The 72089-nt window shown below is 29.3% G+C and overlaps 2 protein-coding genes and 1 pseudogene across 3 annotated transcripts in view; 2 read left to right on the plus strand and 1 right to left on the minus strand.

Moving 5' to 3' along the window:
• The first annotated feature begins 10089 nt into the window (after window positions 1–10089).
• On the plus strand, window positions 10090–48888 carry LOC107173663 (uncharacterized). 2 transcript variants are annotated; one of them, XM_015524282.2, is made up of 3 exons: window positions 10090–10500; window positions 26434–27515; window positions 46781–48888. In XM_015524282.2, the coding sequence occupies exons 2-3, from the start codon at window positions 26656–26658 to the stop codon at window positions 47571–47573; spliced, it is 1653 nt and encodes a 550-aa protein (XP_015379768.2). In that variant the 5' UTR covers window positions 10090–10500; window positions 26434–26655; the 3' UTR covers window positions 47574–48888. The 2 variants fall into 2 exon arrangements, with proteins under 2 accessions (XP_015379768.2, XP_089073236.1); XM_089217110.1 differs by having other exon boundaries at window positions 10090–10472.
• On the minus strand, window positions 37686–38323 carry LOC149060672 (52 kDa repressor of the inhibitor of the protein kinase-like; annotated as a pseudogene).
• A 17926-nt stretch (window positions 48889–66814) lies between the features above and the next one.
• Window positions 66815–72089, plus strand: part of LOC149060673 (uncharacterized) — a 6628-nt gene continuing 1353 nt past the window's right edge. The window contains exons 1-10 of the mRNA XM_089216641.1: window positions 66815–67135; window positions 67927–68009; window positions 68106–68227; window positions 68379–68580; window positions 69022–69213; window positions 69531–69728; window positions 69794–69948; window positions 70022–70187; window positions 70266–70417; window positions 70477–70820. Coding sequence (XP_089072767.1) covers window positions 67940–68009; window positions 68106–68227; window positions 68379–68580; window positions 69022–69213; window positions 69531–69728; window positions 69794–69948; window positions 70022–70187; window positions 70266–70417; window positions 70477–70815 — 1596 coding nt within the window. The 5' untranslated portion in view covers window positions 66815–67135; window positions 67927–67939 and the 3' untranslated portion in view covers window positions 70816–70820. The remainder of the gene's footprint in view (window positions 67136–67926; window positions 68010–68105; window positions 68228–68378; window positions 68581–69021; window positions 69214–69530; window positions 69729–69793; window positions 69949–70021; window positions 70188–70265; window positions 70418–70476; window positions 70821–72089) is intronic.

Raw genomic sequence — 72089 nt, forward strand, 5'->3', positions numbered from 1 at the left:
AATTAAGTATGCAATTAATGAATTATATCACCATTTATTATGTTCTTACTTCTAATACTTAATTGTAGGTAGGATTGAGCTAATTAAAAAAATAAGCGTATAATAATATGTTAGTATCACAGTATATTATGCAATATTTGTTGATAAAGTATTAAATACAATTATTGTACCTATTTATGAATATAATTTTGTACGAGTACGCACACTAAAGTGATATGAAACATATTTTGGATAAATAAATTGATAGCAAAAATAAGTACCGCGTTTGACATTTTAATACTGATAAATTATTATTCCAAAATTATAATTAAATTAAATTTTGTAAATGTTCACAACTATCGTCGTAATATGAATAATTTATTATAAAAATAATAAATATATTATCATTACTTTTTCTTATTAAATAAGCCCACATGGCCACATGACACATGCACTTGGATGTTTAGATTAGGTTGATTCAATTCAGCTGAACAAAATGTTTCGTTACCATTTACCATAGCAATGTCTGTATAATATCTCATTTTGATTTAGTGAATTTTGAGAATATCTGTTAAAAATCCTTCGGGAGAAATTTGTTGTGACAGAAAATTTGTAGTAACTAGTCTCCATCAAAAAGTTTAAAACAGTTCACTTCAAAAATATAACATTATTATATAATATTAGTGAAAATAATTTTAAATACTAGGTATATTTAAAAATAAAGTATTGGTAAGTTTATGTCGCTCTGCTGTACAGTAGGTTACAAGTTACAAGTGGATTTCTGTAATGGATGGAAGTCGAACATTGGGGTGCCAGGCATAGGCGAATCTACAGGATGTTCCTGGTATGCCAGGGCACACCCTGCGACTCGTATAAGCCTGTGTAGGGCCCATAATAATCATTTCAGTTTCAATGGTATTAAGTCTAAACATTAAACAATTTGTATTTTAATTTTAATATTATATATTTAATACAATTATTTGTTATTAATAACAATAAAAATAAGATGTTATATTAAACTTCCAAGAATTTTAAACATAATTGATTAACAATTTGATTGTTGGTTGTAAGTATGTCCAAAAAAAAATAATTGAGTACCTATAACATATATTGAACTTTGCAATAGTTGTAGTTTATTAAATTAAATAATTTTGAAACATTACATGTGTATTATACAGCATGAAAAATAGCATCTAAACTAGGTAATAAAAATGAATCTTAATAATATTATTTAATATTATTAATATTATTTCAAATGGGAAACATACCTATTTAAACGTGTGATAACTGAAAGGTATTTTGAACTACACAGAGGGCCTTTTTGAGGTAAAGGCACACCCTGCTATGAATTTCTAGATTCGCCTATGGTGCCTGCAGAGTAACCCACCTTACATATTTACTAAATTTGAATTCAATGATATGATATCATTATATACGATTCTGAGTGGAGACGGTTTTTTAGTCTAGAATATGTTATACCATATTAATTATATTGTTATTATTTCAAAAATATAGGTACCTATAAAATTAATTAAATCATATTCATTATGCACACGACTCAATTGAGATTTTTTTATTTTCCCGTTGCTTTTGAAAAATACTGAGAATTAAAAATTTTGACCTTCCCATAATGCATAAACTAGATTCACTTTCCAACCAGAAAAGCTATTAAAGTTGAAAATCGAGCACTATTTAGTATTTCGACAACTTATCGTGTACACAGACACACGAAAAAAATGAACTCTTTAAAAAAACACACATCGTTGTAGAACCAATACACTCATCGCTACACTCAGAATCTAAAATACAATGTAATGATCGAATATTAATTTAATTGTCAAATACAATTTGAAAATATATACAAAATATAAAAATATATGTATCAAATAAATATACTTGCGCCCGGGAATTGGGCCACAATTCACCTTTTTTTCTAAAGGTATTTGGTAATTAGGCCACTAAAATTTTATATTTATTACAGGTAGGCCCGGTGATTGGGCCACTAAAATTTTATATTTATAATAGGAAGACCCGGTGATTGGGCCACTATTACATTTTAAATTGTAATAAAATAATATTTAAGAGGATGTCAGCGCACTATTTTTCTTTCTCTGGTCCACGCGTAACACAAACAAAACCCATTTGCACAGAATCATTTTTTCTATGAATTTACAAAATTATTTTGAAAGTCAAATACAAAGTCAAATAACAATAAAATATAAAATCGATATGCCATTCCCTCAAAAAAATTATTATCTATCTTTTTGTATAATGGGTGATTTTACTCTACGATTACTAAAAAATATAGAAAAAATGATTCTGCGTAAATGCGTTTTGTGTATATTGTTATTACGCGTGGGCCAGACAGCCTTTGTATTATATTTTTATGTACCTATATTAGAAAATATTTTTTTCATATTATTTATTTTTTGACTAACTTTATGGTCCTTATATTATATTTGTAAAATGAGTATTGGCATTCTTTATAAAAATTATTTCATATTTGACTAATTTTGTGGACCTTGTTGTATATTAAATTAGTTAAATCTGTATGGAAGTATCTAAAAAAAAAATTAATTATTTGACGAATTGTATTTTTATATGTTGAAACAATAATAATTAGTTAATAAACATTATATATTCGTATTAATAGTATAATTTGTGTGCTATACTTTTATGGACGATCTCCGGGTACACTTTCAAAATATAGATTTAATTTGTGGCCCAATTCCCGGGCGCCCTCTATTTTATACCCAACGGCCCACCCTGTTACTTAAGAAGACAAGTATCTATATCAATCAATAAAACATTGTGATAAATTTCGATTTGTATCTTAATGAACAATGAACAATGGTGTTCAATGGATTCGTCGATTAATGCCTTTATATAATACAAATACAGATTTTGTGTTCAGGGCGCCCATCTGTCAAATCACAAAAGGATGACATAAGTGTATAATCCCCCTCGACTTCGTGTAAACAAAAATTAGCATATAAACAGAAACAATATCTGCTTTAGTTATTACGAGAAAGATTTTTAGATATAATAAACATTGTCTATAAAACCCATCGTTGATCAATCTTTTTGATTAATTTATTTTTTATCAATTATTTGTGGGGGGAGGGGGAAAACTTAAAAAACCTAATTAAGTACGATAAAAAAAGGTTTTCTCTTTGGTTAAAAAAATTATAATTCAATATAACAATAACATTGCAAAAGAATATTTTAGGTTAGATATTGATTTCAAAACTCAAATATGTACCTCAGATTATTTTGTGCTGAATATTTTAAACAGCCTAAAATATATAAACCCTAAATATTTTTTCAATTATATATGTTTGATAAAATTTGTAGTGCAATCGGAGAATAACAATTTGTATCAAACTATATTATTTAATTTATTGTCATTCAAAAATATTGAACATAATATAGTAGGTATATTTATACATACGTGAATGTTTAGGGGACGGTCGCCCCTGCCCCTCCTTGTATACCCCCCTGACATATGCTTGTAAGTTGCAACTTTATAGTAAATATTAGGTACTTAAATTATTATTATCTATATGACTATATACGAGATTATATTTTTGTGATAAACGGGTCATAATATGTAAACCCTCGCCAATCATATTATAACTATAGTTATTATTACCTTAATACCTTACATATTTAAGTATTATATTTTATACTAAATTACCAAACATATTTATAATCAATAAATTACCTTTCAAAACATCTCATTTTTATTTTTATTCAAGACTATTTTATTTTTATTTTGAATTATTAGTATACGTGTAAACACATTCATTCGGTATATGTACTTAAAATTTCAGAGTTAATTTCTTTTTAATTTTCTAAATTGTAAAAGTTTCTAACATTCAACAGATAACAATTAATTATAGTATAAATAATTACATTACAGAAATTATATTACTTTTCATTTCTTCAAAATTGCTTTAAATTGCAAATTATAAAAATAAAAACGAAAACTGGATTATTAATTGATTGTTTTACATGACTTATTAATATTTATTTTATTTACTTTTTTATTTGATGAACCATTTAACTATAAAATTATATATTGATATGTTTATTGACTAGTTTTACTATTTAATCGTACTTTATTTTTGTTTTCGCTTTAGAACCGATACCAAAGGAGGATCTGTTTACACAATGCTATACTTCTCTGCTGCCATCGTTTAATGATAAATTAATCGTACTTTAACCGACAAGAGTCAAAAGACGTAATATAATACAGTATCCGGTATCGTGTTAGTTCAGGTAAAATTTAGGTATTTAATATTTTTATTCTTAAATAAATTATTAAAAGAGGAAAATATTATTTTGTATAATATTATAATATATTCCATAAATATAATAACTACATTCGAATGAATATCCACAATAAGGTAGATCGTGATTTTAAATAATATAATTTTTATTATACTACAATAAAAATAATTTAACATTTTAAAAGATCTATTTCATTATACTATATTATTTTTATTTATACAAATATATTGTGAATTAGACATTTATTTGTCAGTATGAATAAATAAATAAATAAATACATTACACACATCTACCCTTTTTTGTATCATTAATCATTATATTATGAATTATAAATGAATTATTTATGTAATCCATATTATTTTCTGCAAATAACCTATTTAAAAAACTTTACCATACTAGAAAATATTAAAGAAGGTACCTAAGACCTGTTTCACGTTGGTACGTATCATACACGTCCATGTGAAACGGCCCTAAGTATCAATGAGTAACGACATCTACTGACATTTAACAAGTTGAAGCCTTAAGAATATTCCACTAGGTGGCGCACTCCAATCTAGTAAACAGCAAAATATAATATTTTTTACATTTTTATAATACTATTTTTGAGTTTTTTAATATTATAAATTCATTGCACTAAAGTAATCATATTTTTTGTAAAAAATAAGTTAATATTAAAATGTAGAACTACAACAGTGTGTGATGTTGCATTTAATATTTATTAACGATGCTATTTTATTAATTAATTAAATGACATAAATCTAAAAATGTACCCATGTAGTAGTAAGTAACTCTTGTGATAATAAAGTTGTAGTATTTAATATGTATGCGTCACGAATATGATCTATTTTTACACTTTTTTGTTGATAAATAAAAAATAAGCAAACATTCAAAGACATAAATGATTTAAATATTAGTGATGAATCCTATTTCATTTTCAACATTAATATTGAGACATTTTCTACTGGGCGAGCTGTATTGCTGATCGAAAATACATACTATTCTAATGCTTCAGCTTTGATTGTAATATAAATATATTATAATACACATTATTACATAAATAACAATAATTTATATAACTAATAGGTTAATTTAATTTGATTGATTTACTTTAATTATTAAAAACTACAATGCATCACAAATAAATTATATTGTATATTTATTCGACATATCTATAAATTTGAATAACTACTAAGGGCAGACTGTAATTTATAATAAATGTTGGTTGGTTATAAATATACAATATACCTATTATGTTAGTAGGTATATTACATTTCAGATTTCAGTTTTATTTTTAATTTATATTTTATATGTATAAGCAGGTAATGAAACTACCAAACTACGAAACCACGACGAGATTTATATTGTACCTATTCATAGGCGGCACTTTATAGAAACTTATGTGGGTGCAAACTTTTATGGTAGTAACATTCACAAATCCATAGGTAAGTTGCCCCCCAGTACTCCCTAATATATAACTATTGCTACAACAAATGTAGTTAAAAAAATTTCTTTATTAATAACTATTAATTGGGTCTCTGTATTTCAAATATGTACATGAATATGTAAAAATATTATTGAAAAACAACTTTTTATTTTGACATAAACAATAAGATCTATTTTGAACCATATCGCTATCTAGTGACGAATTAGCTTCCTGCATTATTTAATTATTATCATATTATTATTATTATTATTATTTTAACATTTATTTAATCATAGACTAAGATTTTATTTCAATTGAGTAATCAGATATAAAATATTGAAATGATCCATGGTTATTTTTTATTACCAAAATTACATTATATCAGTTTAATTGTTATAAAAAAATATTTAAATTGTTACAATAAAATAATTAAAATATTTTTTACTGTTGTGGTTGTCTGTGTGTGGGTACAAAATGATACTTTTGCCCCATTGCCTCCCCCCCCAGAAAAATTGTCGTGGGTGCAACTGCACCCTCATGCCCCTCCTAGATGCCGCCTATGTACCTATTCTATAATCTATATTAGTCTTATATAAAAAGAAATGAAAGATTATGGAGAACAGTGTTTAGTGTTGAAAGGTAAAATTAGAGAACGATATTTATAAATCATAAATTAATAAAAAGATTGAAAGATTTTTTACTTTATTTTAAATCTATTACCTATCTCACGCCAACCAGAGGTTCGATGATTGAACCTTTAAATTTGAAAACTTTTAAAATGTTTAAAATGTTGTATATAGTTATTATATAATTAATAGTGAATTCCTTCTTTTTTCTGTACATCTGTTCATCTGTTTATTATGTAGTAACACTAGTAACTTATTATAATATAATTGTGTAGCAATAATAAATTTGTAGTAGCCGTTTTGCCAATACTACTTTTTACTTTTTAGCGTATCAAAACTATGTATTCTTAAAATGTTCATGTTTTATTAAAATGTTTAGATCATGATTAACTTTAACTAAGTTAGTTAATGATGGTTTAGATTTTTGAGGTTTTGAGTACTAGGTTTTTTTAGGGAATAATAACGATACGATTTACTTTCAAATATGTTTATTAATTTTATCATTTTAGTAAATACATTTGTACATTGTTTTTATTGAGTTTCTTATATAAACAAGAAACAATTATTTTCTACCAAATCTAATAGAGAAACTTATACAATCCATGTTTTAAATATTAAAATGGAAGTATGCATATTGCATATGCGTTCATAATTATTTGATTGTTATACGGATTTCTTCATTGAAAATCGAGGGATTTTTATTATTATTTCCATAATTATTGTATTGTTTGTTTGTCAATATTGACTTTTATATATTGAATTATAAACAAAATTTATATGAGGTAAAATAATGTGATATGTGACCGATCACCGATCCCAAATAGTTGGGAGGAATGCGAAGAAGAAGATATGAGAAATGTTATTGCCAATGAAATAGAACTGGCTTAAGATTCGATAACGTCTTACTCTCATTTAATGTCCATTTACTTTTTACACTAGGTATAAGCCAGAAACGAATGTTATTGTCAATATTATGAAGCTTTTATTTTATCGACCATCTATGTATATTGTATATCGTGTGAACATATCAAAGATCTCGTTTCCTTGAATTTATTTACTAGATTTATAATATATCTTTTCCTTTCATTTTTATTTTTATATTTAAAAATTTCGTAACGAGACTTTCGAGTTTCTAATAACCTAGTACGAAGTAAGACGTAAGTAATATCTCACTAAATAGTTTCTTCCTCTTGGGTTATCTACACACTACACTTGACCTATTCAAAAATCAAAATGTTTTTGTATTTTATTTATTAGCTTAATACGTATCTAATTTTATATCCGTTTAATAGTCCAAATGTTTGTAGATTTAAGCAAGTAGATATTACATTATTCGGTGGTTTATTATTATTATTATTATTTTTATTATTTTTGACTTAACTAAAATATGTTATGCCATGTCCTTTACATTTGCATTATGTGAATTTACTTGAAAATACCACAAAAACCTTTTTTTTTCTTTCGTAAAAGCGTTATGCCTATGTATCCCACGTGTGGGTCGCACAGGGAAAACAAATACCAATAGACAATAGTACGCCGAGTGGCTGATATCAACTTGATCTCAAGGACAACAACGTCAAAAACAATAATAACAAAAATATTGATAATATGATATGGTGGACGAGTAGACGACATCTACGAACAATAATAATTATTAAAAATTCCGCCCGGTCGTCACGCTCAATCCGCGACCGGTCCGCGTCATCCACCCACGACGGGCGCAGTGTACAAACACACGTCGGGCCATTTTTACGAGTGTGTTTGCCTTTGCATTGCTCGTCGTCGTTTTATTAAGAGCAAATCTAATAGAAGCGTGCGCGATAAATACACATTTTTATTATATGGCGGTCGGCTGTACACAATAATACAATGTCAATATTGGCCGGCTGAAATGGAAATGGAGCGCGTCCGTGTTGGACCAATCTGTCGGCAAACCGATTCCGTGTGGATTATACGATCGGTACGTGTCGAAATACTCACGAAATATACTCACCATGCGCCTGGCAAATTACCACCATTTAATATTGTAGTCCAAATACAATTAATGTTTTTATATTTTTATTTATATTTATTATTGACGTCTTAGCCGTTGTGTGTAGAATTGGTTTCTGTACATATTTATATTATCGATCGTCATTTATTGCAATACTTATAAATACCAATCTATGTTCCGATTATTATTATTAGAATTAGAATTAAACCAGATAAGCACTAAAATATTTCGCCAATTGCTGAGACACAACGTCTTGTCCCTTGTCCTTGTGTGTAATTTACTATTTATATTCTATACTATTATACTTGGGCGTCGCTAGACATTTTTATAGGGGTGGGGGAAAATTAATTTAAAAATAAAGATTTTTTTATGCATTTAATGCTCACATTTTAAAAGTAATTTATGTTTGCTAAATTGGCGCGTTACAGATAATGCTTTTGGAAAATAAATTTTATGTTCTAGGAGGGGGAAAGTGCCTTGTCTTGGCTGTCCCCCTCCCTGGGGGACGCCAATGATAATATACTTTAACTTTGATTGTAACTTGTACCAGTTGTATAATAATAATAATAGTGTTGACGTGTTGTACCCGTGCGACCGTGCTTCTAGACAAACGTGGCGTGCCAATAAATTAGCCGACACATTGTATAGTTCAAAATTAACTATACTTAATTAGTTATTAGTTTATTGCTTAATAATATAATTAATTTAAAATACTGCTATAAATTATAATACAACCGTCCAGTAAAACCTTTCAACACCTGACACTCTCGGTCGATGAAATTTTGTCCAGTATTTGACGGTGTTCATTATGAGAGATTAAACTGAATTTAAATTAAGTTTGCTGTAACATTTCGAACTATATTATTTGGTATTTTTTTAAGGTGCATTATTCGTTAACGGTGTTTAATAATTGTCTACGCTTCAGCACACAGTAAAACGTTAGCGGTAGCGGCAAATCGTTGAACACATTTCTATCAATTGATGTGTGCTAATATAATAATAATTTGTAAGGGTCGAGCTTTAGTGTTGAGCGTCAACTTCACGGCTCTACATAGATTGAGATCGTTCGAAATATGAACTTAATAGTCATTTCCATTTATGCTACAAACTTTAAAATCTTTTATTCGACTAAAATAATTGAATACGCTTTTTAATTCTCAAACATAAATGTTCTATTGTTTGTATAGAACAATTTCAAAAACACATATTGTCATAAAAATAATAATATTAGAAATGGGGTCACACGCCACAGCAGTTATATTAATTATTTATTAGTGCACAGCACAGCACAGCACGGTTTAAAATGGTACTATGGGTGGAAGAGCTTAGAGGCGTGTGGGTGTCTGAATGTGCTACTACTTGAAGCACCTACACGATATAATTAATTAACGAGCAGAACGATTTTCACTGAAATACCGTCGTCGTCTTTGTCGGGGGAAGAGAGTATTAATAACTATTTTTGTTGTAAAAGTAATAATTATTATACCCACCAGATTATTAATATCTTTGGAGTAGGTGTATCGTCGAATGGTATTAAAACTATTGATAACTATTATTATGTTAACGGCGTAATAATAATTCTATTATTATTATTATCGTCTTCGTGCACATGGAAATATTAATATTTTGGTATAAATTTACCGCCACACGCACGACAATAAAAACAACGTTTTTTGGGTTTTCCTGGACGAAATGACAATGACGACGCGTGTCCCGATCGACTGCCATTCAGTTCCATAATATTATTTCTTCTTTTCTCAATAATAATAAACTTGCCACTTGGACACTTGGTATCATTACGTCGTGACGCGTGGCGGGTGGCGTGCGTGCTTCTCGTATACCGCTGCGGGGTTACGCTGTACCGTCTACATTCGTTAGTGACCGCTGTCCGTGGTCTAGTGAGTAACCGAACTTTAAGCTGGTAACCTAAACGACCGTTTCTCGATAACCGCGGTACGGAGTTGACGAGTGTGACGTCTGGAGAAAAAGAAACCGCGAAACCGTCTCCAGTGTCTCCACGTCGTGCACGACATTTTGATGAACTCGTTTTGTATATTATACACTAAATCTGTCGATCACGCAATTATTTGTTTTGCTATATTATTTTTTTATGCGAATATTTCTATACGTTGTGAAGAATTCTGGCTGCTGTGCACCGGTTAGTGAAACATTCACGATTATTAGAGGTAAGCTGTAGTTTAAGAAAACACGATGTAGATTAGAAAACAATGTCACAGTTAACGATATCTCGATAGACGTTGTCTGCTGACGGACAGCTGTAATACTAAAATAATTCGGTCAGTCCGGTTTATAGTTGAAAACACGCACTTTCAGTACTTTGATTTTATTATGGTAGTCTGTTATTACTTATTTTTTTTATGAAGGCAGAAGGTACATGAATAATAATAATATCTTTACAGTTTTTACCTATTAATGTTGTATTATATTATGCGCATACTAGGTGTGTGGTTAAAAATGCATTTGTCATTTTTAATGACTATTAAATTATTATTAAATTAAACATGTAGAATAAAATAGTCAGTTTGAAACAATTGAGTTAAATTAAAGTACTCATGTTGGACGTAGGTAATCGTAAAGTATCTACTTATAAAACAAAGATTGTTTACTATTGTAGAGTTAATAGGTACATAGTGTTAATAATAGCTCACATTTTAATGGTACTATGATAAGATCAATTTATTCATAATTACCTACCTAGTTGTTTTGTTGGTTATTCATTTTTTAAATTTTTATCAGTTTTTTTTCTCAATGTATTAGTATTTACTATTTACTATTTATTAATTATTTGGTTCTGCCAATAAACATAAATAAAAGTTTAATACTTAAAATGTGTTGAAAGAATGATGGCTTATAATTTTATACTATACTGCCTATACTGATACTACTTATTAAGACATTATTATCCTAGATAATATTATACAAAATTTGAATATAATATGCTTATCTTTTATTGTGACTTGTGGTTAGAGTGTAAGACATAATATCAACTTGCCATATTATGAATATGAATATCATAGGCATATTCTATTATTCTGGTACCTACCTACCTATTATATATATATTGTGAATGTTATGAATTGTGTCATTCCTTAATCCCTATACCCTCCAAAGGTTGCTATGTGTCAATTGGTAGGTAGTAGGAAAAAAAGGCAACTGAAAAAAAAGCTTTTTATTCCGTTTGCTTTTTTTTCTAGATTTGTGTCAATATTGTTAGAAAGAGATAACCAATAATAATAATAATAATGTGAATTTATTGTGTATACCAGTATACCTATATGTTTATAAATTTATAATATGATATAATCAATTGTCTTCAAAAGTCTAAGCTTTTGAGTTAGACAACAGACCTTCTCAAAGTAGTTTTTTAATAATATTTATCTTTAGTAACTTATCAAACTTTAACTGAAATAGTCCCTACCTACTTACATACAAATATCAAAAATGAATACCTAAATGATTAAGATTAATTGATATGAATAATGTAGGTACAATAAATTTATATAATTTAATGGTTTGTTAGTTATCTTATCTACAAAAAGTTATCTTGTACCTATTTCACATAATTTGTATAGAGATCATAAGTTTTAAATTTGATGATACAATATAGTTGAAATTTACACCAATATAATATCTATTTTCCAAACTGTACTTACATATTATATCGGGTATTATATTTTGTCCATTTAAAAACATTGTTAAATTTTTTGTGTGTGCTTTATACCTACTTATAGGTAATCACTAACAGGGCTGTAGCTACGGGTAGGGTTCAACCCCCCTTTAACATAGTAGAAAATGTAAAAATGTCTAGTATATTCTAAAATTTAAAATGTTTATATTTTGAGTAATCTTGAGTAATTTATTTATTTTAGGTAGTTCTTTTCAACCTTAAATATTTTTTAAAAATACAGACATATTTCATTAGTTTATTATACTAATTTAACAACATCACAGAAAACCTTTTTTATTGAGTTTGGTGATAACATATTATTTGATATTTTACATCTTACAGCTGAAGACACTTGTTTTAAGTATTAAATTTACTATAGTTTACCCTTCACTATACCTTATTGGTACCTCGCCTTATACCAATACTAAGATTCCATTAAAAAAAATATTCTATTGTGACACCTGGATAGTTAACAGAGTCCACACTGTTACAAATTTTTATAATACCTAGCACAAAGCATATTTTTAATTTTTAATTATGATTTGGAAAATTTTCAGTATATTATGTCTATGCTCCTATACTATATTTAGTAATTTATTCCTATATTTTAGTTTATTAGTCAAATTTATTCTAAAATAAAACATTAAAATGGGTTTTCTTGTTTGAAATAGCTAATATACATATTTAGAACCATACTTTTGGTGTACCTGTGTAAATAGTAAATATAAAAACTATAAAACATTTAACAAAATTATTTTTACATTTAAAAATACTGAATAGTTGTACAAGTTTGGCCAGGAAGATAAGGTAGGATAGTAGTATATATTGTGGGATGGTGTGGTTCACAGTGCTGGGTTATAAACATTTTACCACATCATTTTAAAATACAGCAAAACCTCTTTATAACGGACCCTCTATTAAAAGGAATCCTCCTTAAAGTGGAAAACGTCAGCAGTTCTGGTGCAAATAATATATGAAATTTCTACCTCTCTATGACGGAAAAATGTTTGATTCCAAGCAATTCTGTTATAGAGAGGTTTTACTGTATTCATAACTAGTGATAATAAATTGAAATTGTTTGTTTACATTTTTGTATCATGATTATACCTAATATGCACTTATTAAATTGATAGTTGATAGGTACTCAATATAGGTTTATACTAATTATTGTCATCAATTGGAATCATTGATCTCCATTGAGATGTTATTTGACATAAATTATGTCCTATCCTATTCATGTTTTTACATTCTTGTTGGGCACAGTAGACTTGTGTCCACTGTATCGTGCGTGTAATATCTAAATTGGTATTTATCTATTTTCTATGTGGTATCTAACTGAGCCAGGAAGTATGATAGTATTACTTCCCAGATAGTCAGATGCTAGATGCATAATTTATTGTACAATAATAATAAGAAGCTTATAAAATCATCAATACAATGTACTATGATGGTTAGTGTCTACATTTAAAATATAATATATATTTGATATTATAATAAAGTTAACAACAATGGAGCACCATCCATGTCTCTGGATGACGTTGCACCATCTGTTGCTCTCTTTCCAACCCTAATTCTAACTCATGATGGCTTCAACCATAGTGATGTAGATGTAGCATGTAGCAGTACTTGGAAGAAATTAGGTACTACAGTCTACCACATAAACGACATTAATAAATTATTGTAATTTTTTTGAAATAATTTGTGTTTAAAGTATTCCTGTGAACACTGTTCGTTTTGTGCTTACAAGGACGTTACACAGTTATTTCCATTGTACAAGTGCAAAATATAGTAAATTACAATGGCATGTATTAGGAGGTGGTTGGGGATTATGGTTGGTATCGGTGTTGATTGTAACTAATTAGAATTTAAGAGGGATTGTTGAAATATTCTTTTTTTGTAAACCCCCCTCCGTCCCTCAAAAAAAAAAAAAACACAAATTTTTATATACGCCACTGGCAAATTATACACTCGGCAGATCACGTTTAGTTACATTATTTTAAAGATTAGAGTGAATTGATCTCTTATAATATGTTAAAGTAAGGATTTTTATTATATTTTAATTAGAAAGTGAGTTATGAATGTTATAAAATGTACTAATAATTTATGATTTTAAATATTCATAAGTCGCTATAAAATATTAAAATATAATAAAAAGCCTAAGAGATGCCCTAAATCATAATCTTACCTTTAAATATTTCATAAGAGGTCAATTCATTCTAATTTTGAATAAGTTGTACATCTTTTGCTTCAGTAATTTTAATATTTATTACAAATTAATTAGGTATATATCGATTGCACCAAAAAAATATAAATATTTTTAGATATTTTATTCTAATACATTTTAATAAGGCGTTAACATTATAAGTCACTATCAAAAACAGTAAAATACTTGTTGAGAATTGAATTAAATTAAATTATTAAATCTCAAATATAATAAAAAATAAAAAATAATAACATATAACATGTAATTTCAAAAATCGCTAAACATAATACATAGGTATTATAGAATAATTTATTAAAAATGTAATTTTTCGTACTTCAGCGCAGCATCACCAACGCAATTAATGTCTAATAATCTTTTTGAGCCCCATAACTTTTTTCCTTTTCAGAGATTTAGGGTGCAATCGACGTATGTCCTTTAATTTTATAATGCTATTAAAATAATATTTCCTATCCCTCTGGAAATCGACAAAGCATTTTTTTCAAAGTTTAAAATTTTAACTATATTATTAGGTATAATGTCTTAAAATTTCAGTTTTTACAACATTTTTGTTCAACCATATGGTTTATCATAGATAATTCATATGTATTGAAAAAATTCAAATTTAAAAAAAAAAATCGTTGACTGTTCTTTAAAGAATAAAATCACACTAGCCTAAATCTTATCACAGCCGAAGTATGTTTCTACTCGAAAAGTAACTGAATACTTTTTCTTCATTTAATTTTATGACAGGTTCTTGCGAGTGCGAGTGCGAGAACGAATTGAATGATATAATGATATACGATGCTGTGTGTGTGCTATACACACTAATGTTCATTTACAATCGCACACATTGACTTGACTCTGATGTATATGCCACATAATTTGCCTAATTTTTACTCGTTAAAAAAGACCAAACATACAATTGAATACCTAAAAATGCACTCTTTACGTATAACCACAGTACCACACTGTCTCAAAAGATAGAGATTTAATTTTAATAATGGTAAAGACTGATAAAAACACGTTTTTCTCAAATAACCTTCAGATCATTTTTTTTTTTAGAAAATCTGAACAAAAAATGCATAACTCCTTTAATCATTTTAAACGAAACAATAACATATTTTAGATGCTCTGAAAAATTGCATTGGATGTATGGGTTACCGACGAATAATAGGTACGTTTTTATATTATAGATACTGTGCGGTCGTGTAAATTGCCAGCATATAATATACAGGGGGATCGCTGAGGGCGACATCAGATGTGTTGTGTCAGACCAAACAATCGCTACAACCATTTCCGTGCGTCCGTCTGTCGCATAATTTTTTATAGTTTACAATGCACCTGCCATTTTGCTTTTTTCGTTTGTTATTTTGGATTGAGTGTTCTGTGTCGTACAATGCGCGATACAGAATCTGGTGCAGACACGATGATCTATTATGAAAAGCATTATTCACTATGTGTATCGTGTAAGTATATTTGTGCTATTTAATGCCACACGAATACACGATTATAAAATTGTTATTATGGGGATTAAAGGCAGTGTGTATTTACTAATTAGACCTAAATGACGACGCGTGACGTTCATTTTTTTAACTAGCTGCTATTAACCTACTATCAAATGTATTTACCTACATATAATATTTTTGCGTAATATCATTTGTTATGAAATTATAACAATTGACTTTGTAAAAATGTTAGCCGGGCTAACCCAAATAATTGTAACTAATTTCCGACTATTAGTTTATGAAAATATGAATGACGTTGTTAGAAATCGTTGATGAAGTAATCTACTTTCTTGGTTTTTTTCAAGTTTTAGATTCTGAGCAGAGCGATGGATGTATTGATTTTACCATGATGTGTATTTTTATTTATTTATTTATTTTTTTTGTGTCTGTCATCGCGTTTCGGGGCAGTAAAAATGCTTCGATTTTTGACTTCAGTACCTCGTTCGATCAGAAAGTGAATCTAGTTGATACTTTGGGGAGTCAAAAGTAAAATAGTTTTCTAAATAATCGAGAAAAACAAACTAAAAATTAAGGGAAAAACGGGAAATTTTACGCACACTCATTTTTCGACAAAATCGATTTTGGTTTTTGATGTAACTTTAAAACAAATGACCATAGATACATCAAATTTTCATCGAATGTTTATATAAGTATATTCTATCCACCATGCAATTTTCAAAAATGTTCGACTTAAGTTGAACTATTCATAGGCATTTGAAATTTCCGATCATTATTAGTTTTTTTAAAATTAATATCGATAAAAATTTATTTGTAAGGCAGAAAAGCTTGAAAATTTAATACAAGGCTCTTAATATATTGTTACAATAGCAGTTGAAAAATAAAATAAATTCATAGTCACAATTTTTTTTTATAAGCGTTCAAAATTTGAATTTTGACAAAATACGTAAAAATCACAAAAAATCACAAAATATTTTAAGCTAGAAATTCATAAAAAAATTTCTTTTTAAATCTAAGATTTGAAAATTTAATACAAGATTCCTTACAATTTTTTCAATCTTTATCACAAGTAAAAAGTCCACCGGAAATTCAAATTAAATTTTTATGAGCATCTGAAATTTAAATTTTTACAACATTGGATTTTCACTTTTAGCGATTTCTTTATTTTGGCGTAACTCTAAAACAAATGACTGCAGATACTTGAAATTTTCACTGAATTTTCTATATTTGATAAAATTTTCAAAATTTTTAGATTTGTTTTAAACTGTTTACTGACATTTTAATTTGTCAACTTTTTTAGTTTTTTTTTTCTATAAATATCGATAAAAATTTATGTGTTTGGTAAAAAAACTTGAAAATTTAATACAAGGCTTCTAACACATTATAACAATAGCAGTTAAAAAATATTAAAAATATATAGTAACTATTTTTTTTTTATAAGCATTTAAAGTTCAAATTTTGACTAAATACGTAAAAATTACGGCAATGTTCAAATTATCTTAGATAGAAATTCATAAAAGTTTTTCTTTTTAATTCTAAGATTTGAAAATTTAATACAAGGCTCCTAACATATTTTTACAATAGCAGTTGCAAAATAAAAGAAATTCTTAGTCACAATTTTTTTTTACAACCATTCAAAGTTTGAATTTTAGACAACATACGTATATTCGAATCTTCGATCTCCAATCACGAAAATTCATAAATTATTTTATGCTAGAAATTCATTAAAAATTTTCCTTTTATATCTTAGAATTTAAAATGTTATATAAGGCTCCTAACATATTTTTACAATAGCAGGTGAAAAATAAAATAAATATATTTGCACAATTTTTTTTACAAGCATTCAAAGTTTGAATTTTGACAACATGTGTAAAAATCACGAAAATCACGAAAATTCGCAAATTATTTTAAACTAGAAATTCATAAAAAATTTTCTTTTTAAATCTAAGATTTGAAAATTTTTAATATTCTATAATATATTCTAGACAGATAAACCGTCTTCGCTCAGAATCGTTTTTCGTATACAATGATATAATATACACCTAACCCACTTGTAACCTACTGTACAGCAGAGCGACATCTACGACTTACCCGCCTTTTTTTTTTTTTTTGATTTTACAAAAATTCTTTACATTTTCTTACAAAAGCTACCAATATTATGACATCGTAAACGCGTTTGTTTTTATGTAAATTAGAATATTATATTTAATTAGATATTTTAATTTTGCATTATAATTTTGAATATTATTATATACACTATTATTAAATCACATTAGGTCTTTTTGGTATTGTTTATATTATACTGCATAAGCAGCAATATGTTGATGCATATACAACCGTTCGGGCACTAGACAGTAGGTACCAGACTGTTCAGACTTCAGTGTTACAATAATACAAGTTACAACAGTGGTTTTGTGATGTGCCTCCAGTGGTAGTCGATAAAGACGGCCGCTCATCGCAGTTTTGTATTATTATTCCATTGTTATTTACAGGGCGCGATCGAGTCGATGCTGCAAACATAAGACTTATAATACGTGGTATGCGGTAAAAACACGACCACCAAACACTTGTAGTAGTTGTTACATTATAGTAATTGTTTGCACAATATTATTATTGTCGTCCAGACGTCCAGTGACAGTGGGTTTACGGTTTATTGTGCTTATGTCGACGAAACCGCAAACGACACAGCTCGGTGGCAATTCAATTAAACGGACACTTGAATTTGATGAAAAGAAAGCAACACTGCCAACACTCCGACGACGATTCATCGTGCTCGTCCGTTACTGTCGTCCTAATCAGCCACGACAATATTCCTACATATTTGAAGTCATAATTTTAGATTCTGAGCGGAGCGATGAATGTATTGATTTTACCATGATGTGTGTTTTTTTTTTTTTTTTTGTGTCTGTCATCACGTTTTGGGCAGTAAAAGTGCTTCGATTTTTGATTTCAGTACCTCGTTCGATCAGAAAGTGAATCTAGTTGGTACTTTGGGGGGTCAAAAGTAAAAAATTCTTAATACTTTTCTAAATAATTGAGAAAAACAAACTAAAAATTAAGGGAAAAACGGGAAATTTTACGCACACTCATTTTTCGACAAAATCGATTTTGGTTTTTGATGTAACTTTAAAACAAATGACCATAGATACATGAAATTTTCACCTAATGTTTATATAAGTATATTCTATCCACCATGCAATTTTCAAAAAATTTCGACTTAAGTTGAACTATTCATAGGCATTTCAAATTTTCGATCATTATTATTTTTTTTTAAATTAATATCGATAAAAATTTATTTGTTGGGTAGAAAAGCTTGAAAATTTAATACAAGGCTCTTAACATATTGTTTCAATAGCAGTTGAAAAATAAAAGAAATTCATAGTCACAATTTTTTTTTATAAGCATTCAAAGTTTGAATTTTGACAAAATACGTAAAAATCACGAAAATGCACAAATTATTTTAAGCTAGAAATTCATAAAAAATTTTCTTTTTAAATCTAAGATTTAAAAATTTAATACAAGATTCCTTACAAGTTTTTCAATCTTTATCACAAATAAAAATTCCACCTGAAATTCAAATTAAATTTTTATGAGCATTTGAAATTTAAATTTTTACAACATTGGATTTTCACTTTTAGCGATTTCCTTATTTTGGTGTAACTCTAAAACAAATTACCACAGATACTTGAAATTTTGACTGAATGTTTATATAGGCGTGTTATATATTTGATAGAATTTTCAAAATATTTAGATTTGTTTTGAGCTGTTAATGGACATTTTAATTTTTCAACTTTATTAGTTTTTTTTTCTATAAATATCGATAAAAATTTATTTGTTCGGTAGAAAAGCTTGAAAATTTATTACAAAGCTTCTAACACATTGTAACAATAGAAGTTAAAAAATATTAAAAATTTGTAGGCACAATTTTTTTTTATAAGCATTTAAAGTTCAAATTTTGACTAAATACGTAAAAATTACGGCAATGTTCAAATTATCTTAGATAGAAATTCATAAAAGTTTTAATTCTAAGATTTGAAAATTTAATACAAGGCTCCTAACATATTTTTACAATAGAAATTGAAAAATAAAAGAAACACATAGTCACAATTTTTTTTTATAAGCATTCAAAGTTTGAATTTTTACAACATATTATGTAAAAATCACGAAAGTTCGTAAATTATTTTATGCTAGAAATTCATAAAAAATTTTCCTTTTATATCTAAGATTTAAAAATTTAATACAAGGCTCATTATATATTTTTACAATAGCAATTGAAAAATAAAAGAAATATATAGTCACAATTTTTTTTTATAAGCATTTAAAGTTCAAATTTTGACTAAATACGTAAAAATTACGGCAATATTCAAATTATCTTAGATAGTAATTCATAAAAGTTTTCTTTTTTAATTCTAAGATTTGAAAATTTAATACAAGGCTCCTAACATATTTTTACAATAGAAGTTGAAAAATAAAAGAAATACATAGTCACAATTTTTTTTTATAAGCATTCAAAGTTTGAATTTTTACAACACATTATGTAAAAATCACGAAAGTTCGTAAATTATTTTATGCTAGAAATTCATAAAAACTTTTCCTTTTATATCTAAGATTTGAAAATTTAATACAAGGCTCATTATAAACTTTTACAATAGCAATTGAAAAATAAAAGAAATATATAATCACAATTTTTTTTTATAAGCATTTAAAGTTCAAATTTTGACTAAATACGTAAAAATCACGAAAATTCGCAAATTATTTCAAACTAGAAATTCATAAAAATTTTTCTTTTAAAAACTAAGATTTGAAAATTTTTAATAATCTATAATATATCCTAGACAGATAAACCGTCTTCGCTCAGAATCGTTTTTCGTATACAATGATATAATATCATTGGATTCAAATTTAATTCCATCCATTACAGTAACCCACTTGTAACCTACTGTACAGCAGAGCGACATACACGACTTTTTTATATTATTGTTGGCATGCATATAAAATATTCTGCATTAAATATTTAGAGTTAGCTACCTATACTGTAGTGCGTTTAGGATCTGTATAAATCTACTTAGTAATCAAAATAATTTGTCATTATTGGAGGTCATGTAGGTATTTTTATTGGTAAAGTAACTTAATGATCATCCCCAAAAGTAACGAATTAAATATGTTGATGTATTCCTTTTTTTTTTATAAAATAAAATTATGATAGTCATCGATACTTCAGATTACAATATACAAAAAAATATTTCTGTCTTAAAACATTTTTCTTGTCAGGATTAAATATTGTAGCTGGTTTTCATTTTATTAATGAATATAAAAATATAAAATAAAGAAATATAGAAATTAAAAATAGTAGTTGTTAATTTATTTTTAGTTGGTTGAACTTATTTTTCTTCAACATAAATCACATACTTAATATTATGTCATAAAGGTCAAAACGATCTTCCGGATAAAACGATCGCGGTTTGTCGATCGCTTAAAGTCGGGTAAAAGTTTTCTTTATTCACACACACATCAGCAATGTCCTCACATCCGTGACGACACTCACGCACACGAATCAGCTTGTTTTGGGGTGGGTGGAGGGGTGATGTGTGTGCGCGTGTGTACACAGATGAGCCGCCGGCACGCACACGCACGCACGTGCCGCATGAATAGAGACTTGATGAAAGAAACAATGAAGAGGATTTCGGTATCAATTTGGCCGGCCATCAGATTTAACCCCTTTTGTGTGAAAAAGTCCCCTTTACGCGCGCAACTATTAACCCGCCGCCTACACTCACGCACATAATAATAATAATATATACTGTTATGTACACAGTATCGGCCGAAAACACTGCTTTCAGCACTCGTCGTAGTCGGCTCTTTTTTCTGTTTTCATTGTGTCGGTTTTATATTGGATTTGCGCCGGACCCCGTGTACTGCTTTAGTCTGCAACCAACAACGTATACATTTTATATGTATTACATAATGCTATATTATATATTATATCCAATATTCGAATGTCCTTGTATTGTACAGTGTACACGGTACAACACATGCCGAAAATACCAAAACGGAATAGCTCTATCCGCAAGTATACTTATATAGGTACATATATACCTATACGGATATACTTATGCAAATGTGTGTGAGGGATTGGAAACTACATTATAGTATATGTTTTGTTTTGTTATTCTATACTTATATAATATTAACTTTTGGTTCATCTTATTTTTTAGTCTTAAGAATATCTACTACACAGTAAATCGAGCAATCAAGGTTAAAATTCCGAACTTGAGTGTACTTACTGATTAAAATTTTTTTTACAAAATATTTGATTGAGTGGATGATGTTTAGGTATAGCTATATTGCGCCGTGTAGTGTACACTGTATACTGCACGTAAGAGGTGGCCGGCACACGAAGCGTAAAGTAAATCCCAGTATATTATATAGACGTGTAAAATAAGGATGTATACCAATTTTAAGCAGACCTAAGTTAATCGTGACCATTTTTGGATTATCTAATCTTGCCAAAAATGATTAAATATTATGTTTGGTTGATTGTTTTCCAAAAATCTGACATACCCCTTTCGGACATCAACATGGATTAGTTGCCAAGTGCTGTAACTCTTATGTGATTGATCACACTCGCATCAAACGTACTTATGTTGTCATCTTCGTGCAATTTAAAATTGTTTCGTTATTTTTATTTTGTGTATCATTAATTCTATTTATATCATGTTTATACAATGTGACTGACTGATAGTTAACGATTTTAGTGTGCCTTAACAAAATATCTAAACTTTTGTATATAGTTGATTTCTTTATAATTATTTTTTCTAAACATTTACCTTCGTATATGATTGGAATTTTTTAAAAAATAAAAAAAATTTCCTTGTACAGTAATTTGTTAATGATTAATATTAAATTTTTAGATTTATGCTGGTGTAATTCTGTGTCGTTTACGGACCAGCTTAAATATATTATAACAAATAATTTACCACCGTCCACCGTTATTTATAGTTGTAATTATTACATTCTTCTCCGTGTGATTATTTTAGTGCACAATAGGTCATGAATTCATGACTATTTTGAATAACAATATTTAAGTGTCAGGAATCAGACTAAAAATATAACTATAATGCACGTAATGAAAATATACATATGCGAGTAGGCAGAAACTTTTTTAAGAGTCATGGAGGGCCTGTGAATGTGATTATTAGGAGGGTCAACTAAGTATTTTGTCACCCTCTCGACACCCTTTATATACGCGTCATTTACTCCCTTTTTTTTATTCATTCTTTTTCATTTTTCTACACATAATATTAACCGATAAACAACATGTGTACCTCGTTTCAGATTTCCTTCCAAAGCCTCATTTGTGGTATTATAAAGCGTTTAACGAAATTTATATATATATATATATATACTCTTTAATAAGCCTAATCGTGAAGTCAAGATGCATAACTCAGCTCCAGGTTACTTAAGTATATTACTATATATTACATATAGTATAAGATACTTCAACACAATCTTACATAATTATTATTCAGAAGTTAAATAGGATAAGCATAATTCTATAATTTAAAACAATTTATTGCATGGTTTATTTACATTTTATGTTATTTTCTAATAATATCGAACCTACTGACTTAAACCTCAAACTAAATTGAATATTCAGTTGGTTGGTTAAAGTTAGCATATCGAGACATTCGAACAAACATTTGATGTGAATATGTGAGTATACGGACTCAGTAGGTATATAGTTTCATCGCGCCATTGTTGTTTTAAGAGTTTAGTAAGACAAATGGCTAAAGATTCTTTAATAATATAGATTCATTATATTATATTACATATTATTAAAGTAATGAATATACTAAGACATTAAAATGTTTTCGAGTTGTGTTCACTTGAATTCTTTTGGTTTTGATCGCATATAGTGAACCGAACTTTTCTGATTAGGTTAGTGTAAAATATACGAGCATATTCCAATAGCCTAATAGACTGCTACCTACTATTGTTGTTAATAAACGCGGTACATTACCCTTTATTGTATTCCTATTATCTGCATCATCCGGAGTATTGTATTTACGAAATATCATTGTGAAATACTGTCATTGCCACCTCGTCCACATTTGAAAAATTTGTTTTGTTCACCCCACACTTTTGTACTCTACGATGTTTTGTTTGCAATCTAAATATTTAAATATTTATACTAATTAAAGCTATTAGATTAAGTATATAATATATATATATGTAGTTCTAGGAAAGTGAAATGTAACTTTTTGAATGTTGTACCGCGTGTGATCGTATCCAAGTTATGCCAATTAAATCACTTAAAAGTTTTTATTAAAATATTTATAAGCTTATACGACATTATAGTTTTTGAATTTACTACGTAAATGATCCGATACAAAAAAAAAATTATAATTATTTTTGAATTTTGAGTGGAGTGATAAATATGTATTGCAATATATATATTTATCACCATATAATTCGCTATTTATTACCATAGTTTTATAATGGTGGTTCTTGTTATAGGAATCTTATAGTAACAATTTGGTCAAAGAAAAGACACATAAAATAAGAATATTAATATTTACATAATACAATACCAGTATTATAGATTTTACTTTTGTTGCTCGCCTCTGATAATGCAGTAGTAGGTATACATTGTGTTTACAGGTAATTCGATTTCGTTTTTCGATGTCATATAATATTGCTCTGTATTTACAGGGTGATTCTTTTATCAAACAACACTCATTATTTAAAAAAGTATTGATTTTTTTTAAATTTTTTTTTTTAAATTGTAGATTTACACTCTTCTTGAATTGTTTATTATTTTTATATTTTTCACCCTTATATTTATTAGATAAACCACTATCAACTTTTGATTTTCAAATGGTAACCTATATACTTAAAATTTCATAAATTAATAAAACTATTTTTTTTATTAATTATTACGTTAAAATTTCGAATTTAGCGCTAGTAGTTTATGAGTTATAGGCATTTAAAGTTTAGATTGGCAGAGTGGAGTGTGGTACGGGGTTACCCCGCAAAATGTTTGTCCACTACTCCGCTTGTCAAAACTTAAAATACTTATAACTCATAAACTACTCGTCCTAAATTCGATTTTTATGTATCAAAATTTTTAGAAAAATATTCTGCTTTGGAATATGAAATTAAAAAACTATGTTGCCATTCAAAAAAGTAAAAAACTTAAAAAAATGATACCTAAGGTTAGGTTAGGTTAGGTTATTTTGAAAAAAGTCAATACTTTTTTAAATAATGAGTGTTTGATAAAAGAATCACCCTGTATACTTAATATTGTACAAACCGATTGAAAAATATGTGTATTTAAGTATTTTTAAAATTTTTGTTTTTTATACAATAAAAAAGAGCACTATGTCAAAACAGCCACGCAAACTAAGAATATATATTAATAGCAAAAATTTAAAATCAATGATTTTTGAGAATTTTTACATTGATATCTAATATTAATAATTTATTATATTAATTTTGACATTTTCTTTGAAATCAATAAGTAAGGTACAGATGTCAATACTTTTATTATGTATCATAGGCACATTTATCGAAAAAACGTCTGGTAGAGGGAAAGGGTTAATAGAAAAAAAAAATATATATTCATTTAAGATAGTTTTCGACGATAAATGTTTTTAGAAATAAATCGAGAGGTTATTTTAATCAAAAAATGTCTGTATGTTTGTCTGATTTTTCGTACTTACCGCACTACTGTGACAGCAGTGTGTGTTAATGGTATCGAAAAATGTTCCGGTACGATATTTCACCGTTCGGTAATCCATATCGTTACCGGATCAGTGTGCAAGCTACAACTGTAAAAATTACCGCACAAATAAAATATTATTTACTGTATTGTTATCGTACCGTCTATATACCCGGTGATGTCCCCATAATTTTTTATGAGAATAGGTATACTACATTGAAGAACCTAAGAATATAGGCATTTAATTTAATTTTTTAATATAACAAAACAAAATTATAAATATCAATTATTTAAATAATTTATACACATATAATAGTAGAATATAAATATCGACGATGACGATTACGGAAGATACTACCGATAAAGATTGTTGCGAGAGATTCATTTCTCTGTAATATTTAATATTTTTAAATTTCTGTCGAGTGTTGGTCAACTACCTGTGACTTCTCGTAATTGGGCGTTGGTGGGCGGTTTAGTAGAAACTTGCTATACTTTTATTTATGCATTATGATCAACCTTATTTAATTTCAGATTGTATTTATAATAAAGGTAATAATTCAATTTAGAATATATAATCAAAAATAAACTATAAAATTTAAAAAAAAAATGATGTAATTCTTCTTTTTTATGGTTTGTTTGAGAGTGTAGTATATACGAAGTATAACCATAATATTTTAGGAAAAGCTTGAGATTATACGGCGTGACTATATGTAGTGTATCCTATAGGAACACAACTGTCTCTAACGCAGCTGCGTGTGCCGATCTTTAAACCGATTAAGTTTGATTTAAAAATTCTTGCAATGTATACTAATATGAACTAAATTTCCTAAAAATTATAAAATAAGCAAAATAAAAGTTTAAATTTTCAATTCTATGATGTATGAAACGAATTTGGTACTTGCAAAATAATACATTTTGCATACAAATCCAGGCCTTGTTAATAATAATAGTAATACCTACCTAGTGAATATAATGATTATAAAAATAGTAATAATATTATTGTGAAAAGTCGATGACACTCTAATTTAATTTATTTCTTTGTAGGGTTACCCCTAGTTGAGATCTATCAATTTGCAGTTGTCAATTCTACTTACGTGCGACATATCACCTCTTGCACCAGTGCATACGCACACACATACTTGTTGCTTGTTGGTAGCATCATCATCATCATCATCATATAGTTAGTCTGAAAACCACTTCGGCAGCGGCGACTGCCGGTGACTGCTACGACGTTTACGGCGGCGGCGGCGGTTGACGAACGGACCAATGGGAAAGTGGCTGGCGGTCGATAAGAGGCGGGAACGGTGGCGGTACGCCATTGGCGGGGCGCCGAGGACGACCGCCGGCGCCGCTGTTGGAACCGCCACCGCGTGCCGAAGCGTGTGCTGCACACGCATTTCGGATACCGTGACGCGCGGCTCTCTGCAGCTGCTGATCGGCCGTGCGTGCATTTACTGTCTCCTCAGCGGTAACCCATCCGCCCGTTTTGCCGGCACTTTCCACGCACTGCACCGTAGCCACAAAATTCTACTGCCACCCGTCGGAAGTCACAGATTTTCACGGTCAGTGCAGGTCATGAGCAACGGCAAGACCACCACGCCGCCGGCTAACGCGGCCGCCGCAGCTGCAGCGGCTGCAGCAGCCGCGGCCGCGATGCTGTTACACCAACACCAGTCACCGGCGTTGAACCACCATCACGCTGCAGCGGCTGCCGCCGCAGCCGCGGCCTATCATCAGCACCAACAGCAGCAACACCAACACTTGCAGCAACACCTGCAGCATCGAGCTCAACACGAACAACAAATGCACAATCACCACCAACAGCAGCAGCTACAGCAACAGCAACACCAACAACAACAGCAACAGCATCAGCAACAGCACGGCGGTACCGCTACACCTGCAGTGGCGACGGCCGTCCAAGAAGCTGTAGTAGTTGTACAACAGCAGCAGCACATCAAGCGGCCCATGAACGCGTTCATGGTGTGGTCCAGGGGACAGCGGCGCAAGATGGCCCAAGAAAATCCGAAGATGCACAACTCTGAGATCAGCAAGCGGCTGGGGGCCGAGTGGAAGCTCCTTACCGAACCTCAGAAACGGCCGTTCATCGACGAAGCCAAACGGTTGAGGTGAATATTATATTTTATATATTTTTATTATTTTTTTTTCATATATTATATTATATATAAATATTATATAGTTAATGTGTTGTTTGCGTTGTCTTCATCATAATCGTCGTCGTGTACTATATATTATTATAATTATTACTATATCGTCGGTTGTGCCTTTTTTAATCGTTATTAATAATTTACAAGAAGGCGATGATGATAATGATGACGATTACCATCATTACAGCGTAAATTAAATTAATGTTTATTATTAGGAAGGAGTGTTTTTTCGTCAGTTTAAACAATTACTTTTCCCGCGCGTATTAGAATACCTTACAAGGATTTTTTAACATAATGACAGTAGTTACCTATAATAAATATAATCGTTATTTTGTTTGTAATGAATTAGTACATAATAAAGCGATTGACGTATTTATTTGTAGTTCGTTTGTTTGTGCTATATTCAACGGCGTTTTTTAAAAAGTCAAAATTAATTATAAAATACATATAATATATTATAATATTATAATCGCTACCTCGAATAAGGAGTGTACTATAGGAAACATGTTTTAGTATACGATGATTACATTATATCTAAAACTGAAAATTCGTAAATTGTATATCAAATATATTATGTATTTATTGAATTTTAACTACCTATGTGGTTGTGGATTGATAAGTTTTTTTTAAGAGGATGTCAACGCACTGTTCTTTTTATATTTCTTTGAACTACGCGTATTATAATATACAAAACTCATTTATGCAGAAGCTTCTTTTTTTTTTTTGGTGAATCTTTGTGTGAAATCACTCATTAGAAAAAAACGGTAGAAAATAATATTCTTCGGTGTTGGCATATAAATTTTCTAAATATTGTCTTAAAACAATTTATATATTATTAAATTAATTTTTTTTCTGCAAGTTAAATAATAATAAAAAAACCAATATGTCATACTCTCAAAAGTATTATCCTTTTTAATTTTTTTAATAGGTGATTTTACTTAAAAATCATAAAAACGTTTAGGCTAGGTAAAAAGGTTTTATGTATGTTGCGTGTGGGTCTGAGAGAAACAAATGTTGCGTGCGCTTAAATCCTCCAAGAATTAATAGCCAAACAAAATCAATCATGGATAATAATGATTGTATTATTCTTACGTTTTTTAGTTGGATTAATTTTTCACTTAATGTTTTCATTGAAAAATTTTATTTACTTTTTAAAATAAATATTTCTTAATCTTTATTCTTCATATATTGGAAAATTCTCCAATGAATGTTTGTATTTTGAAAATGTGTTGAGTTTAATTATATGTTATAAGTAGAGTTAGGATGTTGATGATCTAAAAAATACAAAATAATGCCCTAAAAACTCTTGTTTATCGTATTTTTTCCATACAATTTATAAATATAATACTCGGTAAACGTAACGTTTGATAAGCTTGTATGATCGGCGTAGTTTGAAAGAGCACTTGTTTTATCAGTATTATATTGACAATATATAACACCCAAAGTCTCAAACATTAAACCCAAATCCAAAGTTAGATTTTAAAATTTTAAATAAATTAAAATTGTTTCCAAACTTGGGTTTAACACTTGCTCTAATTTAAAATTTGAGAAAAATGCCCCACACTGGATAAAAACTACAAGAATGACCTAAAAGATGAAAAAATGAGGTGAAAAAATAAAAAAATGCATTAATCATTAATAGCTAAAAATGAAAAATAAAATTAGAATATTCTGCATCAAGGAAGCATGAAACAAATCTTTAGCTAGGATAGAATTGTATAGAATCAAAGGAAATAAAATTCAAAAGTCGTCAACATCTTAACTCTAGTTATAAGTTATAATCATAGTCCTTAATGCAACATTGTATCAAAGTATACGATTTTTGTTTGTTTGGAATGTTATATTATTATACATGCACCCTAGCTGTGCACATGTGAACAGGACTTTCGATTATTATTCGTTTTGCAAAAAATAAAGAGAGCTTTAAGCTTTTATAATTTTAAAGCTTATATAATCCTTGTAAATTATATATTTTATTTCTTTGATATTATTATTCCTGTAGCTATATCTACATGGGGAAAATATCGATCATGACATCGACTGCTAGATTTTGTTGCGATGTTATAACACTTTAAATTGGGACGAAAACAATCAAAGATCTGGTTCTTAAAAAATTATTAAATTACATTTTGATATTATTATAATATAATAACTGCACTAAACTTGTCGTGGGTACCTATTTATATATTATTTAAGACGTGGAGTCGTGCAGAGTATAATGTTATTATATAGGTACATCGTATTGGAGGTACGACAAATAGTTGCCTACTACCTTATAGCCGGAGCTGGGGCCTAGCAATAAAGTGTCTAATACTGAGTACACATTATATTATACATTTATACTTGGGTAGCGTAAACACGATGGTAGTACGAAAGCGCGTAAAAAGTGAATCCTTGTCCCATTGTCGTGTCACGATGTTGATAAAACTAATGTTATAGTAATATTTTGATTGATTCGTCATCGGACCATAATATTGTGCGTTACAAAGGCATGCTCAAGATTTTTCTACGGTGGGGGGGGGGGTTGACTTCATATTTTTGAATAATATAAAATATAGATATAGCAATATATCGAACCCAATGAACCCCTTGAGCACGTCTCTGGTGGCTTGTGCATAATCTAATAGTAGGTACTAGTGTGCAGTATTATATTTTCTGTGTATGTATCGTGAGTACGCACGAGCGCTTGTGTGTGTGCGTGTGTAATGTATATGTGTAGAAATTACATGACGCGATGAGCTAATTCTATTCTCTTCGAATCACGAGATCATAATATTACAGACTGTAATAATTACATAATGTAAATAATAATATTCTTGTGTATCATAATTATTTAATCTAACTAGTTAGTGTACGCAAATCAAGAGGACATAAAATTGTAAATAGTTTGTATATCTTAAAGTACTCATGAATCGCTTTTAAATTAAAATATATTAAAAAGCCTTTGAGAGCCTCTCGATAAAAATGTTACCTTTAATTTTTATACGATGTCAATTCACTCTAAATTTTTAACTAACGGAACTAAAAGTGATCTGCTGAGTGTAAAAATTGCTATGTTAGACTTGTAAGACGGAGACAACACATGTGGGTGTAGCGTCCTCTTAAAACTATTCCTCAATTTTGAGTGAATGAGTGGATAGGTTTTGTGAGTTAGAGGGTTTGACGAGAATTGAGAGTGAGAACACACGTACTGCGTAGTATAATATAAATACTATGTCTTTTGTACATAGTATAATATTATTATTATTAAATACGATTTTGTGTTAATTATTATTAGAGCAGTTTTTCGACAAATTCGATTATGTCACGTGCCATATCATCTTACATGCCCGTTTCCGATTTCGAACAAGAAATAATTCCAAAAGCCCACGGTGACTTATTTTTTTCATACTTATATTCGCTGCTAAACTTATTAAATCTCCGTGTATTTCTCTCGCGATAACGTCGCGCACTCGCGCAGCCGGGCGCAGGTATAGATAAATACGATATACATTTTATATAGGTTATATATACAATTATTATACATATAATATAGGTTTATTTTTGCATCTAGGAAAAAAAGTCACTGGAAATAAAACAAATATATCTATTTGAATTAGGTAATTATATTAAGTTTTTGAAAGTTACATAAATAATTTTAATTGTTAATTGTGTTTAAATTTGATGTAAGATTAAATGAAATATTTATATTGTAATCAAATATCAAGGTTTTTTAAACTAAAAAAATAGATTAAATTAATAATATACTACAAGTTGTAGAACAATAGTTCATAGACAAATAACTTAATAGCTCCTATACTACACGAATACGCGATATCACTGAAGTTGAGCGGAAACATGTATATAAAGGTTATCCCAATGTTAGTTCTATGTATTACAACCAATATAATAATTATAACGGATTTAAACAATCTTAAATTTAAGGATTGGTTTTCAATTTTGTTATTGAATCAATTATTATTATCATATATTAATACATATTATCAGTTATAATATCTATTAATTATTGCCCTATAATACTCCTTAGTTTATAGACGTCAACGCTCTGATTAAAACAATACGTATTGCAGGATATTCTGGGTATTTGTTTCTTATACATGTCTATGGTAGTGGATGACTAGAAAAACTGTTTTGTTGATTTTAAATGGTTATACATTTTAAGTTTTTAAGTTTAGAATGATAATTGATGCATATTAAATAAAATAATGATGTTTAAATAGTACTTATAAATGTTCTATATGAATTTCCATTGATTATAGAATATCATTTTATCGATAGTCAAATTCATCCCATATTTGTTCAAGCTATTCGTCGAAAATTGAATCAGCCGATTTATTGGCTCCTTATAATACCTTATGATACCTTGAAGAAAAAAGTGGTACACTGATACCACACCACAGTACTATACGCACGGGATTGGTAAATTGAGTCCCAAATGACCCTAACTCGGTAATAAATTGAGTCCCGTGAAGAAATAGGTAGTAGGTAAGTTGAGTCCTGGAAAAAATAAGGTAGTTGGTAATTTGAGTCCCAGGGTAAAACGATTTATTTGCATTTAAAATTTAAAAATATGCGCTATAAAATTTAAATTTGTGATTTGTGGACATTCATTGACTGCATGTATATGATTTTGAAAATAGCAACATGCATTAATTTTATTAATTATATAATTATTTTTTTCCCCAACGATAAAATAACGATACACTCTTAACATACCAAAGCATTCATAGTCAATAAAAGTCGATAACTTTGTAACATCGTACCTTCGATAAGGAACAAAACCTAGGGGAGCAAATTACCAAATACACCAGTAATGTTATTACCCGATTTGAGTTTATTAAATCAATATCAATGAATTTTTACCTAGTACATAATATAGGTGTATATAATATAATATAATAATAATAATTTTTTTTTGATTAATTCGTAAATAAATGGAGTGTATAATAATATAATGTAATGTATAATAATAATGACATTTATTTATTTTAGTAATTTATATTTTTGATATTTTTAATCAATATAAATCTAAATATTATATCCTTATATAAAAAGCTTAACATAAGTTAAAAAATTTACTTACTACCAATTTTTTCCCGGGACTCAACTTACCTACTACCTGTTTTTTCCGGGACTCAATTTACCACTTTTACCTAGCCCTCTATACGCAGTATCTTTAATATAACTCTAAAATAATTAGTTACTTGGAGTAAGATCAGGTGATTTAGGATGCCGCTATAGGTACCAAGCAATTAAAGCTTTGCATCCTACTTTAAACACACATAGTTTATATTTCGGTTTCGGATTTCGGTTAATTTGGATGTTTAAAAAAAAGTCGTTTGGTTATTTGTACTGGTTTCGAGTGTTAGATTTTTCAAAGTTTTTTAGAGTTGTTAAGAGTTTTGTTTAATTCGGGCTTATTGATCTGCAAGCAACAGATGAATCATTTTAAATAACTTTTCAGTAGCAATAGATATAATATAATATTATGATGGTATCTGTTTATGGAGTTGATTAGTTGGATCAGTAAAAATGTGATAAATTCGGTTAAAATTCATACCTATGAATTATATTCGTTGTATTTTACATAATGTCTACGTCCAATCGTCGCAATTACATGTACAACTGTGTACAACTGTTATTAGTTATTATTGATATTTAAATCAAGTTAATGACGTTTTTCAACTGTGATATAAAGAATATAGATGCATTCAGGTGCATATCATATAGTACGTAGGTATGAACAATATCACCGCTTTGATAAATATTAATAATAATAATAATAATACGATAGTAACACGACGAGAAGAGTAGGTATGTTTGCTATTGTATATAATATGTGTTATACGTTGGTGTGCCGTACTTGTACTTATATATATATATATTATTACATTTAACATTTACTATTATACGTAGTATAATGATACGTTATAGATATATGTATGAAAATGTGTATACATGACGTATGCTGTACCTATAGAATAATGTACATATTTCGTCCCAGATGACTATTATTATTATTGTGCGCAGACATCAAAGTTTACGAAACGTCGTGTGTGTGTGTTTGTGATTGATTTTCGGTTACGGGCTATTTGAAATCGTTAAGAATAATCGGCGGCGGCAACGGTGTACGTATTACGTATAAAGCACACACACATACACACACACACACACACACACACACACACACACACACACACACACACACACACACACACACACACATATATATATATATATGCGTGTACGCTTAGAGGTAGAAGAAAAATTAAATAAATGAATAAAAGCGATTTATCACAATTACCGAACTATTGTACCGCGACCGCGATAGGTTCTATCGTTTTGACCGAATCGGTTGGCCGTAGAAGGTACCGTTGTTGTATATATTCACTAATCTACACATATACACACGAGTTAGTTGTGAGTACACGTCATTATGTTATTATTATTTATTGTATACACATGTGATTGTCACAAGAACAGAACAGATTATTTTTTTATACATTATTACTTTTATTTTGTTTGTTTTGCTTTGCTTTTTTCCATCAGGCAGTATTCTGCGCGGCGTAGGTACGATGCGTACGATGCGTACGACCACAGTATCATATTATAATATTATCTATGGTTGGTAATGTTGGTATACGATGATAGATACCTACCTATGTCCTGTATCGTCGTGTCATCATAAGTTAAGCTAGGCATGGGTAGATCATGGTTAAAGAATTATAGATTAAAATAGCAAATAAACGATTAAAGACTGAAGGGCAAAGGCATATGACACGACGTGGCTGTGAACCAGGTTTAAGTGCAATATTGCATAACTGGTAAGTTACGGTGGTGAACAATGTCGGTTTGTTTTTCTTCTTGGGATTAGACACATTGCCAAAAATCACGTCTAAAATGTTTACATTTTTATAAACGTTTATAATAGTTGAATTTTAAAATTAACTTTTTTTTCTATTCTCATAAGTAAACGTGATTTTTCGATTTAAAATTTCGTTAAATAAATAAATTTATTTAAAAAAAAAAACTAATTAGATATAAAATAAAATAATATGTGAATCTATATTTATAAAAAAAAATAACTTAAAGAGAATTTTTAATCTTTCAATAATGGCCTCGAAGATATTAAATAAGTTAGTACCCTGCAGTAATATAACGCTTTTTTTATAATTTATCTATTTTTTTTATGTTTGCGGTGAGTTAGTATTTTATACATTCAAAATTTAATGTAAAGCTTTCGGCACTGGTGTTGTAGTATATAGATGAGGGTAGGGTTAGGAATACTCGTGAACAAAAAATGTTATTTGTATACTATTCAAGAACACTTGAGTTAAGTATTCGATGAGCTTACGTGGTGATATGGACTTTGTGTACTTTGGACTTCGGTGATTTTTTAAAGGGATGTTAGTGCCCCATGATAATTATCAGTTATTACGTATAAATCGAAAATATTTTAGCATTATTATTATTTTTTTTTTCAAACGTTAATAAACGCTTCGAGTTCCTGCATGTATATTGTATACATATTGTAATATTTGTGCGCGCAAGTAATGAGTAGACTTGCTCAGTACGCGCTGGCAAGTGAGCTTAAAACTATATAGATGAAGGAAGATTGAGTGTGTGTGAAAGAGAAAGAAAGAGAGTGAGAGTGGTCAGACAGACTCTTTGAACAAATTTTCACTTTTTTTTCTCTGTCTATCTGAGTGAGTGAGATACTATTACAGAGCTCTCGACACACGTGTGGAAACAATTTTCTTATTCAACAGGTTAGATAACGCTTCTATCATGACAGCCGTCGGTATTACACATGTATTTTAGTATTTAGTTAGGTAAAGATAAATACCTGCAAATAAAAATAAAAATACATTTTTCATAGTTTTCAAGTATGGACTTCGTTCAATTTATGTTCGTGAGTATGACGTGGAAAAAGATTATATAATACCTAAAAATTAAAAAATTAATGTAATGTAGTTATTATATAATCACACTGTATATAATTAATGTTCGTTTTCTTTGCAGCGTCAATGTTGGTCTATATATAATATATATAGACGCCGTGCTATTCCACTATCTGACGATGTATAATAAATTACGATGATAAATGTACCTTATTAAATAAAAAACGCGGGATTGTATATTACGTTGGTAATATATAATGGTGTTTTGAAAACTATTATTTTTTTATTTTTTTCGTATTTTTTGCAGAAAAATTTTCATATATAGTTGTTGGGTACCTACTTAAATTAGTTTACTATGATGTGTCGTTATCTATTTGTGATATTCATTAAATAACAATTTATTTCTTATAATTTGTGTAAAATAAAAGATTATTATTAAACTTATAAACGTACGATTCGGAACTTGCATATAATTTACAGCTCGTTATAGTCATATAATATATATATATATGGTGTACCTATATAGATGTTGTAAATTCCACGGAAAATGGAAATTAATTTGGGGGCTTATAGTGATATATTATTATTTTTCAGGGGAAAATAGAAAAAATTCAAACCTGTAGATTTTAAGGATAATTTTTCTTATGATTTCTTGTTTTATGTTTTAAATATTTACGGTTTTTATTTAAGGATAAAATACCATCGATCAGATAATTAAGGACCTTTTTTCATTCTTGTTAAATGCTCGCAAAAAGAACTTTCAATACGTTTTGTTACCATATATGTACCTATATATTATTGTTATCGTTCACTTCATTTGATAATATCCAAATTATACAATCGTTAGTTATATTTATTTTTTATTTTTTTACTGCCGCAAGTAATTAACATAATCAGTAAAAAATAAACGAGGTTAGGTGTGTATTTTATTACAACCAATTTTGGATGGAAAAAGAATCGATAAAGAGTTATGTTGCTTAATTTCTATTAAAATTATGTATAGTAGGTCTTTGTATTTATGGATTAAATATTTTTGGATAGGTTAAAATAAACAAAATCAATTCAAATTGTTGAACATAGAAATATAGATGGGTTTCAATTGTTTAAATGTATTTATAATATGAATTAAATTAATTTTACTGAGTTGTTATTATATATTATTTCCGATTTAATTTATAAATATAATTACTAGGTTTAGGATGTTTATGACCTTAAAAACACTAAAAGTTGCATGCAAATATGCACAATAAATATCAAAATATGCCCTAAAAAAAATTTACATGTCATTTTAAAATTGTATTTCTAATCCAAAAGGTATTTTAAATTAATTTACAACTTTTTATAATTTTAAACTTAAATACAAATATATAAAAATATGATTTTTTGTATCTGAGATAAATATTAGTGTTGTCGCCTTATCTTGAGTTTCTTTGCGTTGTAACGCCCTTACATGTTTTCCGCTTGCGATGTATTGTTTTAATGTAAATTTTTTTTCGGATGCAATTTTGAGTCCACATATTTTATATAATATCACTAATCCATCCGTTAAAAATACATTCTCGCCAAACTCCAAAATCAATTTGTGTAGTAGAGCAGTATTAGAACATTTTACTTTTGGTATTTTTAGTGTGAATAAAAAACGCGTATACTAAAATAATTCAATAACACTATACAGTCTACACCAGGAGTCACGAAATGGCGGCCCGCGAATGCATTTCAACCGGCCCGCAGACTAAGAGAAAAAGCAAATCATTTAATTACATTTTAATTAGTTTTATTTAAATAATTAATTAGTGTATATTTTTTTATTTAGAAATAAAATATTCTTGGTCAACCAGCATATTATAATAAATGTTTTGTATTTTGAATTTTTATGACCCTCGAGAATTTTCCGAATTCTTAATGTAGCCCGCGGAAAATATTAATTGGTGACCCTTGGTCTACACAGTACCGACCAGCTGTGGCCAAGGCCGTAACTGGAAAAAATTTCGGGGGAGGGGGTCCAACATTTTTTTAAATATAGATGCTAACACTTCATTTTTACGTTAAAAATATAAAATTTTATTATTATCATTATTAAAAACATAAGTCGTCATTATAATATTCAATTTATATAATAGACAAAAGTTAATTATTTATATACATAGAATTATTCACATTATTCAAAAGTACAAATAATAAAATAATAATTAATTTATAGACTATATAACCAAGCAATATGTTGACTATTTTATATTAGTAAAATAGTTCTATCTTTTTGAATTGCAAATTTATTTAGGACGTCTTCGGGATTTACTTTAATATATCTATGAACACTTAATAATGCTAGGCCATTTAAACGGTTTTGTCCAATAGCGTTTCCAAAAATGTTTTCATCCGTTTCAGCGTTCTCTCGGGCGTTGCAGTTGAAACTGGTAATGTAGCTAAAACTTTTAATAACAAGTATATTCACGAAAATAAATCACAATCACAATAATTGTTTAATGTTTCAAAGGCTGTACTTGGACGATCGTTTTGAGAATGTGTGATCCATTTCCTATTCCATAGTTTAATTTCTGTGAGTAATAAATCAATATTTATATAGTCAGAATATAAATTAAAATCTGTAGCTGATATTGCAGCTTTATGACACATTTTCGGTATTAATAAATATAAAGAAGACAAAACTGTTTTGTGTTTTGAAAATCTATCTTTTAGTTGTTGAATAAAATCGTCATAAAAAGGAATAGCAATAGCTATACGGAAATATTCTTCTGAAGAATTAATACTAATGTTAGTTCTATTTTTTTGACGTCCAACTAGTCTTGGCATTTGTATCTGATCCTCTCCGTCTATCAACATTAACATATTTTTTGCTTTTTAAAATATTTCTTTCTCGGTATTAATCTTTTTCGATTTAAACTTATTTGTGCAGCACGCGCTGAATCTAATTTTTGTGCAATATTTTGCTGATTTTTTTAAATAGAGAGCTATAGAATTATCACCTCTTAAAACATTCTAAAAAAGGTTCACTAAATACTTCCACTGCATGTTTCCAATTATTAAAAGTTTTGAATACTAAAGAGGAAAGTTTTTGATTGTTGCCTTTGCCTCCAAATTCCTTACCAAATATTACACAGTATTATTTACATAGGGCACCACCATTATCAACTGTTGAGTAAACGAGCCATGGAAAACGTTCAAATCAGCTAAATTGAAATTTTCCCTTGGACCCCTGGACCCCCACCACCACCAGTTACGGCCTTGCCATACGGTACACCATATTTAAACTAAAGATCTTATATTGTAAGTTATTTTGTACTATCGACACAACTATCGTAATCATCAGTAGTAAACATGTTACATGTTACATAGTTACAAGATAAGTAATTATAATAAAGATAAGTTAATTCTATTTTTCGGGTTCCATATTTTCTCATTTTCGTTAAATGTGAAATCGACTGTGCCTACCTATGGGTTTTTATTGAGGTTTATATTGTATTTAAGTTACTTTTTGGCGAAATATGCATTTATTTACAATTTTTTTAATCAAAATATGCATTTATTCATGAAAATCCCTAAATATGCAAAAATATGTAAAATAAAATTGAATGTATCTGATTCTATGTCGCACAAAACGAATTTATAATTTGGTCTGCAATGTGCACGACTCAAAGAAAAAATATGCAAGTCATAAACATTCTAACCCTAACAATTATTATAATTAATGATTGACAGCCTTTTGAATGATAACATCAAAAGAAAAATTATAATTAATATTAATTTAATTAGCAGCCATTATTCGTTGAAATTTATTAATTTAGAAACCAATATACTAAAAATTTCTAAAAAAACAATTCTTATGTATTTTTTTTTTATGAAAATCTGGTTGAAACTGTTTTGTTTTTATCAATTTTTGTTTTCATTACTGTCTGTAGGTTTTCTTTGAGTTGTTGTATTTTAAAATAATCACTATTTCAACTAAATGGATATTACTTTAATAAGTCTGGAAATTCGGACATTAGTATAAAATTGTTTGTGTTATGTATATGTGCTCACAAGTGGAAATTTAGCTCAATGGTGATAACAAACAAGAAATGAAATTTTTTTGTAAGGCAATATCCAAAGCCAGATGGAAATAGTCTTTTATATGGTCGACCTTGGGTGTGCTGTGTTACCTTTATATGGTGGATACTGGGTTGTAAATAGTCTCTACAAGCCACCGTGTTTTTGCGTTGCCATTTAGGCCGTAGCATTATTATAGTTACCATAATAGTAGGTAATGGTACCAACCAACGATTATATTATTTTATTAACGTCTCTGAACTTTGTTGACTTATTGACATTGTTGCGTACACACTATACCATTTACATATTTTGACACGATTCTTTTTAAGGGGATTCGATACGGCTGTAATTTCTACCAAATATACCACATTTTGCCATCTGTTTTGGCTGTTATAGTGATCGGAAACAAATTCCAAAAATATATTTGAATTCAAGATGAAGTTTAATCGAAAAAAATTTTTCAACTTTTTTGAAATTAATCACGTGAGCTTTTCAAATTTTAATTTGAAATTTTGAATTTTAAGAATTTTAAAATAAATGTAATATTGAGCTAAAAAAATATATATAAAAATATGTGAAAGTCGTTTTCAACAAAGCTTCATGATGAATTCATATATGTTTTCAGAATCAGTCTGTACAATGGACAATATAGATTGATACTATTAGACAAAACAAAATAATAAATATAATGTTCATCTAGAGCGCGACGGTGCGTATTTGACATGTGACTGCGCGTGCGGCCGTCATAATCGAAGACAAGAAATACCATTATGCAACAGGCTGTAGTAGTTTTGTGGGTGGGTGGAGGCACTCACACTAATGAGCGTTTACTATACAAACACAAATACTCGCCACGCAAGCACGCACTATGTCAATTTCCTATATACTGCTTATATTCATCTCCTTATAAAAACGATCGGTATCTAAACTCCTTAACATGATCTGAAAACAATATATCTGAACTTTCGAACACGTGTCGGGATACGAGAGCAATACATATTTCATATTACAGCAAATAATGTTGATTTTTAATTATTTTACTTTAATACGTGGCTGTATACAGTGGCGGTGCCAGGGGTGGGCCAGGGTGGGCCCGGGCCCACCTTGAAAAGTTTCGGGCCCCCCTGTGGCCAACCCCAAAAATTAAATTTAATCATACTAGAATACTAAAATATATCTCATGAATAAATCAAAATATGAAAATATTAAGTCATAATAGATGGCGTGAACAATATTTGAAATGGGTTGAAAACTATGCACTATGCAGTATGCTTTCAAACCTCATAAATAACGTGTATTTTCCAGCGGCTGAATACGAAAATAATAAGTTATGCTTATTAGTTATTATTAAATATTAATCAATATTATTAATAATTTTGTTGAAAATTCCATGAACAACGGGATTAGATTATTAACCAACTATGACAAGGGAAAGCATTCTATTTTTATATACTTTTGATGAATATACTTTTACATGAATGTCATGAATATATATTTTGTTAGGAAATAAATACTATTAATACATGTTTACAAATTATTGTTTTACTAAGTTAACACGATGAAGTGTAAAAAAATTGAAAAATTGGAAGTTGACCCTCCCTCTCCCCCTCTGGGTAATTGCCTGTCATCACTATTGTTTATATTTATATATCAAGTCAACAATTTGGCCCTCCCTAAAACATCTGGGCCCCAGCCTGGCCCACCTGGTATTAAAATTCTGGCCCCGCCACTGGCTGCATAGAAAGTTTAAGACGACTGATTTATTCTATGTTATAGAGTGTAAAATATATGATGAACTATTGTCGATATATAATTAATCTGGAAAATGTACGATGGCATTTTAATTATTATTTATTTATTTTACAAATGGCGAGCATCACCATCATATATATATAATATATATATAATATTATAAAACTTGTATTAATGAAGCAATAATAATAATATTTGTTAAACAATTTATTGTTATCTAAAATAAATACAAAACATCACTTTATTTACTATTATTGTTAAGGTAAAATTAATTAAACTTCACAGAACAGAACAATATCGGTTTCTTTAAAAAAATAATATTGTTCTAAAATTAGTATTCAGACGACCTGCTTATATAAATAGGATAGGAGGTAAATTTATAAATTAACATTATTATTTTATTGTTTTTTTAAATAAAAATACAAACTTAAATTTTAAGTTTTTCATTTATATTCCAATTGTTTATTAGTAATTTTAAGAATAATCAATAATTATTTTTATGGTAGAAATTATGGTTTTAAAAAAAAAATTACCAAAGTGTATAAAACAAGATAAAACAATCTTTTAAAATGTATTTAAAAAAATTCAAAGACCAATGGTTACATAATATATTAGCATCAAAAATAAAATCGTCGAATTCGCTTTTATCGCACAGTATAGGTTACGAGTATCTGTATCTAGTACTTAATATAAGGACACTGTGGAGGATAATTATTATATATATTATATATATTCTGTATAATATGTAGGTAGATATTGTGATCGGTTGTATCAAAATTCAGCATATAATTTTAAAGATAATAGTTTATATTATTTTATTATTTGTATTATTATGAGAGGTATGAGATTTTGAAGCCCTCCCTACGATTAATTTTTTTTAAATTTTAAAAAGAATTAAAATAACAAAAATTGTTTGTAAAAATATTTTGAATATATTTATTCCATGACAGGATCATTCTAAAATACCTAATACCAATAGGGTGAAAATTTTATATTTCAAAACGTAATGACTAATTAATAATTATACACAAATAAAAATGTCATTAATGTAGAACCATCATTCATCACTCGGCTTAAAAAAGTTAAGTAGGTACGTCTATTATCTTTTATGTGACTATCTTATAATTTATTTCATTACTAGATCTTATTCAAGGTATTTTTATAAAATATAATGGGTTTATAAGAAGACGCTACACCCTCATGACGTGTTGTTTCCGTCTTACAAGTGTGTCAACGTGCAAATCAAGTTTAGCTTCGTTAGTTTAACATTTAGAGTAAATTGAACTCTTATAAAAATTAAAGGTAATATTATTATCGAGAGTTTCTCTTAGGTTTTTTATAAGGTTTTAATTTTAAAGCGAGTTACGAGTATTTTAAGATATACAAACAATTTTAAATTTTAAATACACATAGCAAAATTAAAATGTAATAAAAAGTCCTCAATAATAATTTTACCTTTAATTTTTACAAGAGGTCAATTCACTCTAAATTTTAAACTAACGTGGTAAAACGTGATCTGCCGAATGTAAAATTTGCCATGTTATGCACTTGTAAGATAAAGACAACATTTTATGCGGGTGTAGCGTCATCTTATAACTATTCCTCAATTGGGAGAGTTTGTAGACTAGTCATATTGAGATATTAGTGGTTTTAGGATTATTTTATTGGATGGTTAATTATTGATGTACCCATTGTTAAAGTAATTTTACAACGGACAGTTGTATCTATACGTTCTGTATTCTTTTTATATTTAATCAAAATTAATTTTATGAAACATTAGAGCATATCTAGTATTCATAGTCACCTAATGATAAAAGAATCATTATTATATGTTTCCTTTTGTAAGGATATTTACAATATATTGTATACTATACAGTACACCAATTTTTTCGTGATATATTTAATCATTAGCTATTTAAACACTGAAAAAATATACATCTTAAAATGGCTATTTGGATACTGTTTTTAAGATACTGATTTTCAAAAACGAATTTTTTTTTAATTCAAGGCTCGTTGATTTTCTTGTGATTGAAAAACTTCTTAGGAGCTCCGTGAGTTAACCAGAGTACCAGACACATATGTTTTAAGATCAATATTTATTAAAATATACAGACATCTTATATACTAGGTCAGGGGTCACCAATTAATATTTTCCGCGGGCCACATTAAGAATTCGGAAAATTCTCGCGGGCCATAAAAATTCAAAGAGTACATAATATTTATTATAATATGCTGGTTGGCCAAAAATATTTTATTTCTAAATAAAAAAATATACACTTATTAATTATTTAACTAAATTTAATGAAAATATAATTAAATTATTGGCTTTTTCTCTCAGTCTGCAGGCTGGTTAAAATGCATTCGCGGGTCGCCATTTTGTGACCCCAGTACTAGGTTATTATATGATCTCAACAAAAACACTACGTCAACTCCGTGTAAAAAAACGCTAAGTAAAAAAAAAAAATATATAAATGCAATAAAATGTGTGATATAAGGTGGCATCTAAGTAAATAGTTTAATGAATAAAATGTATGTATAAATAATTAATTCAAATTTAATAAAAATTGGTTATTTATATTAATTTATAATATGAATTATTTTAACTCAAATTGATCCAATTTTGGTTTACTTAGCCGGAAACAATTTATTTATTGTAATGGTGCTTTCATTATTTATTACATAAACTATTAGTACTTGGCTATACATTTTTTAGACTGAATCTTCCGGCCAAGTAAACCAAAATTGGATCAATTTGAGTTAAAATAATTCATATTATAAATTAATATAAATAACCAATTTTTATTAAATTTGAATTAATTATTTATACATACATTTTATTCATTAAACTATTTATTTAGATTCCACCTTATATCACACATTTTATTGCATTTATATATTTTTTTTTTTTTTACTTAGCGTTTTTTTACACGGAGTTGACGTAGTGTTTTTGTTGAGATATCATTAGTTTTTATTAGGGTCAAGATATTTTTTATTTTTTTTTCCATTATTATGATGTAATGTCTTATTTATAATTTTTTTAAGATGTTTAAACATATCGTTCTGTACAAAAGTACATTTTGTTTCCTATACTTCAGCACCCATTTTAATACTCTATCTGCAGTACACCTACCTTGAACCAGAGGCATTTTTAATTTACCAATTGATCTATTGGTACATTTTTCAATATTTAATAAAATGGAAATAACTGTTTGGATTTTGGATTCTTTCTTTTTAGTGGTACTTCATGTACCGTGTTAATACTGCACTGTTTAATAGTAGTACTATTATAACTTTCAACTACGATTTTAGATTGAGTAGACTCCTGATATTTTTTTTCCTCATATCTCGCGCCTTTTGGAGTTAAGTTACCATTTTTAATGTAGACACAATTCGACACAAATATGAAGACAGTCATAATAAAGTATTATAAATTATAATAAAGACTGTTATAATAATTATTATTATTATAACGACTATATATTATTTAACAATAAAATGCTCAATGGAAAATGATAGATAGTCGATACGGTTAGGTTTGGTGATACCACGTGCATTGAATAATAATATTATGGACACGAGACAATAACGCCGACAACAAGCTCGTACGCAGGACGCGAGACGAAAGAACGAAATTTCAAATTACGAAAACAGAATGCACCGATACCGATAACTGATAAGCGATTGTGGACCATGTTCGCGTGTTAGTATGTTGTATGTGTCTAGCGGTGGGGGGAAGCAATAGTAGTGGGAGACACACGCCGCCGTCGCAAGAATCCTCTCACTCGTCCCGTCAACATGACGCGTTTAATACGGCAGCCGGCGGCGAAAGTAATATAAAATGATCACTTAAATATCCACAGTTTTTTGATCATAACTAAAATACTATTCAACCGATTCTATTTAAAATTATAAAAGCACGTAGCCTATGATTTTCTCGATCGATTGATATCTCATTCTAACTATTTGGTTCATTTATTAGACCTACAGCCTTTAATAAAGAATACCAAAATATTAACACGTATTAAATGGGAATGTTTAGGTTTCTGTATATATACACGGTCGAGTGCTTCGCCTTCCTTTTTTTTTTACTTAGCTCGCGACACTACCGTGTCGCTGGATATATGAAATCCAGGCCTTGAGAGGTGTATTTAAAATTTCCTCTTGTAATGACAAAAAAATATGCTTTAAACTCTTAGGGAAACCCTGCTGGTCTTGGTTTCTTATTTTATATTTACTTGAAGCCTACTAATATGGCCCTTTGTGCCATTATTTTACTCAAAACATGACATTGCAGTTTATTGTTTGTTGATTGATATTTGATACTGTTTGATTTTTACTGTTAAAAACACATTTAAGTGTTAATTTTTATATTTTCAAGTTTTAGATATTAGGTAACATTAAAAAATTATATAGTTTTAACTATAAATCAATATTAGCACGTTTTCGTTATATTGAAGAATATCAATGACATCAACACTTTAAACGCAAATAAAAATGTTATGAAGGTAGCTTTACGCCCAATTTTTTTAAAAACTAACAAAAATGTCGAAGGTTTCAAATGTCTATAAATAGTTTAAATCTTTTGAAAATTATATCATGAAAATGAATTATATGTGTATAATAAACATTTGGTGAAAATATCTATTGTCTACGGTTATTTATTTTTGAATAAGTTACATCAGAATAACTAAATCGATTTTGTCATAAATTGCTGGTGTTGTAGGTACTATAATGTTCTCATTTTCCGTTATCATCTTGTAATTTTAATTTTAAGCATAAACTTCAAAATAATTATTTTACATCCTATATGGTATCAAAACCTAAAAAAACTAAAAAATTCAAGTATTTTTAAATTTCAAAAACTCAATGATATATATTAAAAAAAAGTTTAATAATAATAAAACCAATACATTCATCGCTCCGCTTAGATCTAAAACACCCCCTTAGTACTATATGCTAGCGATATTATTATCGTTTCGATCGGGACTAACCACAAGGGTTGCTGCGCTTTGTACTCGAATGTTGTTTCTTCCGCACGTGTACGCATATATCAATGATAACATTGATAGAACACTTTAAGAATATTCATTATTTTATAATATTTTGTTTCAACATTAAACATATCATTATCATACTAATTGTATGAAATAACTTATTTATCCGATAAAACATCTAAATACATATTTGAATTTACCCTGAAACAAATTTTCGTAGAAACTAAAGATAACAGATATTCATTATTAGGTACCTAATAATGACATTAATATCAAACGTTTAAAATGTGTATTGTGGAAGTGGAGAGTATTCTTATGTTACCTACTGTGATATTATAGCTTTTTCTTTTGATAAACACTTTTTCTTTATATATACAACTGGGGTATACAATAAACTTACCTAAATATGCATTTACATCAGTTAAGTCGGAATAACTCGAAAACCACCATAACTTAAATGTAACAATAAATAGGTATTACTATTACAAATTTACAAATTTTAACACTTTGTAAACTATTGTAATTTTTACAGGGCGCTTCATATGAAGGAGCATCCGGACTACAAGTATCGTCCACGTCGCAAGCCTAAGACGATGGTGCAGAAAAAAACCGACACCAGTGTAGTGTCAGGCAAACCTGTTTCGTACTCGGTGCGCGACCTGTTGCCGCAACACGAATCGTCGGCCGCGGCCGCCGGTAGTGGGTCTGTTGCTGTGTCGGCTGCCGGATCGATGGCGCATATATCAATGGCCGGTGAACATCAGTCGTCCGCCACTGCGGTGGCCGTGGCCAAATTTCCGCGTGCCTACTTCTCACCATACCAACACCACCACTACCCGTCATCGTTCTACCAACAGGTGGCCAAGGACCTGTCGACTGTGGCCAGCAGTGGCGGCACCGGCACTGAAGCGGCCGCCGCGGGAAAGGCCGTCCATGACCTAGCGCTGCATGCGCTCTACGGCAGCTCTCTGTACTCTCGGGCTGTGTCGCTAGCTACCGGGTGGCCGATGATGGCTGCTGCGAACACCACGGTGGCCGGCTCCAACGGTGGCTGTCCTGTCAACTGCGTCGAGTGCGGTATACACGCGGAGCGTCCGTCTCAATCGCCACTGCAACTGCAGCCACTGCCACCGCCACCGCCTAGGCCAGCGCACGAATCATCCACGTCATCGTCCACACCTTCGCCTCCTGCCCAGTTCCCGCCGCCCACACTACTATCGACGGCCACTGCCGCCGCCGCGGCTGTCATTAAGCGGCCCATCGCTCTTCTCGTCAAACCGGATTGCATCGGCCAGGCTGGACTACATGCACAACATGTCATATGAAAACCGCTGCCGGTTCTACCGGAACCGGCCGCCGGCACAGCCTGCACCGTTGCCGCCATGTCGGCCGCCGTCCAGTGCGGTTGGCCGCAATGTTCGTCGTCTTCGTCGTCATCGCCGCCGCCACCGCCGTCGACGGCGACGTCTCCCTTGGCCACACCGCCGTGGTGGCTTCAACAGCTGCAGCAGCAGCTAATGATGTGCAGCGGCAGTGGCGGCCACAGGAACGCTACGGCCGTCCGTGGATCTCCCGGACCGCCGCCTGCCTCTTCCGCCTCCGCTGCCCAAGATCATCGACAGGACTAGATGAGCACCGCGTACATCACTTTCCACCACCACGGTAAGGTTTATACTACATATTTGTATGACGTATGACGAAAAAGAACGAAAACGGCCGCCGAGGACTTAGTTTTTGTTTTTTATGTAAATAGTAATAGTTTATATACATTTTTATTACGCATTGATCAGTTGGAAGATAACAATTTAAATTAAATTTGAACTAAAAAATTGGAAAGATAGTAAAATATGATATACGTTATTACTCGCAGTCCAGTGTAGTAGTCGAAACATTTATTATGAACAAGCCCGAAAAATAGCACAATTTTGTCAAAATTTGCAAATATTACTCTTAACTATTTGTTTTTTTTTTTTTAATTTAAACGTCCAAATAACCATTTATAATATTGTATATTAAAATTTTAAATTAATGATCTCCGTTGTTTTACCCACTAATTATAACTGGACCTCGTAACTCATTCAACTATTCTTAATGTCATTTCATATGGGAACTAGGTTTTATACCGAAAGTGGTTATATATTACAATTTCCAAACATATACAATTTAACAAATATAGGATAATGTATTAAGTTAAAAAGTGAACAATTTTCGTATATTGTGCGAATAACTTTATCTCGAAAATATTTCTAAATTTATTAATTTGATTAATATTTCAAAACACATATTATTTTATCGTTTTAGTTAATCGCAAATATTTAAAAATTTACGATTAAGAACCTATGGTGCATTTAATTCCATGTTATCTACTAAACATTACTGAAGAACTCGTATAGGACCCATAATGCATTACGATAAATTAAGTCGTGCGATAATATGACATAATATTTATTTGTTAGAAGTAAAAGGTAGATAAAATACAACCGGCATCAGATTATAACACAAATAAAAAGGTTTGTGGTGACTTTTGTTGGACGGAACTTAAATAACGAATGACCTGAATAAAACCGGAACTTAAAAGAGTAGTGGTAGAAAAAAATGTATTACCTCCTACACCCCGGCTACTTCACAATCTTACACTGTGTATCTGCCTATTGTATACATTGTATTATATATTAGGATGTATACGATGTATAAATATTATTTTATTGAAAAAAATAAATATGTTCTGTTTTTTTTGTGCGTACAATTTATAATAATATAATGTATTTATGATACTGATTAGTCCTCGATGTTTCAGTATAATATTATTATTATTCAATGTTATATATTATATTTCTTATCTAATTGTGTATAATAAATATTATAAATAATTATGTGTGTATAATATATTATATATGTATTTATAAGTTAAACATTTAATTTCGGTAATACTTTTTGTAGAATTTGAAGTATTCAATAGTATTTTTAATGTAAATCAAAAATATCTGGTTATATATTATAATGTACGGTTATTTGTTATTCTTATTTTTATTTTCAAAAGCAATATTTTTTAATTTGTATATAGTTTATTATTTATGATTAAAATGGTCGATCGACAGCGGTTGTATACTATAATAATATATCCATTAAATTTTGTTTTGTACCTACTTTACAATATTAGATTTTATTTATAATGCTATTCGATCAGATAATGTTTATAAGCAAAAGTCACCGAGAAGTAATCATTAATCTGTTGGGTGGCGATAAGTTTGAAGTAACTGCATCAGCACGTTTACAATTATTGTTGAATTCCGGTTAAGAGCTGTCGTATTATTGTATTCTCGAAGTAAGTTTCTGATCTCGGCGAACGGTTAATGCTTTTTTTTTAAATTACTATTGTGTTCTGTTTATTTTATATATGAGTATATAATATATATAGACCAAAATATTATTTCAGTGGAAAACCGTAAGATAAAAAGTCAATTCAATTTTCATTATTTCCGAGTTTATTTAAGTGAAAAAATGTTTCATTGTTCGTTCCAAAATACTATATATTATACACACCTATTTGCGCCGCGTATATTAAACGAAAACAAATTAAATACATTTCGTAGCGGTTGGAATGAAGTTTAAAAAGTCCAGGAACGGGACAAGATCTGTACGTATCAGAATGAAGACAATTTCAAAATATGCAAAATTCTATAAAAAAAAATATAAATAAAAAAATTAATTATAAATTATATATTCTATACACGTATTACTTTAAGATTTGAATCAGTATAAGCGTATATCACTAATCTAAAATTCTATGATAATTAGGTACGTCTTATCATAAAGGTACCTATATTATATTTTATTAACCACATTACCACAATAATCAACTGTCTCTTCAACTTTTTCATAGTGATACGTTGTACGTTTAGAAATAAAACTTCAACTGTTTATTATCCTATATATAACCGCGGTATGGTTATATACTTATATCGAATGACTTCGGTAATTCGGTTTCGTACCAATAGGATAGAGGTATCTAATATAATATTAAACTATTACACTCGACGTAATGTATTTTTTGAAATTGTATTATAATATTATTTATTTGAAACAGTCACAATAAAAATCAGAAATTTAATAAATTTAACCTATAAACGAAGAAAGTCTAACTGAATGAGCTAAATATTATCAGGGTGGTGAGTCTCGCCCATGCCAAAATTACGGGACATATCCTTACCTTAACCAAAATATCTAAATTACACTCGGGTTCAAGGAAAATAATGTTAAAAAATTTCATTCGATCCGATCACTCTACAGAACTTGTAAATATCAACTTTAGATAAAAATTCAATGCGTGTGTCGAATATCGACGAATCTGGTATTACAATGATATTATTACATGACATACAATACTAGTTCAGAAATACATGAATTAATTGATTACGTAAAAACATGTTTTTGTATTATCATTTTGAAATTGTGACAAATTAGTATTTAAATTATGGCTTAAGTTAAGATATTAAAAAAAAAAAAAATAGATATTCTTCCGACCGTTGGCTGATATTCTGTATTCGTCAGTTGATAGAATTTTTGTACTTGAATTGAGCGCAATTTTTACCTTTTTTGAACTCAGCATTGTTCCGTTTCGAATGCAAGTTGATCTTATCCATTACACCCGTTAGCGATGCGGCTATATGACATAAGTGCCAAAGGTACAAAAATGACATATCATTCGTGCCAAAATTAATATTTTATATAAATTGTTATTTAAAAATTGCTATCTTTAAAAAAATTATATCATATAATAACTATATAAAAAAAAAAAAATGTTAAATTATTATATACATGTAAATTAGTAAATTAGTTTAACATAAATTTAATAAATCGGTTGCAGTTTTATAAAAAAAATGTCAATAGTAAATTATGACAAACATATGCAAATCAATATAAATTTAATAAATCGGTTAGTTCTAAATCTAATATCTATTTACCGTACCTAGGAATTTGGCGCTTATATTATACGATACGAATTTTTTTTTCTTATCTCATTTTGGTGCTTATGTCTTTCACCAAGCAATGCGAGATCAGCATATTGTTATAGGTTAAGTATAGTCTATAACACAATGATTATGTACCTACATGTAAAATATGGATTTTTACGAGATGAGTTGCTAAGGGTAACGTGTTTCTAATGATTAGTCTGAGGATCGATCAGTATTAAAATAATAGATTATATCCAAACTATGGTTCTGTGCAATATTGTTTTGTAATTTATTAATTATTTACAATCTTTTTATTTTAATTAATCATCATGTTTTGTATTGAATTATCATCATATCTCTTTTATTTTATAATACCCCCTTGAGATGAAATAATTAAATATTATATAAATATTAAAAACTAACTAAACCTTGTTAATTATTTGTACTATTATTTATTATCTATTTAATTTTACAATGAAAGAAAAAAATCCTTGCCTTACCAGTTAAGGGCTGTTGAGCTGTTCTCGTGATATATTTACATATATAGATAGGTATGTTTATAGATATTATTTATTTATTTATTTTAATTTTTTCTTGTAATTAGTTAATTAACTAATTGCTACATTGGTAGACTGCAATTGTAATGTCGAGTGAACTTTGTTGTCAAGTAAAATAGGTCACTGTGAAGCACGACGTGTGTTTAATTGCAGTCAATTAATGAAAAACTAAAAAATGTATCAAAAATCATTACATAAATGATGAAAACGATACTGAGCGGAGTGGACTGTCAGCCTATATATTGCGCGGGAATAGGATATTGTGCTGTACTCTTTCTCAAAAGAGAAAAATCGCTTGTTGTGCATCGTGTATAACGCGATTGGTGCTTTGAAAACCACTTTTTTCAAAGTTGATGGGATATGCTATATTTTTAACATGGCTATTTGCTATTATAAGTGATACGGTAAGTTGAATTAATTTTTGCTAAAACATCTTATTTATTATACATCTATATATATATTTAAAATATCATTCATACTGTCATTATTGTCATATATATTACTGTTACATGTTGGTTAGACAGGAACGGCGCTAGGATTTAAGGGGCCCCGGGCAAACTAAATAACAGTCACATTACATATTATCCAAACTAACTAATCTCTGAACAGTATAAAATATCATTTGAGAACTGCGGGGCCTTGATTATAATTTTAAAATCGTGGAGCCTGGGGAAACTGCCCCGATTGCCCCCTCCCCCCTCGCGGCGTCTCTGTGGATAGATTGTAGGTATTATGTTTTAAGACAAAAAAAATGATATTACAACGTTGTAAGTATTACGGTGTGAATAGGTTTATGGCATTATAATCATTAAATATTAATAGATTAAAATTGGTGGTTGTTATGATCACATCTCATTTTCAAAAAAAAAGTCATCGTTCAAATCTGCACACTTTTATGCATAAATTCCGCACAATTCATAAAAAATAATATACATATAATATCAAAAAATTTCAAGTCACGAATAATATTTATTAAATTAAAAAAAAAAAAAAACAATGATAATCTGATATTTTTGGTCAAAAAATCAAGTTTTGTTCGGATTTCAATTTAAAATATCTACGTACATAAAAATTGTGCGTAATGATGTGATGTGTATTTTGATACTTTAGGTCCTAAAGTTAGGACAGCGGTTCCCAATTAGTGTGAAGCCACGGACCCCTAGCTATAACTTAAATTGGTCCGCGGACCCCTTTTTTGTAAATACTTACTTTTCAATTTTATTTTATTATGAAAATGAGAAATAAATTTATACGATTTATTTTCAATATGATTTAATTTTTAATTTTATACAAAGTTAATAATTTCACTTAAATAAAATAAAAATATCACTACAGAACAACATAACCGCGGACCATCAATTGGGAACCGCTGCTTTAGGATTCTGTGGACTGTACGAATAACTTATTATAGGAAGCTTTAAATTTAATTTATTTGACTAATATTAATATTTCATGGAGAACATCCTCGTTCAATCATAAGTCATATAGGTAAACTCACATAAAAGACGTCTTTTTCGACACGGTGATATTGTGTGCGAGATTCGTATTACCTCGAAAAAGAGAGATTCGTTCAGTATTAACTATTAAGGATACCTACTACTATACCACCTTTGCCGTAAAAGTGCTAACTGGTATGATGCTCACCCACAATTTTTATGACATTTATAAATTTATAGTATTTTCTAGGTAAATATATACCTTGGTAATTGTGAATAATATATATATATATATATATATATATATATATATATGAATATATGTATGTATATATACGCTCGATTGAATGTATAATAATAGTTGCAAAATAGACGACAGATAACACGCGCTCACCGTATAATATATTGAGATGAATACCGTTGCGGAGACGTCACGTCCCGTGACGGTCTTGCGGGGAAAAGAGTGGGAAGTAGATATTTTTTTACGATTTTTAACGCTTCAAATTGTATCCTTTGTCGTCGCTGACAAAAGGACGACTGCTGCAGCAGTCTGCATTCTGCAGTCACTATATGCACGCGGCTGATCGTGGACGGAGTGAGGTGAAAGAAGATCAACGGTGTGTAGTATATAATATAATAATATTTGTTATAGGAATGCAAAAGGAGAGTCAACGGAGAAAAAAGGATTTGCGGTGGCGATGTCTGCAGCGTATGGGGAAGAGGTGCATCGCGCGCGGTCGCCGAAGAGTCTGAGACTCGCGGGTTGTTGTCGCGGGCGCGCGTGTGGGCTGCAGCATGAGTGTGCCCGCGCCCTCGTCAAAACGCTTGGGTGGTCGTGTGTGTACGACGACGGATACGGCAGAGGAACTGTGCCGACGCGCTCAGCTCACGCGTGATCGGAATCGAGAATATTTTCGGCGATGGCAACAAACACGCGCGCGCACGCACACACACACACACACTCGACATACACGTGTACACACGGAACCGATAGGGCGGTGGAAAATTCGAGGAGAATAAAAAAAGGACAGAGGGGAAGGAGAAAAAATGTTTAAAAAAAAAAAGTAGCTGTGTATAGCCACGCGACGTGAATAATATCGCGGGTACAAGGATTTGAATACACAGGACGAGGGATTGCGGTGTGTGTAAGTGCAGCCGCGCGGATGAGGAAGACGAGGAATAAAAAAAATTCTTAAAAAATATAATACGTGTAGATGTATATAGTGGTGGATTTACGAGGGGGGGTCCATGGGGTCTTGACTCCCCCCAGACACTGATATATGCATATATAATTAAATAATGCATACACAGAGTCTGACCCTGCAGTAGGTATACCGTATAACATGATAGTATAATATGTACATATGTATTTCAAATATAAGTACCTATAGGTTGATTATCAAGTATCGGGGATTTATTGATTCCGCCGGACACAGTTCATCCCCCTCGCCACCAATTGTATGTCTATTTTAAAATGTTTAAATGTAACTACTTTTGATCATATTTGGTCACATGTCTAAATTTTATAAAACTATATTAATTATATAATTCAAAATTAAATTGTATAAATTTATCTATTTCTGATCATATTTGCTTACATGTCTAAATTGAATAAAACTATATTAATTATATAATTCAAAATGAAAATGCATAATCTAATTAATATGTGAATATATTATAAAATGTATAATCTAAATTTTATAAAATGATAATAATGATAATGTTCAAAATAAAAATATATAAATGTTACTACCTTTGATCAAATTTGGTCACATGTCTAAATTGAATAAACTGATAGTAATAATTGTTATATAGGTATAAAATTAAAATGTATATAAGTAACTACTTTTGATAATATTTGGACTCGTATTTTAAATAAGTGAACTTAAAAACTTTCTAAATAGACTATACGTTTTAAAATACATATACAATAGGGAAGGGGGGGGGGAGAACCGTGTCCGGCGGAATCGATGTGTTGATATTATAAACAGTAGCTTGGCGGAGTCGATATGTAGATATCATAAACAGTAGCCGACGGAGTCGATATAAAATCGGCGGAATCGATATACGCCCTCAAGAATCTACTGAAATAATAATAATAGGTATAATAAAATATTTTACAATCGTATGCTTAGATAAAATCGTCCGTCGTAACGTTAATTCCCGATATTCTTTTGCATTGCGATAGTGAGTTTGTCTGCGTATTTTTCCACTATAGAGGACAATATTATTATAACCCTATTTTTGTTATTTTATAATAAAAATAATACATTTGAAATACATATTATTTTTTAGGCCCCCCCCCCCAGAAATTGTTTGAAAATCCGCCACTGGATATATATAATATACAAACGTCTTGCGGGCCTTTAATAATGTACAGGAAACTACAGGGCTACATATATATTATATACCCATATATATAGGTATGCGCGTGTGATATGTGTCATTTGCGGACCTTGTTAGTTGTTATGTCATATTATAATGGCGCCAGTGGTGGCGTCGGGCGTGACGATCGTTTCCGTATTTCACGAGGCGTTCGACCGCGGAAGTGGAAGTCGTTTGGCGGCCGGGTGGTGCGACCGGAAGGTCCAGTCTCGAGTCGGTGGCGTCCCGTGTGCAGCGGAACTATATGCGCGTGATTAGCAACCGATCTTTCGTACAAATAGGGATCTCATGGACATCATGTTTGCACTGTTTACAACCTATATGATTTATAATGTAGCTACACGGTGCGCTTTCGGCTCCGGTCTTATTTTATATTTATTATTATTTGTATATGTCTATGTTTGTCATGACATTAAATTAGGTATTATCACAGTTTGTAGATACGCAGCACCCGCTTAAATATGTCTTCACTTCCCCTATATCGTTGTTCTTCACTTCTTATTGGTTGAAATTTTATCAATGTTTAGTTCGTACAAGAACGTTTATTTGATTGAATAATTTAAATGCTACACTTCTCTATGGCAAAAAACCGTGTAGAAATTCTAATACTTTACCAATTCCTGTTAGATTTCTGAAGAAAATATTTAATCCTTTCAAATTCGCTTTAAATCGACTGATTTCAATTACACTTTTAATGTCGTTTGCTATTATTAATATTTAAAAGGTCTTCAAAATGCATGGCTGTTGAATGTTGTTTATATTTTCGTGCATTTAAACCTGCAATATGTAAAAGAAAAAAAATACAATGTTATATTCGTAAAAATTAATTCGACTTATGCATTTTTCAAACTTTATATCTTAAATACAGCTTAAATACATTTAAAGGAGCAACACAAATATTTGAGTTAATAAGGTTTTCCAGTCATCGAGACTGACTGATCGACTGTTTATATTGTATATAGGTATATTTATATTTAATTTGCAAAATATTTGTCGGATGTTGCGCCCACTATCATTTATGCACCAAATAAACCACCGATAAAAATTGAAGGAATAAAACAGATGCCCTTTGATGTTTATCCCGTATTTGAGTGGACGCGAAAACGTCTCCATTAACACGAATAATATTGTGTCGCCAGTTAGGATAATGCCACGTAAATATTTCCATTTTGCATCTATCATCTGTCGCAAATTTGTCGAGACAGAAAATTAATATATAATCGGATTGGTGCAAACACTGCAAACCTGCAAGAATTAGATCTTAAAGTACAAAGAGAAATTGATTTTGTTTAATCCAATAAGAATTTCTCAACACACTGTTTGTTTTCTGTGTCTGGCCCATATGAAATATAGAAGAACGTATACAAATTTTACTTCAAAATTTCCTATTAGGTTTTTAAAAGGTTTAAAATATTTATTTAAAGAAAAAAATTCTTAGCAATTTCTAAATTTAATTTTTATTGAATACATTTTTCCAAGCCTATATTAACTTGGTAAATACAATTATGCTTGATGTTTAAAAAATGTTCAACATTCACTAAAATTTAATCCTAAACAATGTTGGGCGTTTATGAAAAATTTAAAATGTTCAACAGGTCTCTCATGCATAATACTTTAATCGTGAATTAGGCGATAACGGCCAAACTATGATACATTTATTCAGTCACCATATTTTGTTGACTTTATATATAAACAAAGTAGAAATTCTACTCATCAAAAATTAATATTCTTTCAATTATCATTCCGGTTATTTAATCTTTGGATTCTTTCGGTCTATAAATATTAGTCTTATAAATCTTTTTGACTTCTTGATCTCTCCAATGAACGTGATATTTTAAACTGTGGGAAAACATCTCATTCCATAACTTTTAATTTCATCATACCTCCTGGAACAAGAGTGGCTTTCCAACTATCCATCTATGCGGGAAATTTGATTAAAAAGAAGAAAAATGTATTGTTTTATAGACAATATAATACATGACTCTATTATTTTCTCTTAAATTTAGACGCTGCTAAAAACGTGTCGATTTATGCGGCTCAGTGGCTCAAATAAATACTATTAAAGTTCCTACCCATCCAAACAATGTTTACAATATTTATAATCATGTACACATTGTATTATTTGTGTTAATACCTTTGCATTTTTATAAGTCATATCTCATATGATAATTTTTAATCGCCGATTATGATTTATTTAAAACCATAAAACTGAAATGAATCTCAACTAAATAAATTTTTTTGGGCCTGAGCCCACATTGGTACCGCCACTGCATTATATGTTATTACTATATAATGCCACCAAAAATAACTACATACTACTAATATACTTATCACGTATGACATTTAATTGTTATCATTTTGAATCTTTATCTGACGCGCAATATTCTGATGCTTTGTAAAAAATATCTTTTCGTTCACCCTTACCCCCTCCTCCGTCTATAAAATCCGAGTAAAACCTTGGAAATTAATCACATAATGAGGTTTAAGAAAAGTTTAGCTTAAAGTATATTATATAGCTATAGCTATTTTGCCGGACTTAGTGCATTATTTTATTAATTATTATCAGCTTGTAGAGTCTGTTAATCGTTTCTGGCTCATTTGTACCCGGAACCAAGTTTTTTACCCGAACATCGAAAACAAAAGCAATTAGCAATTGTTTTAATTATAAAAATGTTGCATACATAAGAAAAAAGTTGAAATTTAAAACACATAACTACTCGTACAATTTAATTTAAATAGTTTATGGTTTTTAAATTCAAATACAGTATAATTTATTTAATTTTACCATGCAATTAAATTTATTTACTTTAAATTATATTTATTATATTATATTTAAGGCCAATCATAAATGTGTTATAAATTATAATAGACGTTCGTATGACACAGCTTAGTATGCGTACATGCATAGTGCATACGTGCGGTTGCAAAACATTTGTACAAGTAATATATTATAGGTAGGTTATACCTAATACTTACATACTTACTTGGAAATTCTTACCCTTAACCATATTTACCAAATATCTACTTTACCCATTTATACTTTTGCTACTACATCTTGATAGATGTCTCATGTTTGCTATAGAATAATATTATATGATCGAATGATAATAATAATACCAATCATGTACCCAGTACCCAGTGCCGGCCCAAGATACGGGCGAACCGGGCAGTTGCCCGGGGCGCAACTTTTTTAGGGGCGCTTTTAATATACGAATATATTTAATACATTTTAGCGTAATATTTATTCAAATTGACAAAAATATAGCTAAATGACTAAATTATCTATGACAGAATATTCCGTTATAATATATTTTACTCCACTTTCCAGTTTTTTATTATTTTATTACAAATAATTACAAAATAATATACAATCATATACAATCATTAACTCGGGAAAACCAAAAAAGTATGCGTTACAGCCGATACGTCTATAAATTGTATGCAAATAAGTTTTGCAATCCTTTACCTATCCATAAATATAAGAATTTTAAACAAAATATGTAGGTAAGTACTCGTATAAAAAGTATTAAATGTATTATGGAGCATTTGATTAAGGGCGCCTTTCAAAAAATTGCCCGGGGCGTTAAAATATTATATTAATATTATGGTACATAATGCGATAATAAAAAATACAGTAAAAAAGAGTTAAGTGTTTGGAACGTTTAATGTTTATTTTTACTAAAACACAGAATCAAATAATTTATTTATATTAACATAACATTGTACAATGACGAGCCTAGTTTGAACATATTATGTCATTTGCCGATCATTATTTTATGTTTCAAAATGGCGAACGTAACTTTGGGCAAACGTAAATTGCGCCCAACGAAAGGAAATAGTTGTAAATTGCGCCCGGTATTTTTCAGGTACAAATTTCTGTATAGTAAATTGCGCCCAATAGAAGTATTATTTTATGATAGTCATTTAGAATTACCCAGAGGACACCACGAGGAGGCAACTATCACTGTCCTCCAAAAATTTTTTTTTTTGGCTTACTTGAAATGAATAAATTTAAAAAAATAGGAATTCATAAAAATAGAAAAATTAATTAAAAAAAAAAATATATTATGGTATTAATTATAGTTGTTTAAATATTTTTTGTTAGGTTAAAAATGTTAGTAATAAAAAATACAGTTATAAGTTATCTGCATATAGTAATGAGACATCATCTTCACATATTCAGCACTAACCTAACCTAACGTTCGGCTTATCCACCAATAAATGAACAACAGTAATTTTAAAATAGTTAACGATGAATTTAAGATAGTAGATATCATGGGCGCAATTTACTATACCCGTTTTAGACCCCGAAAAATCCCGGCAATTTACTACTTATATAGTATTTTTACTACCTACTTAATGTGGGCGAAATTTACAAGCGCCCATTACTTTTTATAGTTATAGTGTTTGAAAATTATATCTGTACATTATGTATTAAAGCTCGTCTTTTTCTGTACCTGTATCATAATAAATTCTTTTATATTTTAACAATGAATTCTTTTATAAAAATGTTTATAATTATCTTGTGTTTCGTTTGTTATTATGCCCTCGTAAAACGTCTGGATACTACTTTAATCGTTGTTTTAAGTAGGTACTCTAATGTTTTTAGCTAATAAAAAAAAATCATTTAAATGAGCGATTGTCTGTACAACATTAATATTTGATAAAATAACTTGAAAATTGAAATAAAGTATGAATTATACTAATAAAGGTGGAGTACATAATATGGTTAAATCTTAATGACTGCGGCGATTTGGTGATGTATCTACAGATTATGTAAAAACTGTAGAAACTTGTTATTGGGTATAATTTGTTTATAAAAATTAAAAATATTTGCTTTTATAAATAAATTGTCCATTATCAACGATAACTAATAACAACATTTTAGGGGCGTTAATTTGAATAAACGTACGATGATCGATTTACTCTTAAATAAAAAAAAAAATCCCAATTCGTGGTAATATTTATATATTACAATATCGTTTCATATGCATGATCATAGGTTGTACATTCCAAACACTGTCAAAAATCTATTGCATAACTCATATTATTATGTAAATATACTCTAAGATTGACTAAAGACAATACATTACAGCAATTATTATTTATTATAACAACGGTACTATATAGTAATAAACAATTCAAAAGACTTTAATACACTAATTTTATACAACGTACTCAACTCGAATTTTAGTAAAATTGCCATTATTCTGGATAACAATTTTTATTGATGTTAGTGAAGAAATCGTTCTTGCTGTTAAATTGAAAGTTATTTAAATAATTAGTTTGTTATTAAAATACTTATTTGTAAAGATGTTTGTCGGAATTTATTCGTAGACTAATGAAATTTAGCTGAAAATATTGTTTTCAAACCGAATATGTTTGCATAAGTAATATAACGTGTTGATTGCATTACAGATCTTTTGCATTGAAAAAACTTCTCATTTTAAATTGACATTTGACAATAAACTTCCAAACAAAAGTTTTCCCCCTTTTATGAGTAGTCTATTCAAGTCAAATTTTCTAAAAATCAACTTTCCCCCTTTGAATTTCACGCTCAAAGTTTTGATTCATGAAAAGAGATTCTTGTCACAATAAAAAAAAAAAACAACAGAATATAAATAAGGTTTATTTGAGAAGAGGTATATTGCAGTAATATTCTCCGAGCCCGCATGGCAATACAAAATTATTCTGAATAGATACACATAAAAAGATTTAATCTTTAAGCGAAATGGTACAAGTATACAATAATATACAGCGGAACTAAAGGCGTGGGCTGAGTTAAATATCAATTGAAGCATTGACTCGCGCAATGTCGAATATGATATATACTTATGTATGGTGTATTTAGGGGTTTTTTGGGGGGAGGTGTGCGAGGTTTCAAGCGTGTCGTTTTTAATTTCAATGGGCCATATAAAAAAAAATATACATATGTACTAAGGGCGTATTTAGATTTTTTTTCGGGGGGGGGGGGGCTGTGGTATTTTCTCCAACTGAAATTCCCAATCCAGCCTATATGAGTTAGAAAATTTACATCTGATAGGACATAATAAGCGGAGTTCATAAAAAATTCCTGGATTTCGGGGGGGGGGGCTGAAGCCCCCTCAGCCACCCCCATAAATACGCCCCTGATATGTACTGCATTATTCTGTTTTTAAATTTCCTCATAAATCATCATGGACCACGTAAACGTAAACATAGTAAAAAGTCATTAAAAACTAAAAGATGTTAGATAATTGATTACTTTAAATTTTAAAACCAATGCAGATCGAGCAAAATTAAAAAAAGGGGTAAGTAGATGTTGCTCTGCTGTAAAGTAGTTTACAAGGGATTACTGTAATGGATGGTATTAAATTTGAATTCAATGATATGATATAATTGTATACGAAAAACGATTCTGAGCGTAGACGGTTTGTTTGTGGCGTCTGTCTAGGATATTAGATAGTTCTATACTATATAATTAATTATATTGCTAATATTAAAAAAAAAATTATAGATACCTATAAAATAAGTTCAACATTAATCCAATCAGATTCATTATGCAGACGACTCAGTCATTTATAAGTAGATACATACAATTTAAAGTACTCACGAATAATATTTTTAAATTACAATAATTTAGCTATAATTGTTATTTTTGGTTATTTAATAGGTAATTTTATCCAAATTTGAACTTAAAATAACTATAAAAAAACTGTGTTTGTATAGTTTTTAAATTTTTTTGGCGCCGAAGTAACTACTTACATGGAACTTTGCTATTATTAATGTTAAATCTTTTTCCAAATTATGGAAGATTTCAAATGTCTGAAGAGAAATCGAATGAAAATCGAATGTAAATCAAATGCTCATGACTTTCCGGCAGACATTTTTTATTTGATAACGGTAGACAAAATCATGAAGAATCTTGTATTGAATTTTCAAATTTTAGATTTAAGAAGATGCATTTTTATGAATATTAAACTTAAAATAAATTGAAAATTTTCATGATATTCACGTATTTTGTCTAAATTTGAACTTTAAATGCTTATTAACAAATTGTGACTATGGATTTTTAATATATTTTAACTGTTGTTTTAATAATATATTAGAAGCTTTGTATTAAATTTTGAAGCTTTTTTACCAAGAGAATAAAATTTTAGTGTAATTTGAAAAAAAAGAACTAAAAAGTTTGAAAATTTTAAATGTCTATAAATAACATCAAAAGTTTTTAAAAATTTTTTAAAAATTTATCATGTATAGAAAATGCCAGTATGTATAAACATTCAGCGAAAATTGTATGTGTTTACGGTAATTTGCTTTAGAGTTACACCAATATCAAAATTCGATTTTCTCAAAAATTTATTTTGCGTAAAACTTTCCGTTTTTTCTTAATATTTATTTTTATTTTTTCCGGTACTTTTGAAAACTACTGGAAATTTAAAACCTCTCCAATGCACCAACTAGATTCACATTCAAACCAGAAAAACTATTAAAGTTGAAAATCGAAGTATTATTTCGAAAACTAATCGTTTAGATACACAAAAAAAATACTATATAAAAAAACACACATCGTTGTAGGACCAATACACTCATCGTTTCGCTCAGAATCTAAAATAAAATGCGCAAAATACATATTTTACTTTTATTGATTTTGTCGTGTCTCGTGTGTATTTTATACTTGTAACTTTTGTACAAGCAAATTGTTTTTAAAATCAGTATATTTTTTTCAAAAACGATTCCTACGGCCGATTTTTAAAGTTTTGAAATTGCTAACTTTTTTTCAACATTTTGTACTACGGTATCATTTATTTTCTTATCCTTTACGATTATATTCATTTATTCGTGACAGCTCATTTATTCAAATTCTCTTTTCATGACGTATCCTATAGGTGGACGATTTATCTAATTCGCTTTTAAATGGGTTCCTAGGTGTTCCTCCTATCATCTTGAAACAGTCTCTTCTATAGTTTCCACTTATTTTACTCTCAAAAGTCTTTCTTCGATATTGGTAAATTTCAGCCCAATCGGCCAATCCCTAAATCGTGTACCTTTTTGATGTGGACTTATGAGGAGAGACTACGTATGAATTGCGGTCACATAATGATTACCACTTCATACCTGCTTATTGGAGTAACTCACGAAATATCGTTCGGATAATGATTACTGGGAAGTCCGATGTTGGCTTAGTCGTAATCCAAAATTGTGTTTTTATCAAGTTTTTATATGGTTTTAGTGTATAAAGTTATGTTTTTGTCTTAATTATTTATTTGTTCTGTTCATTGGCTTGGCAAAAAATTAAAATTTAATCATTTAATGAAATCGAACTTCCCTATTCTTTTTGTTCAAGTTTTTTTTTATTCATTCTCTATTAAATAGTTAGTTCAGTTATAGTATTGGACTCATAGAATGTCTTTTTTTTTATCCCTAATCAGACCACTTCATCGTACGGCTATAATCAGTAATCACCCACTTTACCGAATGTCCGGAGCTTATAATATTATATACTCTCTGAACAACTTGTAATTACCTATCTAATCTTACAGTTCTTAACAGATAATGCATGCAATCGTTGTATATTGCTTGTTGACATATAAATTAAAATAGATATATTTTGATTATTTTTTCCTTTAAAAAATTTTTTTTATAAAATTGCTCCTGTGAGTTATATTGTATATAGGGGAGAGGTGGCCACAGTGAGACACTAAAAATTACTTTTTAAATATTGTTTTTGTTTTAAGTGATAATCCTTCAACAGCGTTATTATGGTTTTATTCTAAATATTATTAAGCATTAAAAAACATATTAATACATTCTAAAATTTAACGAAATTTCAACCCAGAGAAATTTTTTTTTTTTTTAATTTCATAGTGTCTCACTGTGACTCAGCCTTTTACACAATGAGACACGTCACGGGGCACTACATATATAATATAAAACCTTTTAAATTTGTAGTTTATCTTTTATATTTGAACTTTTCATTTCACAACATTTTATTATATGATAAAACAATCAAAGAGAATTTTTTAACAAATTTTAAAATAATTAATGTGTTTTTGTACAATTAAAAAAATGTAGGTATTCACTTTGTTTATTTCAATAGTTTTATGTTTAAGTTTTAAAAATTAAATAAAAATCATAACCTTACATCACTTTATTATGATCACAATTTATTTCAAGAGTCTTGTTTTAGAGTTAACTGATGTTGGGTACAGCGAGACAACAGTATTTATTTGTCTCACTGTATACCGATCTATTATTTTGCAGATTTTTTATTATTCTCGTATGAATATTTATGATAAACAATTGTGCATATAAATAAATTGTGCACAAGACAAATTTAATTTATACATACCTTAAAATACGTAGCTTTGAATAAAATTCGATACCAAAATTGAAAAAAACGAAGCTCACATTTTTCACGTTTTGATAACAATATAAAAAAAAAATAACAATATTATGATAAGATGATAGTATCATTTTTGACCTGAACTTACAAATAGCACGGATATAGCTACTAGTATCTATATCCGTGACTAATAGTTAACCATTATGTTTATTATGAATTTATGAATCTTCTGGATTCTCCATCTGATGGTTAAATTTTAAATTAGTCGACTTATATTTAATGGATCACTGTGCCCCATGTCTCACCGTGGCCACACCTCTCCCCTAAGCACGAACACACAAGACTACATAGGTTAGTGAGGTCATGGGGGAGGTTCAAATCCCACGACCCCCCTCCCCCCCCTCGAGTACGCCCCTGAAACGAGTAAATATATATCTATCCAATTTATTATCAACGATATTGAAATATGACTAATATGAGTGAATTATTCGTAGGTTTACTTAATTTTGAAAATGTTTGATGTTAACTACAGTCAAGTAGTACCTACCTACTACCATATGGAACAAATGACATAACTATGGTCGAATACTTAATTTTAATGAGACCACGATGTCGCGATACCTGTGTGCTCGTCGTTAACTCAATAGCGGGGTTTCTCCATCCTGAATTTATTTCGAAAATATATTTTTGCGCGCCATGTAGGTAATTCGAATTGAAGCAGATATTACCATGGTAGCGGTTACCGGAATACCATTTGCGTCGATGGTAGTTGCAATGGTTTCAATATATTCGTCGATCGTCGATTGACTTGTATTTGTATGACACGCTGGTGTATAAAGAAATTTAACGGTGGCGGTGAGGGATTAGTAACACGCGGTATTGGCTGGGGTGGCTGTTGGAACGCCGATGCCAGGGTTGTCGGGTTGTGGAAAGAGGTAGAACGACGATAGAAACATAAGAAGCAACGGTGAAATAATAATAATATAACCCGCGATGGGTGCTTGAAGGGGATGAGTGGAGGATTGCAAAATGGCGGAAATGAAAAAAAAGAAAAGAAAAGAGATAGCGTCGCGGTATGGTGGTGGGTTGGCTTATTATTATTATTATTATTATTATAACACCCTACACCGACGCCCGCGTAATAGCACGTCGGCAGTATAAAACCTTATACCACACCGCATCTTTATTTACACACACACATATATACATGCACTATTATTATATTACCCACTGCTTCTTGTGTTTCTTATCTGTGCGTTTCCACACCCTTTTAAAAACCGTCGCCCCCTCCCCCTACCAGTTCCACTCACGAATGCGGTGTGCGACCTCGGCGACGAGACGACCCTTCGTGCTCACTTCCTCCCAGCACCGCGGTGGCTTTTGTGAGTGTGTTGTGTGTGTGTGTGTGTGTATATATATTATATAATATTATATGGTTTCACGCGCGCGCGTAATGTACGCCACTTAACCTAAACGCCACCCCCGCCACCGCGCCTCTTCCCACTTGCGAATCGTCATAAGCTATTTTATTTTCAAAGCCACTGGCAGATGCGTGTGCGCACACGGAAAAAAAAAATTACTATAAAATTATAGCTATTCAAATTGTAGGTGGTATCGCTATATTTTAGTTATTGTTACTAATTAAATTTAGCAAGTATTACCAAAGTGTCATAGTTGAAAAATTATAGGTACAATCACTATTATTTAGTTACAGTTACTATTTATCTCGGCTAAGATTTAGTATAAAAACAGTTTAGTTGTATCTACTATAAATATTAGTCGTTTCAACTATAATTTATATCAAAATTATAGTTTATTTTTAGAAAGCTAAATATTCCGTTATCGTCGAACCTCTACCCGCCCCCCACCGCTACCCAACTAACTACCCTACCAACTACATGTCTACATCCATGGCTAATTCCCGATGTGTATGCCGCTTTTAAACATCGTGTGTCCGTTGTCGACCATTACGTATTGTATTAATCGAGGTATATTAATAAGGAAATACAATAATTTCGTTGTGAACCGGAGTGAACGGTGTACCTATTTTACTATTTTACCATAGTGCTAATATTGTTTCTCGCGTTTTCTTTTAATTGCACTATCCGAAGTTAAGTTGGATCTGTAATCGTTTATAAGTATAACACTATATCTATTATCTGTATAAGTAATTATACACTATAAAACAAATTGTTTGAAGAAAGTGTGAGTTTCTACTTGAGCCTTGAGGTAAGTTTATTTGTTTTACTATACCTACCTATTAGTTATTAGTTATTACCAAAATCTATGTCTTCAGTAGTAACTTGTACCTACTCGTTAAATATGCTACTTACGCAACATTTATTGTATTTATATTATGCTACATATAAGGCTATATGGATACTTATATTATAACTACAGTCTAAATGGCATTACCTACTCATTAAGATTGATAAGTTAGTGTTTTAGTTTCAAATATTAGGAAAACCTAATATGTAAATATAATTTAAATATCATTAACCTGTTTAAAAGTTTAGAATAATTGTTTAATAAATATTAAGTCATAATAGACAATAGTCATATTTTAACATGATTAGATATCCTATCAATTATCCCATCGATTGGATGCTGTAAAACTAATTATAATATCTTTATGAATGTTGTGATGTTATGAATCAATGTTAGTACACATCAGTTAATTACAAAAATATAGTTTATCAATTTATCAACATTTAACATTACACTTTTTTAAACTTACAATAAATGCAAGTACCTAAATCATTATTTAAATACTTACTCAATTAAAATACCTAGGTATTTAAAAAAATATATAATAACGTAGGTACCTAATGTATTAGTTACACTATTGAAAGTCAGCCATGATTTTATTAATTGTTTATAAATAATATTCTTTTTTATGTACCTACCTACAAATTTATTAAAATAAAAAAAAAATTATAATTTACCCATTAATAAAACTTAAAAGTATTCTCTTCAATGATATTTTGAATATTTGTTTTATAAAATTGATCTATTTTTAGTGTTATATTAGATATGGATTTATATACAGAGTCAAAATTGAAAGAATGGGGATTCTCGACAGAAATCATTGAAGTTTTTAAAGGTACCATAATTAAAAGCTTAATTTAAATTAGGCATAAAAAGTACCATTATTCTAATATAGCACCTATTCAAATAATAAATTGTATATTTTATTTAGATGAAGAAATAAATGAAATGGCATTATTAAATTTAACTGAAACTATGATCACACAATTGTTTCCCAAGATTGGTCAACGCTCAGTATTTTTAAAAAAACTTGGAGAATTAAAAGATCTAAAAGTATGAACTCCTAAAGGAGTTTTTTATTTTATATATTCAGAAAAGAGGGGGGAATTGTGAAAAGATTGTTTTTGGTTTATCTGATAAATTTATTTTTAGGAAATAATGTAACTATCTTGTATTTTCTCATACAACTCTTCTAATATTTTAGAATTTAAATGTTCAAAAAATTGAATTACAACCAAAACACCCTGCAATTGATTGGGACAATTTGGAATTTGAAGTAACAGATACAGATAATATATTATTACCATTTGACAACAATGTTGTTGAGGAGGAAATTTCATTAAATGATAGTGCATTAGTGTCTTCAAACGCGAGTATTACTAAAAAACATAATGAATATTCTTCAGGTAAAATTTATTTCATACATTTTGATATTTAAATAACTATCTGATTTCTAAATTACAAATTATTATTATTATTTTTTTTTTTCATTTGAATTACCTACCTATCTTCTGTTATTAAAACTTAGAATTTACAAATTATTAACTTAGGAATAACATATAGTACTATTTAGCTATCAATACAAAATTATTACAAAAATGACAACCTACCTATTCATAGTATTTTAATTTACTCATAAATACGAATAATAAATCTACCATTTGCATAATAATTCTAAAATGTATTATATTAAATAATCTAAATTACCAAATTATAGTTAAGTATATAAATTGAATTACATTAATAGTTTTATCCAAAATTTAAACTGTATTTATATTTTTAAAATATTATGTATATTATGTATTATATTATGTATCCTTATTTCTTATAAATTTATTAATTATTAGTATCAACATTGACCACAAACATTAAACATTTATTGGAACAATATCATGATGGAAAGTGTGTTTTAAGTTTCTATGGTTCATGTGGTTATTTAAATCAATCAATGAGAAATAAATTATCATCAGTAATAATTAAAGATCGTATACAAAAGACAATAAAACTTGACAAGGTTCAATTTACGGAATTAGCAAAAGGTATTATATATTTGAAATTTCAAATTACTTTGATAGGTAGTATATGGTATTACCTATATTAGGTATATTTCATATTATACTATATATTATACATCATTTTTTAATTTTGCTGTTATAAACTGCCTTGAAGTGAAAAAGGATCATTGAAAAAAATTGTGGTGAACAGTCCATATAAAATATTTTTTTTTTTTTTAAACCTTTTGCTACCTTGATGGTACATAGTGTTAATGCTAAGAACTTTTATTAAAACAATCTATCTATTATCTAATTTTTTAAGAACTATTAATTTATTTATTTTTTTTTTTTTTTTTTATAAGGTATTGAAGAGTTGTTCCCAACTGAAAGTTGGGAAACTTATTTTATTCCTTATTTGAAAGTAGGGGACAAAATTACTCCAAATAGAGGCAAATTGTATGACAAATATTGTCATTTAAAAAAAGAAATGAAAAGAATTACTCCAAATAAAAAAAGAAACCATTCTGAGACAGTTGAAAATACTAATTTTGTCGAACATGGTAGTTTTATATTTTAAACATAAGTATTAACTCAATATTAATATTTTATGTAATTTATGTCATAGATTTTGAAGATTCTATAAATTGGTTAAAAAATAATATTCAACCCGAAACTACTTTAGTTAAACTTTGGAAAGAAACATCAAATTTTAGGTTTAACCAGTCCTTAAATAACATTAAACTTTTTCCAGGTCTGACTAAACCAACTGGTTATTTACTGGCAAGTGTTAAAATTTTAAAATAATTTAGGTAAATTAATTTTATTACCTTTCTTAGTTTCTTATCTATTTTAGATTGAAATTGATTTTATTCAGTTGTTTCCTACAAAGGAAATGGGATTGCTCAATAAATTTGAATGTTTTAAAGAAAATTTAAAAAAAATGTTGAAAATTAAAAAACCTTATTTGGGCTCTCAAGAGGAATTATTATTACAACAGCTTTTCACGCCAGTTAAACTAGGCTAGTTATTAATAATAATAGTATTAACAATAATTGTCGATGTTTAATTTATAATTTATTTTGATCTTATTTGATTAGGTGATGATGATATAGCTGCATTTAATATACTGCCACATTTATTTCAACCTGTGTCCACTGTAATTAAAAAAATAAATGGTTCATCGTCAACACGTATAAACCACAAACCTTCAAAATTAGAACAGGAAGCTGCATTTATTGTTAACATAATTGTTAGTATAATTATTGATTAAGTTTATTAAATATTAATTAAATTTTCATTATTGTTTAGAATGTCAATGAGCTAAAGTCGCTAAATTCCGCAAAAATTGAAAGAGCCTTTTCACTCGGATTAACTGTGCAACCATATGTGGTTGTTGTTGGTTCTTCTACTACGCCAGAAATTGCATACTACGCAGTTATTGAAGATACATATTTTAAGCTCGAAACAGTCATAAAAGCATTTGATGTGTGCTTCAAGAGTTTTCACACATTGAATTTGGAGTACCCAGTAGAAGCTAAGCAAGTGTGGACATTCTTCCAAATATATTTTTATGGAATTCAATCTGCAAGCAAATCTGATCAACAATTTTTGTCCGTTAAAAGTTTACTTAAAGATATCAATAATTAGTAATTGTAAGTAGTAAGTTTCTCTTTCTATAATTTATCAAAAAAAAATTAAAATGCCCATTTGTTTTGTATGTAATGAACATTTTCAAATTCCCGTTCATTTATTTGTGCATTTAAATATTTTTCATGATGTGAAAACTATAAAAGAGTTTGTATGTAAAGAACCTGATTGTTTTAGAACCTTTGGTAGTTTAAACTCTTTTAAAAAACATATAAATAGCCATTCATTTTCCTTAGAAACAGATTCACTTTTAACTGCAACGAATTTAATAGATCCCAATAGTTCACTTTTAAATCCACTAGAAAGTCACTTTACAGAAGGTACATCTGGTACATGTGGTACAGTTAATAGCAATGAAACTAGTGATATAATTATAACTGATGATTTTCTGAATAAATTATTAACAAAAAATGCAATTCAATTGGCTTCAAAGTGGTATAGCTGTAGTTCGATTCCTAGAAACAAAGTTGATACCCTTCTTGATGATATAAAACAATTTAATAGCTCATTTATATCTATACTACAGTTAAAAATAAATGATTGTATTTCAAAAACTGATATAACTGATGTTATTTCTGACCTATCTTCAATTTCAAATGCACTATCAAGTTTCTCTGACCCTTTTTGTAATATTCAAACAGAGTATTTGCGGTTTAAACATTTAGATGAAGTTGGTTTATTGATTAAACCAAATCAAATTGTAATAGCAAATACACTAAATGATCGACTTCGTAACGGTGTTGTTGTACTAGAACCTAAAGAAGTAAAAATAACTTTGATTCCCCTAAGACAAGTATTTAAAAAACTGTTTGAACATTCCAATTTTTTTAATATGTTACTTAGTTATGTTGATTCATTGCAATCATATAAAGGTCCTATTATGTATAGCTTCATTCAATCTGAATTATGGAAAGAAAAGTTAAAAATACATGATGGTAAAAAGATATTTCCTCTTTTTGTCTATTTTGATGACTTTGAGGTAAATGATCCATTGGGTTCCCATTCAGGTTCTCAAAAGCTAGGTGCTGTATATATATCATTAGCTTGTTTACCACCTGAATTGGCTTCTTCTATAGACAATATTTTTTTAGCTTCTTTATTTAAAACTGATGATAAAAAAGAATATGGAAATATATTAGTATTTAAAGACCTTATAGCAGAACTTAACTTTTTAGAAACTAGTGGAATAGATCTAAAAATTAATGATAAAGTACATCATATTTATTTTTCTGTTGGATTAATTCTTGGAGATAATCTAGGTCTTCACTCCATAT

This window comes from Diuraphis noxia, unplaced genomic scaffold (genome assembly GCF_037042655.1).
Source record: "Diuraphis noxia isolate RWA-SAM2 unplaced genomic scaffold, SU_Dnox_SAM2 contig0001, whole genome shotgun sequence".
Classification (NCBI taxonomy): domain Eukaryota; kingdom Metazoa; phylum Arthropoda; class Insecta; order Hemiptera; family Aphididae; genus Diuraphis; species Diuraphis noxia.

What these genes read in the sequence shown, in the direction of transcription:
- LOC107173663 (XM_015524282.2), top strand. Translation starts at nt 26,656, where the DNA reads ATGGGAAAGTGGCTGGCGGTCGATAAGAGGCGGGAACGGTGGCGGTAC. An exon ending in GACGAAGCCAAACGGTTGAG is followed by an intron (nt 27,516 to 46,780) that starts GTGAATATTATA and finishes TAATTTTTACAG; the next exon opens with GGCGCTTCATATGAAGGAGC.